General features: G+C 40.6%; 2 protein-coding genes across 3 annotated transcripts; both read left to right on the forward strand.

Annotated features, from left to right (window-relative positions):
- Positions 1–17,108: 17,108 nt before the first annotated feature.
- On the forward strand, positions 17,109–30,813 carry LOC120435500 (potassium voltage-gated channel subfamily G member 2-like). The gene is made up of 2 exons (XM_039605206.1): positions 17,109–17,469; positions 29,255–30,813. The coding sequence occupies exon 2, from the start codon at positions 29,367–29,369 to the stop codon at positions 30,171–30,173; it is 807 nt and encodes a 268-aa protein (XP_039461140.1). The 5' UTR covers positions 17,109–17,469; positions 29,255–29,366; the 3' UTR covers positions 30,174–30,813.
- Positions 30,814–49,946: 19,133 nt separating this feature from the next.
- Positions 49,947–60,732, forward strand: LOC116315970 (potassium voltage-gated channel subfamily G member 2-like). 2 transcript variants are annotated; one of them, XM_039605205.1, is made up of 2 exons: positions 49,947–50,165; positions 59,502–60,732. In XM_039605205.1, the coding sequence occupies exons 1-2, from the start codon at positions 50,118–50,120 to the stop codon at positions 60,327–60,329; spliced, it is 876 nt and encodes a 291-aa protein (XP_039461139.1). In that variant the 5' UTR covers positions 49,947–50,117; the 3' UTR covers positions 60,330–60,732. The 2 variants fall into 2 exon arrangements, 1 of the variants encoding a protein (XP_039461139.1); XR_005609775.1 differs by lacking the exon at positions 49,947–50,165 and adding an exon at positions 50,417–50,486 and having other exon boundaries at positions 59,502–59,637.
- The last annotated feature ends 216 nt before the right edge of the window (positions 60,733–60,948 follow it).

Consider the following 60,948-nt stretch of genomic DNA (forward strand, 5'->3'; position numbering starts at 1 on the left):
CAGCACCATCGCATATAGATCCACCATGTAATACCATCTGAAAAGCATCTGATTGACAACAACTTCATTGTTCAACATGACAATGATCCCAAACATACTGCCAGTGTAGTAAAAGCACACCTGGATAGAACACCACACAGTGGGACGCTGTCCGTCATCGATTGGCTTCCTCAGAGCCGGGACCTTAGCATTACTAAAGCAGCGTGGGATCATCTTGACAGACAATATAAAAAATGGCAGCAACATCCAAAGGAGAGCTTTGAATGTCCATCAAGAATCCTGGAAAACAATTCATGGAGACTAGTTAAAGAGCTTTCTTCAGAGAGTTCAGGCTATGTTGAAGAATAAAAGTTGATCATACCAAATATTATTTACGTGTTTTCCATTTTCTTAGCAAAATATAAAGAAATGAAGGGTGGCTCAAGATTTGTCAACAGTGCTATTTTTCAGCCTCACTGTTGGCCATCCCATGGAAAGAGGTGGATGTTAACCTAACCCCAATCCTAAAGAGATAATCTGGTGGATGTTAGGAGGTTTAACAGGTTTACTTTAACACTCACATAGTTTGTAAAACCTCACACTGTATCCTCTGTAGCTATGACTGTCCTTCAGTGTCACACTGTAACAATGAGCAGCAAAGCAGACAGTGTGGAGACGGATGGAGAGGGGAGGTAGGTGTAGGTGGTTTTCAGCATAGGCAAACCCAAATATTGCTGTTTGACAAGACGGACGTCCTCTGACACCCACAGCCCACTCCATTTATGAGATGTCTCCTGCTGCTGGTGACAGCGGTAACGAATGTGCCAGGCAGTGCCATCCCATGAATCCGCCCCACATGCCTCTCACCGGCTGGGTGCTGATTGTGAGCAGCAGCGCAGCCGTGGCTGTGATGAGAGGCATCAAAGAGAGGCGCTCTGACAGCCACGGAGCAGAAAAAACATGTGACTTTCAGATTTCCAGAACTTTGACTGGAAATCATTAAATCCATGCAAACTCTTGTAGAGTCTGATCCTCAATCTTTGAAATACTAAACACACTATATGCAGGGTGAATATACACAAGAACAAGCCTGATGCACCTGGTAGAGCATGTGTTTGTACATTCTGTTACTTTCTGTTAGATTTTCAGTTCATTCTACATGCTGTACTCACTGTTTACAAAGCGATGCATGAAGCCAAATGCTAATGTCAACATTCTTTGTCTTATTATAGTTGTCATAGTCATAGTTTTCTTATATCTAGCATCTGTTAGCATTGCTAACAGACACTAAACACTGAAGTCCATATAAGGGAGATTCAAATAGGCTAGCGTTGTCATGGATTTGCAGGAATTACAGTGCAACTGAAAATATTATGTAGCTTTGGTTAAAGTCTAATGTTACTGGCCAAAACATTACTTGTTTGTCTTTGTGGGCAGATGCAGGACCACCGCCGTGTGTCCTTTTCCAGAATTCTTCATTGAATTTCTTTTAGGCTTCCAGTGTAGCCAAACAATAACTGTGTCAGCTATTGTTAGCAAATCCAAACTTTAGAAAGCTAAATGAACACTAAATTGTCACCAGATGATATCACATAGTTTCAAGATTGAATTTAGGAACTAGTGCTGTGAGGTTGTCCAATGATTGCAGGGAACAGCTCCTTGTAGGAACTATAGACTGACAGAAGCAGTTTTCCACTTGTCTCATCACAGTAGATAAAAGCTACTTTCCTCATTATGGGCAGTAGGATTCAATGATGCACATTAGGGAGTGATGTAAGTGAGCACATGATTCGGTGGACAGCGGGACTGAACAAATGCACCTGATGGTTGAGTGAGTGGGTGAATGAGAGACTCAAATTAGAGGGATGAGACTGAATTAGACATCTGTACCTGAAACAAAGTATCTAATGTGAAGTACAGCCACTAAATATGGTGCTGTGCAAAAGCACTGAGCCACTTCTCCAGCCTTTGTGTGTTTTTCTTCCACCATTTTCAGAGCTAAGCTTTTTGGGTTCGGTAATCCACTTAACACTGACCGATCAATCCACTTAACACTGGGGTAGTTGTAGCTCAGGAGATAAAGCAGGCCATTCACCAACCAGATGGGTGGTCGTTTGATTCCTGGTTTCTCCAGTCGGCATGCCAAAATGTCCTTAGTCAAGACGCTGAACCCCTGCTCTATGTATGAATGTATGTGAATGTTAGATAGAAAGCACTTAGATAGAAAAAGGTGCTTGTATGACTGGATGAATGAGGCACGTTGTATGAAGAAAGGAAAGCACTATAGAAGAACCATCTCATTTACCATCTCATTAGGTGGCAGACTAGGTATGGTCAACATGCATTTTTCATGTAACCTATCAGAATTGAAATGACAAAGAGGCTACATGTACAATTCAATAATTCACTGAACATGGCTCAATACGTTTGGACAGGACTGTGAAAGCTGGTATTTGAATATATACGAAATATGTACTGAATATATTGGATCAAACAAAAGAAGCCTATCAGTAGAGAGAGGATTAGGTCCCATGTATAAACAGGTTTACATGACCATTCTGGTACAGTTCAGTCAGTGATGAAGTGCAAATGATGGTGGCTTGAAGGTAAAACCAATAAGTCGACAGAGATGTGTCAGGTGTTATGTGAATCTAAATAAATGGTCAGCTAGCTAGTACCTGGTACCAGGCAGCAGCTGCAGTATTAGCTGATGGTGAAACATGACTGAAGCAGCAGATACTAATTATTTTTGTTTTTCATTGCACTATCAATGAAATATCAGTGCCAGTCATTCAGCTGGAAAATGCTGGTTTTATCAAAGACCAGATAATCTGAAATCATTTCACCTGTTTTCCAAGAAAATGATTGTGTTTGAAGTCTGATTTTGCTGCTGCAGTGGCAGCAATCTTGATCATTTTATCTCAAGATGTTAGTGCTCATTCTTAGTGTTCTTTGAACAAGGAAAATCACGTTGGCAGTCCATGAAGTGTTTATGTCCCCTTTTTTTGGGGAATAATAGACGTAAAAGCTCAAGTTTTTACAGGTTTTTTTTTCCTGTGTCAACACTTTTTCCTGTCGGGGAAGTGGGCCAGCATGAGCGTAAAACAAAGGCAGCAGTCAAATGTTCATCCGGAGATCCAGCTGCTCCTGCTGCTGCTGAGGCTGCTCCCTGATGCTGGCAGGGCTCTTCTTTGCGTGTCCTGTTTCACACGGGATGTCAGTTTCTGCTCGCGCTTCCTTTTTCATCTCTGACTCGAGGTACTATTTTAAAGCGGGAGACTCGCTGGTACAGCATCTAATGTGAACTGAGCTTTTGTCTCCTGGTGGACTCTGACATTTTCCTCTGTCTGTTTTTCTCCAGATCAAATCAAATTCCTCTCATCGTCTCTGCAAATCACATCCCTTCGCGTGATGATCTAGAATATGTAGATCCATGTATATGCAGAAAGAAGTTCCACAGCTGGGATTCTGTTTGTGAGATTGTTTGCGTCTGTGACTTAAAGGAGATAAAAATCTCACAGTGTTATTGCATGCGGTTGGTCCTTCTGCTCCCCTCCATGTATTCAATGTTGCACAACAGCAGCAGAGCATTTGTCGACTCACCCAATAAAGAGAGAAAGACCTCTTCTCTGATGGGATGTGATACTGTGAAGAAAGCTCTCCAGGAGGTTGTACATTATTTACTGCCTCCAGCATCCTTATCTCAACTGCAGCTTCACATGAAAAGTAGTTCACTGAAGTTAGTGCAAACCGAACTAACTTCAGATCTTTTACAACAAATAATCAGAACATGAGTCGACATTTTTGTACACTTAAAGTCTCATTCTACAGTGTCTCAGATAATATTCTTTATTAGTTTCAAAATTGAAAAAAACAAAACAAAAAACAAAAGAAAAATGAATAAGCCCCAACACAATATGACAAGTATTTCTTTTAGCAAATAGTCCTAAAATTTAAGATTAGTCCCAGTCTGAATAAAAACAACAAAGAAAAAAATCCCTTTGCTCTGCAGCAGATAAAAGCTTCTCCTTCCCAAAAGGTTTTCATGGCATTACAACAAGATAAAGCTTTAATCTTTTTATTATTTCAAGGTGAGGGATTAAATGGGTGTTAATACCTGCTTTAGGCCACTTAGGGACAGTAAGCTCTTTAAAGCAACTGTGTTCATCTTATAAAGTTGGTAAGGCAAACTTTGTTTGGAAATATTTCTGGCTTCCAGATTATCATGGATCTAAGATAATTCCAGATAATCCGATTAAAAGTTCTCCAAAACGCACCCACAGCATAAACAGGAGAGAGAGCGGTCGAGTTCAGTGAGTACTATAAGCCGAGGTGAGGCCTAAGAGACAACACCAGTGAAAGTGACTGGCTCAGGGTTCTATGGGGCCTTCAGCAGAATATGATTCTGAGGGGCTCCACCCCACCCAGCTAAACACATCACCCACTGTCCACTTCAGCACCACAAGTATTAACTGTATATTATCCACGCCTGAGATTGAGATCCCGCTGCTTGTCTTTAACCGAGAGTGGAAAAAGGACTTAACATCCAGCCTTTTTATGGTTAAAGATTCAAGATTCAAGAGTCTTTATTTGTCAGATGCATAATTATATGAGTACAACACACACTGAAATGTGTCTTAACTAGCAGAACTACAGTACTGCTTATACAGGTTGTGAGATATAGGAAAGTACTCATTATACCAACAGCAGTGGAAACCAGGATGTGACTGATCTGCTCTTTTTTCCATGTTGGATCAAAGTCTCAAAGGAATTGAAATACTTTGTACTGAGTCGTTGCTTCAGCATTTGGACTTTGTTGGGCACAGGATGGAGAGAAGTGCACCGCTGGCCAGGATGTACTGCTTCTCCTTTCTCTCATTCATCTCAAGACCCATATCAGAAGTCAGTATTAAGATAGAGTAGATTGCATAAATTAGGATAAAGTTTACGTGAATTGATCAAGTGGTAATTCCTATTTGATTGATCTTTTGCTTTGGCCTTACTAAATTGTGTGCATTCCCTTTTTAACTCTTAGTAAAACATCAAGAGGCACAAAACTTGTGTATGAACATTTCATTGCTTACAAGGTTCTCATATGTTGCTCTTAACCTTAAATTTAACAGACCCATGGGGCCGGTTCTTTTGCTTTTTAAAAAGTGATCATAAAGGAGAGCTAACGGATGTGGCTGACAAATCGTGCTTGACTTGTAAGGCTATGCAGGAAAAGTATTTTGTCAGAGGAAGCAAGATAGACAACCACAGGTAGGTAGTTAGAGCCAGGCGAATCTCCTCGTCCCTGGCTCCATCAGGTTTCTGTGTTGTTTGTTGGGGGAACACCCATGGAATCAAAACCTGGACCCTTTGAACAAAGAGCCAGTTCAGACTTCCTGTACGGGAGTAACTGGCCAATCTACAGACTAAATACCAGTCAGCCACTTCCTGGCTGCCCCGAGTCACTACAGTACCTCCAGTCACTGCGGTAAAATGCATGTTCACCAACTGGTTGGCAAGTGGTCGTCAGGTGAAATCAGTTACAAAGAGGATTCTGCACCAAAAACCTCCTTGTGATTTTTTTGTTTGGGTGTCTTCCATGCAAACTACTGCCGTTCACTGCAACCTGCTAGCGACCCAAGCAATCGCAAGAAGGTTTTCTGTGCAGAACAGTATACCCCTCTGATCAACTGCCATCAACCTCCAGAAACCACTCACAACAGGTCACATAATACACTCTTTCCCCTTATGACTTATGACTTCACTGTAAATCAGAAAATGCACTTTAATTGCTTTCTAAACGTGCAACAGGGCACAGTACTCACAAAGAGTTTAAGACAGACCTAAATATTATTTTCATAAATAAAAATGTGAATGAAAATAATATAATAACATGACATATCATTTATTGTTCACTTATACTTCACTTTTTTCTTACTGTGTGGAATTGTCGACTTTTAAAACAATAATAAATTCAGTTTGGTTTTTTTTAATATTAAAAGCTAAATCTAATTTACTCTCAAACTGTGTACAGAGGTTTTTCTCAGTAAAAGACAATAAGTATGATCTGAGAGACTTTTGTTGTTTTACTGTAAAAAAAAAAAGCAAAGAAAGAGACTAAGCGAAGATGCTTTTCTGTTGTTGGGGTTAAATTGTGGAATAATGTTGATATAAACATAAAAATGTGAAATTCCTGTGTGGTCTTCAAAAGAATGTTCTACAAATATACTTTTGAGGGTTATATGTTTTTTGATGTTATTTCTTTTTCTACTTGGAATCTTTAATGATAAGAATATAGGCCAGGTGTAATTAGAAGCATTCGTTCAGCTGGAGCCTTTTCAGTCATTATTTGTAGGTATTGAGCTTATAGAAATTGTTTTTGCGTGTGTGTAATATGTTATGACTGAATGAATCAATAAATATCAGATTTATATATAAAAACTAAACTGTATTAAATCAATAGAAATGTAAATAGGAAAACCTAGTAAATAATTAAAATTACAAATATTGATCAGGAAAGCAGCTACTTAGCCTGCTTTATGTTGGCTCTGATCAACAATCCTGTAAAAGTGGCTACACCTCTAATTTGAAGGAAAAATTATATATCCTACTATAAATGTTGGTCAGCGGAATCTTGGTTAATATAATATGATATTATTTTAGGCCTCATCTGTAGAGTTAAATGACAAATGTGCTGCAAGGGAATTTCACATTTACACATAGAACATTGATCACTCATTTTAAGAAGCATTTCCGTCCATCTGATGTCTCTTTAGCCAAACATTCACTCTGATTTTAGCAGTTTTCACCTCTCGATAGAATTGGCATTTTAACTACTGAATGAATAATGCTAAGTCGACATCATTTGATCCATTGGTGAAATACAAATATTGATTGCTGTGGCTTTAAATAACAGCACGTCATACAAATTTGTGGCTACAGAGGAGAATATAACACTTCTCTCTGTGCCCACCTTTTACCCACAAGGTCTGGCCTTGATTGACATTTCCTGAATCCAACTACTGTACAGACTCAGAAAGAAAAAGTCTATAAAAGGTTGAAGTTGCTCCCCATGAAATGCATTTATGTAATTTGTTCAACTCCAAAGTGCCTTTTTCTGAAGTGATTTAGTCATTAGGGCTCATTATCTCACAATGATTACTGGATGTTGAGGAGCTAGACCTTTAAGCTTCTGCGGAGTGAGGAGTACATATTTCTGAAATGCAGTCTTAAAACTGCATTGAAAGTAGATTCCATTTAGAGTGACATTTAACTTTTTCCTCCACTCTGTATAAAGCATTTATTTTATATCTTTATTTCTGCTAAGATCTCCATTAGCTGTCTCCCCAGAGACTGCTTGTGTTGTAATGCTCTTAAAACAGAAACTGTAATGGAACCACACCATTCCATTATGTTTGACAAATTATTGGTGTTGAGATCTTTGTGTCTCTTGCTGTGCTGTATTGTACCATATAAATGAGTTCATTGTTGTGTTTCTGTTCTGGTAAGTACAATGAATTGGCTCCTTTTTCCATCCGTGCTGTACTCAAACCTGGAAATAAATTTTTAATGCCTAACTTGAACCAAACAGTGAATCAAAACAAAGGTGAAAGGGCAAAAAAAAGAAAAAAAGAGCTGTCTACTAGTTCTCCAAAAGTTGATTCTGTTCATCTGGACGCAGCATTTTCAGCCGGAGAAACGTTTCGTCACTCATTCAGGTGACTTCTTCAGTCTCAGCTGACTGCAGGTTTCCAATCTTATAAACCAGCGGTCTCCAACCCCCGGGCCTCGGACCGGTACCGGTCCGTGAGTCGTTTGGTACCGGGCCACGAGAGTTGAGGCTCAGGTGTGAAATGTGTGGTTTTCAGGGTTTTTATCGGTTTTCAGGGTTATTTTGTTATCGTTTTTATCGTTAACTTGGTTTTCCTGGGTCTTTTTACGTGTGTTATGAATAAATCTTCTTTTTTTCGGTACCGGCACTAGTTTTATTTTGTTGTATTTATCCGCGACACCTTATTGCCGGTCCGTGAAAATATTGTCGGACATAAACCGGTCCGTGGCGCAAAAAAGGTTGGGGACCGCTGTTATAAACGGTACATTTGCATAATGACTAAAACCAGCCCACTGAAGGAACAATGGGCTGGGAGGTCAGGTCCTTCATCATAATTATGCAAGTTCTCATGACCATTGATCAACAACCACTGATCAAGGACCTCCCTTGATCAGTGGTGATGGTGGAAATGCTCAACTTGAGGCTTCAGATTGGGACTTTGCAAAACAATGTGTAATACCATGGTAGCCATGTTCACCTTTCATAGTGCCTGTGCTCAGTGTACACGCAGTGCAAACACTGAAATGTGGTCAAGTCCAAGCTCTGTTTTGCAGAGGAATGATGCATAACAGCCTTTGAATAACACAGATGAAAATGACATGATTACATGATTGTTGCTAGTTCATTGCTGAGGGAAGAAGTACTGAAGCTGCCAAAGTCATTGTTTAAATAAAAACGTCTTGATGCATTCTCAATCATCCAGGAAAGTAAATCTCCAAAAGTTGAATCTGTTCATCTGGACGTAGCGTTTGGTGGGAGAAACGTTTCGTCACTCATCCAAGTGACTTCTTCAGTCTCAGCTGACTGCAGGTTTCCCCAAACCTTATAAACAGTACATTTGCATAATGACTGAAACCAGCCCACTGAAGGAACAATGGGCTGTGAGGTCAGTTCCTTAATCATAATTATGCAAATTCCCATGACCATTGATCAACAATCACTGACCAAAACCCACTGATCAAAGAACACTGATCAATGGCCATGAGTACCATTCACAGAGAGTTGGGGAATGGCTGCAATCATAGCATTGTAAGATGGTTCAAATATGTGGATGACACCTGGGTGAAAATCAAATCTCAGGACGTACTACATTTCACGGATCACATTAACTCGGTGGACCAACACATCAAATTCACCAGGGAGGATATGACAAGTGGCAGGTTAGCCTTCTTAGACTGTGAGATTTCCATCAGTAATGGGGGACATCTAAAAGCTGACGTGTACCGTAAACCTACACATACGGATCAGTATCTAAGGTTTGACTCTCATCATCCACTGGAGCACAAACTGGGTGTCATCAGGACGCTACAACACAGAGCGAACACCATCCCCACAGACACAGCGGCCAGGGAGGCAGAAGAACAGCACATCAAGAAGGCCCTGAGTAAATGTGGCTATCCCAGCTGGACTTTTGTCAAAGCTGGAAAGACACCCAAAGAAAGCTCCAGCCGATCCAGGAGAGAAGGACAACCGCTGCCCAGGCGAAAACCTGTAGTGATCCCATATGTGTCAGGAGTATCGGAGCAGTTGAGACGCATTTTTCTAAACACCGGGTCTCTGTGGCTTTTAAACCCCAAAACATGCTGCGCCAAAAACTGGTCCACCCAAGGATCGGGTCCCCGACACAAACAGAGTAACATAGTGTACGCTGTTAAGTGCCAGGAGGATTGCCAGGATTTATACATCGGGGAAACCAAACAACCTCTGGCGAAGCGGATGGCACAACACAGAAGAGCTACCTCGTCAGGCCAGGACTCTGCAGTCTATTTACACCTACAGGCCAGTGGACACTCTTTCAATGATGAGGATGTACACATCCTGGACAGGGAAGAACGCTGGTTTGAGCGCGGAGTCAAGGAGGCCATTTACGTGAAAAGGAAAGACCATCTCTAAATCGAGGAGGGGCCTAAGGGTACATCTTTCGCCATCTTACAATGCTGTGATTGCAGCCATTCCCCAACTCTCTGTGAATGGTACTCATGGCCATTGATCAGTGTTCTTTGATCAGTGGGTTTTGGTCAGTGGTTGTTGATCAATGGTCATGGGAATTTGCATAATTATGATTAAGGAACTGACCTCACAGCCCATTGTTCCTTCAGTGGGCTGGTTTCAGTTATTATGCAAATGTACTGTTTATAAGGTTTGGGGAAACCTGCAGTCAGCTGAGACTGAAGAAGTCACTTGGATGAGTGACGAAACGTTTCTCCCACAAAACGCTACGTCCAGATGAACAGATTCAACTTTTGGAGTGTTTAAATAAAAGTGAAAACATTTATACAAAAATATTGCAGGCTTTGGTGGAAAGTATATTGCCATTTGTCACGATCCTGGGTCTTATGACCCAGTGTTTTGAGTTTTAGTTCTTTTGATGTTTATAGTGTATGTTTAAGCTTATTAGGTTTCCTATGTTCATTTGTTATTAGATTCCCCTTGTGTCTTCCATCCCCTGTGAAGTCTCCCTTGCCCTTCATGTGTTTCATGCCTGTGAGTCTTATGTTGTCAAGTTCATGTTGTCAGGTCTCTGTCTCATGTTTCCTGTTTTATTTTGAAGAGATCTTGTGTCCATAGTGTTTAGTTTTACTCTTCCACTGAGGTCGTTATGTTCATGTGTGTCAGCTGTTTCTCCATGTGTTCCCACTTCCCTCATTATCCTCCTGTGTGTATTTAGTCCGTGTGCTTTCAGTCAGTCCTTGTCAGGTCGTCTGCTCATCCACATCTCAACTTCAGGTATCCATGTTCATGTTTAAGGTTTTTCATGTTTAGTTTTAGTTCACCCAGTTTAGGTTATTGTTTGTTTCACCAATGCTCTTTTGTTTGTACCTTTTTGCTAGCCACAATAAACGGCTTGTTTTTTGTTAAATCCACGTCACGTTCAGTTTTTGGTCTGCGTTTGAGTCCTCTTTTGCAACACATACGGTCTGCCCCAGCCAGACTGTGACACCATTGCTCATAGTAGGTATAAATGCTTAAACATAACACCCATCTTTTATATGAATTCTACAACAAGTGCTATTTTCTCAATCTATAATATCGGCAACTTTACTCACACCAGCCAAGGGCATTTTCTTTTTGATAATTTAAGCTCCTTTTTTTCCTACACCAGAAGGATTACCCCTCCTGATATCAACAAGCTGTCAGCTGAGCCCCAGTAGACTGATGGGAAGATACAGATCAACAGCTTGGTCATTAATATTGAAGCTGCTCACTTCAGATCATGACAAGATCTTACATAAGTTGAGCGTCTCTTTACGACAGCTGGTCATTATCATAAAGCCAAATCGAAGCAGGCTGCACATGTTCAATCAAGGCTGCTTGCTGTAGCCTTGAAAAATAACCTATTGAACAAATAAAATATTAATCTGAATCAATGAAAAAGCTTAAAATCAAAGATATACCACATTTAATCAATCCCATGTGGAAATCAATCCATCTATCCATCCATCTCCTAACCAATCCAGCTGGAGCAGGTCCCAGGGGAAAAGACAGGATACACCCTTGACAGATCATCAGTTGGTCACAGGGAAGTAAGCAAACACACACTCTCAGATCCATGCACTCAGCCAATTTATTTCTTTTTATTTACATTTATTTTATTTCTCTCTGATCATACTGAAACAAGCTGTACTTTCCAAAAACAAAAGAACGGAAAAAAAGAGAGAAAAAGAAACAAATAAAAAAGAACCCAACTATATTTGAGACAGAAATAGTGTAGCAACAGCTCATATGCACCTACCCCTCATACATAACGCAGAATTAAACTGGCCACGATGTGACAATGTAACAGGAAACAGTATTCTGTGATAACATTAATTTCCAAAATTAAAATGCAAAACACACACATATATACACACACAACTACATATTTGCTTGATTAGTACTGCTTCATTCAGGCCAGTGATTCTCAGTATAAGGTGTATATAGAGCAATTCATTGAGAGCTCAGGAGATATGCATGAATTGTATAGTATAGCTTAAAAAATTCTTTAAAAACATCTCCTGATACATTTACCTTTAGAATGAATTGAAACGGTACTAAGTGGTGATAAAGCTTAAATACAAGTAAAAGTAGCTAATTTACAATTAGCTCATCATATGTTTAAAAAAATGATTAGATTATTGTGTGAAATAACAAACAGTTAAAGTAGTTAGTTACCTTAAAATGGCAATAATTAGCCAAAAGGTATGATATAAACTGTTAGCTAAAAGTAACGGTGGAAATAGCTAAACATTCTTTTAGCTAACAATATCATTAATGGGTAAGTGGCTGCTACCTAAAGGAGCATTTCTATGGCTTGCACTGGTGGGTGAAGAACAAAGCAGGGAGGCAATCAGAATGTTTATAGCAGGAATAAATATGAATAAAATTGGTATAGGAAAAGAATGTGCAACTAGGGAGCCTTTGCCTTAATGAAAAGCTACTACATTAGACTATTATCCTCTGCAGGAGAGTTGTATAAAAGATTTAGCATCAAAGATTTAGCACTGAGTAAAAGTCATGCTTGTCCTTTCATCAATCAAATGTGCAACTCAGTCCAGTGACTGATGAGCTGAGCATTATTTTTACACTTCATCATTATAGTTGAGAACATCAAAGAAAAGACGATGTTGTGGCTGACACATTGCTTTTTGTTGGATTGAGCAGTGTTTATGCATCCCCATTATTCCACACTTAGGTGTTAGTGTTATGCACACCCCACTGTGCCAGCACATCTATCAATCTCTTGCTGTCTTTCTCTCATCCTTATTAACCTGCTTTCTCCTCTGATTTATTCCTATTGCTGACTGACTCACCTGCACTCATTTAAGCCATAGAAAGGTGGAGCGTGGAGGTTGGCGGGTGGTCTTCTTCCTCTTTTCTTTCCTTTTGTTGAGGTCTTCATCTTCTTTGTGTTTGATCATTGTAAACAACTATATTGTAACCCACTATTAAGAGTTTACTACAGCAGCAGGAGTGTTGTGGCATCTTATAAATGTTAATTGCCTTTGAGTGATGAATCTACGGGCTATAACAATGCTGAATGGACCTTTCAGAGTCACACCCCTAACCACCTAGCTTGTAGTATTATAATAATTTTGTAACAAAATCCACTGTAATGCAACTGGTATAAAAAGAATATTTGTAACTCAATCTTTCAATGGGAATATGTCCAAGATTTAAAGATTGGGAACCACAGACACACAGGCTTTCTACAGCCCAACTAATCCTTTGTGGCCTTGAAATAAAAACATGGCTAATGAGGCTTTACAACCAAAGACAGACTTTTTGCGCGCATTAGTTGGAACAAGCGTTATTAACCAACAGTAAACACTTCTTAGTCTCACTCTGGAGAAAACCAGGCCCTGTGCTCCCTTTCCTCCTTTCATGTTTTCCTCCTGTATCACTGGAGACCTGAGAGGACACGAGGCTGGAAGCATGTCGTGACCATAATCACAGGTTTAGCAGCTCGTTACTCATGGCCAAGCCCCTTCATCCTCCCGCGGAGGGAAGGACGAGGGAGGTAGGTGGGAGTCGAGATGATGAAGTCTAAGTTTATTATGTATCCACATGGCTGATGCAGCATATTTGGAGCATGATAATTCATCAATGTCAGATGCTTGTGGAGTGCAGCTAATAGCTGTATCAGTGTGGCTCATAGTTATCTCTCAGGGTCTAAACCCACTGCAATGGTTTTTTTTGTTCCTAGCTGTGTTTTGATTCTTTTAACCCTCCTTGAGTACATAATCTTTTCATGTAATGGATAAAAACCAAGAATAGCTGTCTGACCCAGAATGTTTAAATTAAATATGATTTTACACAACAACAACCAGAAACCTTCCATTTTCATCTCATCAAGTGATGTGAACTGAAGGCACCTTGAATAACAAGTTCATACACAGGAAAAGTTTGGAGTCAGGCTGCAGAGAGAGACAGATGCATGCAAGGGAATGGGAAGCAGATTAAAAATGTCTGTCACCAGACTAAAGGAGCCCAGGAGGATCTGATTCCTCTGTGTGGGTAGAGTTAGCTCATGAAACACAGACAGAAAAACACAGTCCTTGTTGGAGGCACAAGGAGGGGAAAGGGCTTGAAGAGTTCACATCCCGTGAAAAGCGGGCATAACACAACGTATTATAAAAAACCCCAATTAGATTTTCCCAAATTTAAAGGATCTCTTTAAATCAACTCTCTATGGTCTTTTCTCCCATCCCAACTCAAGGCGGAGGCAGAAGATACCACAATTTCAATATTTCTATTGTGCTGTTTACAAAGAGTTATGTGGATCTAACTGCTGACAAAGTACATAGTAAACTAAAATGATCACTGATGAAACTGTATAGTGAGCAAACAGAGATGAACAGTTATAGCAGAGGGAAAGAAATCCAATAAACCAAGTCAACCAACAAGAGAAGCACAGGAGGATGATGGAGGACATGAAGAAACATCAGACGACAGCTTGACAATGACTAATGGAGACAGTAGGTGACCTCATAGACACGAAGGAGAGGGATGATAAAGCAGAGGTGAATTCAATCTAGGAAATAATGAGAGAGGAAACAAAAATAAAGGGATGAAATAAAAACACTGAAAACTACAAAAGGAAACTGAAAGTAAACAGAAGAACAAAGACTAACACGACAAACAAGAACAATCACTCCAGGCAAGATGAAGACACTTGTGTATGCAAGCGCACGAGAAACACAAAAGAAGCACAACAGAGATCAAGGATTATTTACAAAGACCAGCACACTCTCTTTTCAGTGTGTTCATTAGTGATGCTAATTGAGTGGTGCTTCTTGACTATAATCTTTAAAGCAAGTCTCAGTCATTTTTAAAAGAATCCACTGGATGCTTTTGTCAAATAAAAGCAAAGTTAGCGGTAATGATGGGAATAATGAGTCTGTTGTCACCAACTTGTTCACCTCCTTTTTGCATAGAATCATGAATAAGTATGTGGTTTCTCAGATAATCTCTCAATCTGTCAGGACTGAGAAGGAACCAGTCTGTCCAGTTTAACTCACTGGCTTGCTCTCATCTGTTTGCTGCTGTAAACATTATTACGGTACAATTAGTCTGACTCAGTTTGGAGTCTTTTCCAGTTACCATTAGGTATCTCACTGGCTTGACTTTGCATAGTTAATGACACAAGAGGCATTCAGGTTTATTTAAAACAGAGGTGACAAACTCATTTTCTGATTAGTATGATCAGTCTGCTGTAATTACATGTGGATTGCAACAGACCACAGTAAGTCTGCAAAGTTGCAAAACTTTGTATGTAATAATAATAATGTTTTATCTTTTTTTTCTTTTTAAATAATTTAATCAGTTTGTTAGACTTTAGAAATAATTTTAAGTTTCCCTGCTGGCATCACCACAGCACAAATAACATTTTATATTTATATTATATCATTTATAATAATAAGAAGAAAAAACTATTTTATGAGTTGTTCTGAATTATGTTCAGTGGCTTTCGTAGGTTGCAAATCCCAAATAACAAAGTTAAATTTTAAACAGTTATTGTTTTATTTTTATGCATTATCATGTGATTCAGCACCACTGTAGTCAGAACAAGATTGTTATTGTCTTCTCCAATGATGGTTCAGGGACCTTCCTGAACAGCCACATGCATACATGGAAAGCCAGAGTCTGAGAGAGCAGCAAGATTCCAGCACGGGTGAAATAAATGTGGAAATCATCTAAACTGATATGACACAGCATGAAAGATGAAGCTGGGTGTGGGTGGGTGGGCTGCAAAGCAGCTTGCAGATGCACCGCAACTGTGGGAAACCTAAAGCAGCTGAAGTAGAAGGCACTACATATTGCCAAGTGGCTGTATAGAAAAATATCACCTGAGCCATCAATCTGAGCACAGACATCAGCTAATATTGATATAAATTTTGGATATTACACAGACTGTGTAAAACAATTCATAGAAATTCACTGCCTGTATAATAAATAGTTACTGAACAAGCTGATGCTGAAGCAGTACTCACATATACGCCTGCTCTATGTGCTTATCATTAACAACAACACATATCACATCACATATAACCCCTTGAAAGATTTGTAGACAAATATGTATCTCTTTAAAATAAAAACTCAGTTGCACATATATCAGGATCATTCCATGGTTTAACCCCAACAATAGAAATACGCCTTTGCTTTTTTTTTTTGTTAAAGAAGTTGAAAAAATGAAAAAAGAAAAACAACTTTGTGCACAGTTTTGGAGTAGCATACCCTCCGTTTAAAAAACTGTAGGCTGATCGACCTAAAAACAACAATAAATTCATTAGTTAGATTACAAAAAAGAGCAATACGGGTCATTAACAATGCAGGGAACTGTGATCACACAGTCTATAAGGTTCCACATTCTGACATTTTATGATCTAGTTGATCTTAAAATAGTTTTTAAAGCAAATTAAAAGAATAATTATATATTAACTTCATTATCACCGCCACGGAGCAGCCCTTCCATATGGGAGTCTGATTTAATGCCACCTGTTGAAGGGTAGTTTGTGCAGTCAGCATGCCACTGCTAAAAACAACTGCCTGCCCTTGATTACATTTTGAGTCGTGAAAATTGCTCCTATTTAAATCTCAGGCCTGTCATTTTTTTAAATGTCAGAGCAACAGCAGCTTTAACCCCGAGCTGTTAGCAGATATCCTGCAAATGGATTCTTCCGCCGCCATCACCATTGTTTGCTCAATCAGACTCCTGCAGTTACTGGCGGCTGTCTCTCATTTTCAGTGCACTCAACTGTTGACAGAACGGACCGGTGTAGTTAAAGGCCACACCCACTGAATCAGCTGGGTGTGTCTGCCTCTCGAAGGGCCACAGCGCAAAGATGTTGCACTTTATTCACTTTATTGGCTACTTCTTTCAGTTTTCCGCTGCATTGGGAAGCTTTTTAAATTCATATCAGACAACAAAGATGAGAATCAGAGCTCCTAAAATACATAAATAAATAAATACATTTTGATCAATACCTAAATGGTAAAGAAAAGATTCTAAATTAAGCCATTAGATGTGCTGGGATCCTAAAACAAACCAAAGAAAGTTGAATTCTTATTTCAAATGTAAACTAAAACATTTCCATGGAAAGAAAAGAAATGATTAGAGTTTAAGATTATCACAGTGAGAGTGGGAAGGGGAAAAGATACCAAACACTCCCCCTGACGCTGTGAGAAGCGGTCCTGCTCTCCCAGACGCGCAGTTAGTCAGAGCGCACCGCGGAGCGCGCAGATCCGGACGCACCTGAGCAGACGGAGCGCAGCGGCGTGACCGTCAGAGAGCTGCACACAGCTCCTCACCTGTTCTGAGCCGCACGCACACAAACACACACAAACACACACACACGTTTCTCCGCAACATCTGCCACGTCGCCTCTGATGATGAAGAGACGGGGACAGCCTGACGGAGTCTTCGCGGATGTGGAACATTTCTGCGTCCTCTGGCGTCTCCGCTGCACCACATGATTGAATTTTAACGCAGATCGTTTTCGATCGTTCAAACCGGTGACTTTGAGAAGCCTTGAAACTCCGGTGCGGGCTGTGTGTGAAGCTCGGTGCTTCGTTCTCACTACAATGTCCCAGACCATCTGCGTGGGAAACTTACAGGCATGCTGCACGCGGAGGGGCGAGTACGTGCGAGCGGGCTGAAACAGATGGACGCAAGCCCAGCGACACACCGGGTAAGTCTGACAACTGCAAAACATCACATTACAGGTTGTTTTTTTGTTTTTATTTGTTGCTTCGGTAGAGACAGAATAGTCAGTCTTAAACGTGCAAGCACTCAAATATTGACTGAAGAATAAGAGAAGCACTCCCGGTTTTTCCTCTTTTAAACTCACAAATATGACAAACTTCCTCCATTTCACTGGACTATCCCATTAATTCTTCTATAGGGAGCAGTAAAGTGGCTACAGAGGATACTAGGTCCAATGAATACATTCATAATATCCTCCAATATATTTCTCCATTAGATTATAATTTCTGTAATGTTCCCGAAGGGACTTCCAGAAGTGTCGTTAAGGTGCTTAGCTGCATCTCTTCCTGTTATGCTATTATTAGGTAATTCCTATAGGGAGCATGGGGAGTACTACGGCCTGCTTTCTTTAATTTAAATATGTTTTCATGCATATTAAATAGTCACCTTGCCTTTAAGGAGCCTCTTCCCAGCAGCCTTCTGCTTTAAATGTGCTCTAGAGCAGGGTTAACGAGCACCAAACCTTGACCTGTCATCTCAAGAGGAAGAGTATTTGATTTTTCGGTCAATATTTGAGCAGTGGAGTTGTAAAAAAGAAGCACCCCCATTCTTTTTTTCTTGTTTTTCCAGTATGGATTGCCTGTATAAACATGCCAGCGCTAGGGATGGGTATCGTTTAGGTTTTATCCGATACCGGTGCCAAACCGGTACTTTTGAAACGGTGCCGGTGCTTAAACGGTGCTCAAACCGGTGCTTAAAGAATGGAGAACACAAAATTGGTCCAAAAACCTCTCATGTTCAGCTTTTTTTTGTAAAAAGATAACAATGTTAGCCTTTTCTGCAGCTATAGGGCATATATGGTCTCACTCTTGGCTGGAAGCAGTGCTTAAACAATGGAAAAAACACAAACTTTGTCCAAAAACCTCTCATGTTTAACTGTTTTCCACTTTTTCTTTGGGCTACCTTTTTGGCCAGGGTGAAGGGAGTATCTGCCATCAAACAAGAAGACAGCTGCATGTAACTACGACGGTGTTTGCTAGTTCACCTTACATGCATTAATGTAATAATGTGGTTAGCCTACTCAACGTTAATTACACACGAACAACATGAAGCTACTCACGCAGAGGAGAACGGCTGCTGCTGCCATCATCATCCTCATCATTTCTGCTACGCTGACAGGGCTCGGGGCCAGGACTCTCTATTGGGGGGATGTTGCTAACTCCGGGTCCGATAACAGGCACCACACCCGCAGTAGATGTGCAGTGTGAGGTCTCGCAGCAAGCTATCAAACACGGCTTATTTCTCGGCTTAAAAAAAAAACGCTATGCGTCGCCAGGTGTTTCATCAGATTTGAGGTGTTACCTCCTTTGACAGTATCACAATATCAGCTTAAAGCACTTGTTGCAGGCTGCTGAGTTTGCATCTTTTGCTGTGAAGTACAGCCAGACTTTTGATCGCTTCGCCTTGGGCATTTTTAATCTGTAGCTCTGCTCTAAAAGAACGTACGTACCTGGCCCCGCCTACTATCCTCGGAAACGTAAAATGATTGGCTAGAATTGGCTCAGGGGGAAAAAAAGCACCGAAATAAAGCACCGAAATGTGCGCTGCTTTTCGGTCTGGTTACTACCGTTTATGTCAGCACCGGTGCACACCGGTACCCATCCCTAGCCAGCGCCTTCTCCTGCTGGGATCATTAACCTGCTGGTGTCCATAAAGGGATGCAAATGTTTCTTTCCCCTGAAATGTAAATCTGTGTTTTAAAGCACGCCCCACCCTTCCTGTGCGGTGGGGAGCATGGCTATTGTCTTGCCTATTAAAAACATGTTGGTTTATCAAGTTCGCCCTGAAAGCAAATAGTTCCACCAACTTATTTCCCTCATTAGTCTTCCTCCTCCTCCTCCTCTGTAGCTGAAGGTTGAGCTAACAGAAGGAGCAGAGAAGCCTGCAGATTCTTGGGACATGATAGATGGAAGGTAGAAAGCTGCTCCTCTGCTTCTGTTCTTTGTGAAGGAACATAATGGGAATATTCATTATGTGGAACTAGGCGGCTTCTTCTTTTTCCCCCCCCGATGTTTGTTCCCTAAACTCCATCTCCATCCTAACGGGCCCCACCATCAAATAGATACTTTCCATTGCAGCAATTATCTCCCCCTCCCTATCTCATGCTTCGAGAAATCCAGTCCTTTGAATCAGCTGATTGACACTGAGTGTCGGGCTCAAAGGGAAGGTTTCATTTTCAAATTGAAATGGTCACGTACTTATCAAACTTCTATAAAAGTAGTAATGAGCACTGAAAGAGGATTTGGACGGGCTTGTATGAAAGCAACTGGAGCAACTTTTTTTTAAAAGAGAAAAACAGGCCCATGAAAATTGATTCCATTATAAATAACGCATAAGTAAAAAGCACAGCGCAAAAGAATGCTGCTTAAAAAAGACACTTTTAAGTCTGCTGTGTTGCTATTAGATGCCTCCTGACAGAGAATACGCAGAATAAAGCTAAAAGTCAGATCCAAAACCACAGCACTGATCCAGTGTGGCTAACACTGTACAGATGCACAAAAGACAACTCAATCAAAATGTTGCATGAAAAGGAGAATTCACTGCGTCACAGTTTGTTTCAGCCGCTGGCCCTGCAGCCTGAAATCTTGGCCCACACTTGTTTGGTGTTCAGTTGCCCCTGTGTGTGAGCGTTTGTCATATTTTACATGAAAAAGATTAAAAAAATAAATAAAAGCGCTCCCTAAAATTTGGCTGTGCAGGTGGTTCATCAATTACCCATAATTTGAAGATTGGAAGAGCAAGCAGCTAGGGGGACCCCATTGTGTGCTTGTGAGTCAAAAGAATTGAGTGCAGTCAATGGACACAACTGTGTTTTTTTTTTCCCTCTTAAGCTGCTGAGGTGTAAGTGTCCCTATTTTAAAATCTGTGTCTGCTCATACGCAATTTCTTGCTTCTGAAAATTGTTTTTCCAAGTCTTGGCAATCAAAAGATCCAAAATAATTACGAGGTAATGATTTAATGTGCATGAAAGCATCTCTAAATGAAAGACAGCACCCTGTAGTACTGCCACTAAGCCCCTCAAGGACACTTTAAGAAGTCCCCTCAGGAACATCACAGGAATGATGATGCAATGAGCTGAAAAAATACTGGCGGCCAGAGATACCCCTCAGTCTCCCAGTCTCCACCTATAATATGAATTTCAAAATTTTCAAGTGATCACATTCACGAGATTTTCAGAAAACTTGACCTCTGACCCGAGGTCAAAGTTGACATGACATTTAAAATCTTTTTATGGTATTTACTGTGTGTTGACAATTTGCAGCACACTCGTAAGGCTAATAGTTTCTAAGTTATAAAGCTTTTTGTCAGTTTTCAACAAATAAATCATGAATCATGTTGACCTTGATGTAAGGCAACTTTTTATGGACTGCAAACATGACCCCACAAAGTTTTATTGGTGTACATTCAAAACCTTTTAACCTATCGTGTTTACAGGTAGAACAACAGGCACACAAACACTACCAAATAATAGATTAATTGTTGGAAGTTGGACAGCTCTGTACATTCATCTTTGAGCTCTAGTAGTAGAGCTCAAAGAGTAGCTTTGCACTATTCTCAGTTTAAATGTAACTCTTTATAAGCCATACTGGGCTTTGATGCTACCCTTTGGGTTCTTCCATTGCCAGAAACAAATCATTCCCTCTCAGTTTAAACCAGCTTTCTTCTGATTGGCTGCCTCTTGCAACAAAGAGTTCTACATAAATCCAAGAAACTGAAATGGAGCGTCTAGAATGGTCAGCAGCCTGAGCTTCTGGCTCACCGGGGTTTCTTTTGCATACATTTACCTCATTATTTCAAGCTTTGCCCATGTTTGATATGATCATGTGCCACTGTAACAGTATAAAGAAGAGTATTATAGATTCAGTTTAATCACAATAATCAGTCGCTGCAGTCTTGGTGTTTTTCTTTTAGCTACAAAATGTACTTTGATCAAACTTACAGTGAGTGCAGTGTAGGTGGGTCAGTGCTGCAAGGCTCGTTTCTGCCTTTGCATCTCTTTCTCGGTCTGAGCTGCGAAGCCGGATCTCCAAAATATTCCGGTTCAAAATGAACAGTCGTGCAAGTGCATTTTTTAAGCCTTCAAAGCAGTGTACATAAATAATAGGCTTTGGGTTACGGAAAGCCAACCCATTTAGCCCATTTATAATTCACGGTGTGGAAAGCGTCCCATACTGGTTTGCCAGTTTCAATTATGAACATTAGGTAATGAATCCATAACAAAGGATCTGTTAAGTGAGACAAAACCTGGCTGGACAAAACCATCAGCTTCCATGACTCATAATCTAATAGGTACTCTGTGCTTCTTCTCCTGAGTCGTACATATGTGATTATGCCGTGAGAAGCACTCTTTCCGTGATTATTGCAGTTTGCGTCATTCTAGATTATGAAATAATTTTCTCGGAGATGATTGCTGTGCCTTTACTGCTGGCAAGAAACTCAACGGTGCTCATAATTTCGAGCAGGGCTTTCAGCGGCTAAAAAGTCATCCAGAGGGTAACCATCAGTGACATTTAGCAGCCGGTCAGGTGAAGGTTCGGTGTCAGTCAAAACAGACGTCTGCTTCAGGCCTTTAACAAAGACGGAGGCTGAGTGGATGTGGGAAGGCAAATGCATCAGTGATGCGAGGATGGCATATTTATGCAAAGACTCATGTAAATTGTATTTTCATGAGCAGTTGGTGGTAAAAGAGCAATTCACATTTCCCAAGTACTCTGTCTTCTTCAGTTATTATTTCTGAAGAGGGACAGAGAGGAAGGTGACTCTTTTATTTTTGATTGCACAGATCCAATATTTGGGGTCGAAGGTCACCTGGTGCGACAAAAGCCTTCTTTATTAAAAATGAAAGGCCACCACTGTAACTTGAGCTGTGATACCTCAACCTATTGGGGATGTTGGATGTCCTGTTTTATTAAACTAGAAATGCTCTGGAACTACGAACTACTGGATCAATGTGCTAAAGCCAGAGTATTCTCATACCAACGCGTAACATACTGACGATTTATCACGTCCCGACGCGTCTCACAGTAACGCTCGCGGCGGTAACACATGCTTCAGCCATCTATTCCAGCCCTAACCCTAACCTTGACCCTATCAGATAGTGTTTTCCAAAGTGATTTATGATCAGCGTGTAAAACACATTAACATGTATAGATTCAGTCCAAATGGCTCTCATGCCTCTGAATGCGCAACATACAGACGATTCATCACATAGCGTCGGTATGTGACGACCTGGGATGAGAACGTGTTGGCTAAAGCCTAAAAACTAGACTAAGTGTCCAAAATCATTCATTTCACTACCTCCTGCCCCTATACATGTTTAGGGTGTTCTGTGTGGAGGATTATAGGGAGCACATCTGATAAATTAAAAAGCACTTAGATCCATAGACCATCTATAAAAGATAGCTATAGCGTCCAAGTTTGGAAAGTGAAGCCTATGTTTTCTCTAATGGTCAACAGGGGCCAGCTCCTCTGGATCCATAGAGAATAAAAGGCCCCTTGGCTTTCTTGAGCCATTCTCTAAATCAGCACTATCCTGATGAGTTTGCTGTCCTAAATCAATGGTTTCTAGTCTTACTGAATACAAAATTATATGCATTTTAGAAATGCTAGCCCTATTAGTGTTGAAAGGATGACTAAAAAAAAGGATTCACTTAAGGCTGGAGCAAACTTTTCCCCAGTGAACGAGTGAGTATGCAGCAGCCGAATGCTCCATTCAAAGTTTAACATCCATATTATGCTACATCCGTTTTAAATGGCCAAGTACGTAAATATCAACATGCAGTGAATATATGTTTACTGCATGGTTTGTTATGTCCATATGGGATATTTCTACGATGACGGTATATATCGATAATGCAGTGACCGTTATGTTTAGTGTGGTATTGTGAGCACGGCCATAAAAATGATGGTGCCAAAAAATAAGGTAAGGCTTATAATAAAAAAGCCCAAATTAAATAAAGAGTGTTATAAGGTCCTTCTGTGTAAAAGTAGGTCAGATATTTTGTCTTAGATATGAACCTCCTGCTGGTGTTTGGGGAAATACCAGGAGGGCCATAAGTGTCCACACATGAGTGTACAAACAAAAAGTCACAGCATACAAGGAAAATATATATATTTTATACAGGACTCATTACACTGGATACATTTTAATCGATATTAACGTTCTTTTTCCAGTAAAGGAATGAATAACTTCCTCATCTAGTTTTTTCTCAAACATCTAAAACTACAAGACTTTCAACAGATGTTTTGAGTTTTAAAGATCCTACACCTTAATCCACCCAAAGAAACAGGTTTTATTTGTGTCTTTTTGTGTCTAATTAGAATTGGGACTGAATTGACTCTGGTTGACTTACTGGAAGGACTAGTTACAGTTTTTCATTTTTTAAAGGGATAAAGAGACTGAAAAACTAAACTGTACAGGGTCGTTCTAAAAGAACAACTAACCTTAGCAGAGTACCCCGCAATGCTCGGCAAGCTTGCTTTTCTACATTCATAGCTGATCACAAGAACAACCCACACACTTTTCTCTACTATCAGCTGCCTTCTTACCCTAAAGCTAAACCTACTTAACCTCACTTCAAGATGTGAGGGTTCTGCAGTCTCTTTCAGAGTTATCATGAATAACATCAGACAGGATATTTGAACAAAAATGTATTTTGTGTACATGCTACGAGAAGACGCTCTGCCCTTCTTCTCAGCGATGAAATGTAATTTCAACTGTCAACAAAGCTCTGCTCGGAGATGTGGGCGGTGAGCGATCTTAAAACGTGTGATCTTGACCCCAAGTTTGTGGCTGTTGTCGCGAGTTCAAATATTGAGGGAGGGCACAAAACAACACTGGTCCAGAAGAATTAAGTCAAACAATGATTTATTGAGCACACACGTGGGAAGATGTATACTGCAGCACCAGCATCGATCTTCCCCGAACAGCTCAGTTCAGAATGGTGTCATTCATCAGGGTTACGCCCCCCTCATGGCGTGATTACAGATTAAAAATACATTGTTTACAGTCAATGGTACATCTTGTACATCTTTAATGGCTATAAACGGACATAGAACTTCTCCTTTTTATAACACCTTCCATGCAAAGTCATAATCTTAAGCCTTCAGGGTGTCTGAGGGCTGGTTATCACCTCCAGTCATCTGTTACCAAGTAGACCAAAGTGCAACAGGTTACAAAAAGAAGCAGAAGACATTTGGGCCTTCGCTCAGGCCTGTCACTAGATTTATGTGTACTGTAAGCATGCATGCAGTCAACCTTCTATGTTCACCAGTGAAGCCCAAGACCCTTTTGGATGGAACATCAACTCCAAATAAGCACAAATATGCAATGTGTATACAATGATCACAACTACACCTGTAAATAGAAAAGGTCAATGTGATGACAAACATCTTCAGTGCAATATGAACCCTGTAAGAAATATTACTAATAGAATAATGCTGTAAAACATGTTATTAGTGCAATTATAATAATGCAGGTTATATGGCAGCAATAAAATAATTTCTGAATCTCCACACTGTCTTGAGGATGTTGAGCTAAAAACTGAAAAATCAGTCTCCCAGGCAGCTGCTTTACCTGCAGCTCTTTAACCCTGCCGTCATTAAACGGCTGCAAAAGAAAACCGGTGTGACCTTTGACTTTTCTGTGGTCTATGAGACAGACTTTACATTACACGAATGTGAAGTGTTTCTTTGAGAAATTCGAGTCTGCTCTGATTGCAGTAAAACTAGAGCTTAATGGACAGAGGATTTTTAAGACTGTTACCATTACTGATATTTGGTGAAATTGGCCATTATTTTTTTCTCAGAAACACTAAATTTAAATATTTGTTATATTTAGATATTTCTGAGTCTTTACTAAGATAATATGTCACTACCATTTAAAAATATTAAGCCAACAACTAACCATGAGTGAAATTAAAGTTTTTGTGTTATGATTCCTATTCTCTGAAAAATGGTTAAGAAATCATGAATTCTGCGAGTGTATGTAAACTTATGAGCAAAATACCATATTTAGAATGTTTAGATAATGGGGGAGGGGCCTCATCAGATTCAGCAAAACATCAAAAAACATCGTTAATGAAGACTACACATCACCAAATGCAGTCTTGTGGCCAAACTCTTGCTGCGAATGCTTTAATGTTGCATTTACTTGGCTAGAAATGTAGGATTTCCACGACTAAATAAATCCTTATTTGACATGTTATTCCTTTGCGGTTTGCCATCTTCCTATATAACTTGAATTTATTCTCTCTGTGCTTTTTTAGCCACCCCAGGGTGCAGTGTCATGCTCAATAAACTGCTCCTGTCAGAACCACTTTTTTGAGTTGCTGTGAGGTGACGCTCTCTGAACCCCACCCCGGGAGAACGACCTGTTTCAGACTGATTGGCCCCACAAATAGAAGAGGAAACTGAGGATAGCTGGAGGGGTCCCACTCTTAATTTGTTGTGACGATATTCCGAGTCTCTCTACTTCAGCTCCACTGCCTCGGGTCCAGTCCAGTCATTCACAGGCATTTGCTATACATATCTGGTTTGTGTGTGCAAATACCCATGTTACATAAAGCAAAGGGTTATAAGCTAAACACAACAAATATGTAATTAGAGTCAAAGAGTTTCTGAAGATGAGAAAAGATGTGCAAACAAGCAACAAAGAAGCAACACGTTTCTCTGTGTGATCAGCGAGTGATGACACAAGTCTGATTCAGCAACAACAGCAGGCATTCAGGCATCACTCCAAAACTCAATCAGAAATGTGCAAAAGCAAGACTTCTTGCTTCAGCAGCACTGATTCGTAGGTAGATTGTTTTTAAAAACAAACAAACAGTTTTGCTGTAATTTTCAGAAGATGATCCTTGGACAGATACTGAACCCCAAGTAGTCCTATCAAGAATTCATCCCAGTGTGAATGTTACATAGAAAGCACTTAGGCATAGAAAAAAGTGCTTGTTTGAATAGGTCTGAATAGGTGAATGAGGCATGCTGTATAAAGTGCTTTGAGTGCTCCAGTAGCATAGAAAAGCACAGTTCATTTGTCATTTATAAGAAAAAGGGTAACGCTTCCTCATCAAATGTGCTTGTATCAGTAGAAAAACTAATTGTTATCAATGTGTGGTATTGCTGTTATGTTAAACACGGCTCTGGGTCTGCCATTAAATGTATCTGAAGGTAATCAGCTTAGCTCAGTGCCAACTCAGCTGATACCCTTCTGTACAATACTCGGGATATTGGGATTTACCAAGGATCTGCAATCCCCTTTGCTACCCACCTTCACCCCTGCTCATCCTTTGCTGTTTCTGGTGTCACTGATTTCTGTTCTGGGTCTTGATGACGCACCCCCCATGCTTGGCTCTCCATGAAAGGACACAGAACTGTTAGCGTGGAGCTTTGCCACCATATATGCCAATGGAAATGAGATATTTCTTTTGACTACAGCGGTCCTGACTGAAGTAACCATTCCTATATGACTTGTCTCTGGAACCTTTCTTAAGCTAATCTTTTAGGATAGTAGAAACCCTCGGCAAACATATCATACTTACAATGACTGTTTTCATCTTTAGAGCTTACAGTCAGAGGAAAAAAAATGGAGAGACAGAATATCAACCAAAAGTTCTGCATGTCCTTGAGTGAAATAAGCATTTGATGCCCTACATCCCAGCCTGAATTCTGGCTCACAAATATTGGCTATGTGGCCATGAGGCATGCAGATTACAAACAATCAATACATCATAATTACAGATATGCCTGATCTCATTTCATTATGTGGATAAATCACATGTGTCCACAGAATCAGTTCCTTCCATTCCAACCTCAGCACCATGGGCAAGAACAAAGAGCTGTCAAAGAAAGGATGTCAGGGACAAGACTGTAGAACTTCACACGGCTGTAATGGGCTACAAGAACATCACCAAGAGGCTTAGTGAGAAGGTTGGTGTGATTAATCTGAAACAGAAGAAATATAAAATGACCATCAATTGCCCTCAGTCTGGAACCATGCAATGTGGTCGAATGAAACCAAAATCAAGCAAATTGGCATCAATTTGACCTGCCATGTTTAGAGGAAGACAAATGCTAAGTGTGGGCTAAACAACACTATCCCCACAGTCAGCACGGCTTTGCAGCTGTTTATCTGCTGAGGCTACATGGTAACATTCATTCATTCATTGAGGTACCAATGGATGGAGCCATGCCCTGTAAAGTCTTGGAGGAGAACCTCCTTCCCTCAGCCAGAAGACTGAAGATGGGTCTTGCATGGGCCTTCTAGCGCGACAGTGACCCAAACATACCATCAAGCCAACAAAATGGCTAAAAAATAAGCACATTGAAGTCATGGAGCAAGTCTCTGGATCTCAGTCCTACAGGAAATCTGTGGAGGGAGCTGAAACTGACGTGTGCAAACCTGGCGATCAACTACGAGAAACACTGTGCTTCCATCGAGGGTTTCTCCAACAAATTCTAAGACATATTTTGCTTGAAGATCAAACACTTATTTCACTCACATGCAAATCATTTCATAAATCTGAGGTAAAACAGTAATAAACCACTTTGATGAAGATAAAACATTGAACAGTATTTTAATGTCACGTGTTGTAGGTAGATCCTCTCCTGTGCTTGTGTTCGTCTCAGTGTGCTGTGATTGGGCCCGTGTGATGTTCTACATTTCCTACAGGATAATAAAGAGAAGTTAGTTTCACAGCCTGCTGATGCAGTAAATAGAAAAACATTATTCATTTCTCTGCTTTGGTTTCAAACCTCAGCATGAACCCTAGCTCCTTTTCTCTGAGCTTACGCTGCTGTTTGACTCCACATCATTTTATACAGCTATCGAAAAAATCTGACTCTTGACTGAGGTGTTTTTTTTCTTAAAAACTTTTCATCTATGTGTTCCATCTTCAGGCCAGCCAGAAAAGGAGTTAAAAGCCATGATTGTAGCTATTACTTGGTTTACTCTTGCAGCTTGAAATATACTTGGCTAGGCTGATGATATAAGTGACAAGTACAGAGAGGTCAGCTTGAAAAAAGTGAGTTACCAGTTTCATAATGACAGGAAGTTTTCCAAAGACTGGGAACTTTCTGAAGCACTAATAGTTCCCTAGAAAATTTTTTTTCCACTACTGCTCAGTGGGTAGGTCTGGATCTCCTGTGTGGAGTTTGCATGTTTTATGACTGTTTCCTTTTGAAAAACATACTCAGTTCATGCCACTTCTCTAGGCCTCTCCCAGGATTTCATAAAAGGCCCTTAAATAGGTAAATTAGTTTGCTGATGCTTCTAAGTGGGTCGTCTTTTTTACGTAATTTTTGTGTAGGATAGTGGAAAACGGGTAAACAAGCGAGACATCGAAAAAGACACTTCCTGTACACACATGCATCTACCAGCATTTCTGTGCAATCAAATGCAATAAGTAATGTCAGTTACTTCTGTAATCCTTCCTCTTGTACATTATTCGAAGCACAGTACTCTCTGAGCACCTAGCTTCCTCCATCTTTAACTCTACAGCTTCTCATAGACCTTTGAGTAAATCTACTAATTGCTGCTGTTACATTCAAATGAACTGATACATTTTAGTGCTGTATGCAAATAAAAAGTGATGACGGTGTGAAGAATGAAATCAAAGTTGCTGTCTGACCTTCACAAACCTGTCTAACTGCTCTGCGTTGCCCACGAGCATGTACCTGATGTCACTTAGATATTTGTCTTTTCTGTCACACAGAGACGCGCTGTGCTGCTGAATGGGTGACGAGCTGCGACTCACGTCACCAGCCCTGTGAAACCACCTCCCATCGCATCGTGCGGGACAGGATCCCCCCAGCAGAGCTGCAGGGATGTACCAGGAGGTGGCCTTCCTGGCAGGGAGCACTGATCACCAGTTCACCACATTCCAGTTTAAACGCTTGGAGAACCCACAAGAGGTCACATCCAAGAAGGGTTTGTTCTATAAGCGCGCCCAGCTCCTGCTTCAGCCTCAGTCTCACCGAGAGGATGGAGGTGAGATTGACCTGGCTGATGGCGCAGCCATCATCAATGTGGGTGGCATTAAGTACCACATCCCCTGGTCCACGCTGGATGAGTTCCCTCTGACGCGACTGGGCAAGCTACGAGCTTGTAGCAACGAAGCAGAGATCATGGACGTGTGCGATGATTACGACGGCAGCTGCAACGAGTACTTTTTCGACCGAAACCCGTCAGCTTTCCGCATCATCGTGACTTTCCTGGCAGCTGGAAAACTGAGGCTCCTGAGGGAGATGTGCGCATTGTCCTTCCAGGAGGAGCTGCTGTACTGGGGGGTGGAGGAGAACAACCTGGACTGGTGCTGCCTCAGGAAGCTGCGATTAAGGCAGGAGGAGTACAAAGAGCAGCAGAGGCTGGAGGAGGAGGAGGGGGCCGAGCTCATCTCACCGCAGTCCTGCGACGAGAGCCAGCAGCCTCTGGAAGGACCAGAGGAGACCTTTTCAGGAGGCTGCATGCGGAGGCTGAGGGACATGGTGGAGAACCCCCACTCCGGCCTTCCGGGGAAGATCTTCGCCTGCCTCTCGGTCTTATTTGTAGCCATCACTGCTGTGACCCTGTGTGTCAGCACCATGCCTGACCTCAGAGAGGAGGAGGAGAGAGTGAGTTCTCTTCAGAAATAACTTTTTTTTTTAAAAATATATCTTTCCAGATCCACAGATTTTAATTGAAATTATTTAAAATTCCTAACTGGTTTCCAGAATGAAGCCTTTTTGAGTTATTGCTTTGCTTTTATTCAGTAAAAACTGCAGTGCGGGGCACCAGAATGATCTGTTATTAGAAATCATGACTCAATCCAAAGGTGGCAACTCTGAACTTTAGAAGATAAGACAGGATTTCCTCACTAAGTTTAGACAAACAGACAGCAGTCATGGATTCTGGCTCCCACTCAGGGCTGTTCCAGCATAGCAGCAGATTCTTTATGAGGAACACCACAGTTATGGCTTTACACACAAAACACAATCTTTAAGTCTGATGGGAAGGGAACCCTGTCTTAGGAATTCTCTTTGTTTCAGTACAGCCTCAGGCTGTATGTGCTGTACAGCTGCTACAGTAAAATTCAGATTATGTTGATGCAGCAGCCCACATACTGAGGCTTTTTGAGCTTTATTGTAAATCTTCGTGACACAGACAGAGGCGAAGGCTCAGGCACAACAGCTCAGGCTTTGTCTCCCCTCACTTGAAAACCAGATTATTGCGAGGCTCCCTTCACAGTCTCTGCATATGTTATTACACAGCAACACATGATATATGTTCTCTCCTGTATGGAATAAGTGACAGCAAGAGCCTCACAAGGACGATAACAAGGGTCTGTATTCATCTTTAAAAGAATAAATGGATTTTAATTTTGCATTAGCAGAATCCCACTGATTGTCTCTCCATGCGGTTGATTTTATTTGACCTGCTTCCAAAAATGAATATGAAGTAAGCTCATTATTGTTATATAACACCATGACATGCTAATCTGTACAGTTAGCAGCTGTATCCTTTAAACCATAACAAGACCAAGTGACCAGTAAACACAGTGTGAGCACTAACTGGAAATATACACATATATATTAATTAGTGCTGTCAGCGTTAATCTTGTTAAAATGACATTAACGCATAACTGCATTAACGCAGCGAGTTAACTCGGATCAGCCGGTGCGTTGCGGTAACGAGCTAACTGCGCTAACCGCGCTAACATGTTGACGCCATGCAGCCGCCATCTGCATTAACTCGCTAACGGAGATTTGCCGCGTTAATGCGTTAACATCATTTTAACGAGATTAACACTGACAGCACTAATATTAATATTATGAAACATTCTAATAAACTGCTCACTTCTAAGTAATTAACGATACTTTACATTGTAAGAAAAAGAAATGAGAAACATCTGGCAATTTCCCTTCTGCCAGCACTTCTCGACTGTCACAGTAACTCATTCTTCAGCATGTCTTTTATCCATCTTTGTAAAAAATCTAAAGACGCATGTGCAGTATTTTAGAACAGGATATCAAAATGTCTGCAATTTGAACAAATATTCACAACAGAAAGATGCTGAAGAAACTGCAGCAGCAGGGAAACTTACATCATCGTTCCACCTCAGTTTCACAGACATCCATAAATGTTGCCATAACTTAGCACTGACATGTGTGAGCTGCTGCAGCGCTTCGCTTAGTACTTTTAATAGCTGGTAAAAGTCCCATCAGTGAATATCCTTTAACGACTTTTAACTTTTTTATCTTTTTTTTTTTAAACTGATCTACATTCCAGCATTACTCTTGGAATTGCTGATCTTGATTTGGGCGGTTTGTGTTGCCAGCTGGCACTCAGGCCTCACTTCACTGTGTTGTATGTTCAGTCAACCGATCACTAAATATGCAGCGTTCCCTTGCAGTGAATCACAGCTACAGCAGCACTTCAGTCTGTACTTTCCTCCCGTATGGGCACGGCAAACATTTTAAGGATGTGTTTACATCTGTTAGCACGATGTTTGCGTAACCTGGAGTTTGTAGGCTACCATGTGAGGAATTAGGCCATTAATTATCTTGTGCTACATATAATTAGCGTGGAGAAAAGAATGGCCTCCAAATCTCCTTTGAAAGAATGGCAACTTTTGGCAACATTTGTGTATATATTTCACTAAAAAGGCTTCAGTACTAGTCAAAAAAAGAGTCCTGGAACTCTTTTGGGAAACTCTATTCTGCAATGTAGTCTTGGTTTTGTCAACATGGTGAACCTTGAACTTCAGTTTCTTTTCTTTTTGTATTTGGAGAAGAAGAAGCACCCTGGCTTTAAAACAGAATTGACCCTCGAATATGAATTCATAATTCACAACCTCATGAGCGTCAAAGAAAATGATGAGCTTGGTCTTGGTTTTGCTGCTGACCTTCTTCAGTCTTGCTAAAAAATTTGAGGAAACTGGACACATCTGATATAGCTTGTGCTTGCTGAAGCCCCATCAGAAATATTCTCAATGAATTGTGGTTTTTAAAAAGCCATTTGTAAAGAAGGGAAACAAAAAAACCCACCAAAGGCTGAGGTATGCCGAATTACACAAGAACTAGACTGAACATAAGCAGCAACCGGCCTTTTGGACAGATAAATGCAGACTTGAAATTTACTGTTAAGAACTTCATCAATGTATGAAGGAGGTCATGAGAGAGGTACAAGAGTGAGTGTCTGGTTTGGAGTTGCATTTTAGTCAGTGGTGTTGATAGAATTATAAACACAAAAAAGTTCAGATATGGAAAGCATCTGATAGGCAATACTTGTCAACATAACAATTATCCCAAACACACTACCAATGCAATGAAAGCATACCTGGATAGAAAAACACAAGAACATGCAACAGAACACTCATGCAGAGCCCGAACTTCAACGCTATAGGAGCAGTGTGGGATCCTCTTGACAGAGAACAGATCAAAAGGCAGCCGACATCCAAAGAAGAACTTTAAATGTCCTTCAGAAAGCCTGGAGAACTATTCCTGAAGACTGCTTAGCCTCCTAAGACCAAACTCTTTCATGGTGTGCATTTTTAGTTTCTCTTTGCTATCTGGGCTGATTGGGACCTGATGAATGTAAAAACAAAGAATTACCTGATTTTTTTTTTCTGACAAAAATGAGATCCACATATGAGGACATTCATTTTAAATTTTGATAGAACAGTGGCAGTATAATGTCCTCGTGAGGGGATATCAGGCCCTTGTGGAGCAAAATTTTATATTTTGGTCTAGACAACCCAAAATGTGATGTACACATATGTGGTCACCAGGTCCTAGGAGGTTAAACAAAACTAACAGAGTTCAGGCTGTGCTGAAAAAAAAGGTGGTCACACCAAATATTGTCTTGCAAGCTTGTTAGAATTGTGCAAACTCCATTTTTCGCTTATATACTCTATTTTCTTGCATGTTTGCACATTTCAATAAATTGCTGCACCTAGTTCCTGTTTTTCTAGCAAAATGTAAAGAAATGAGGATACTTTTTCACAGTACTCTACTTCTGTTGGTAAGCTTAGCTCCCAACTCCTACTCACAGCCGACTAATTGTGCTTATTCTTATTTTGTTCAATTATATTGGTGGTTGTTTATGCTAAATATGTCCACACTTCTGAATAAGAAGGTAAATGTATGTACAAAAAATCCTTGTGAGCAATAAAGCTCCGGCTTGCAGCACTAAATCTGCCATCTGAGATAGATTTTTCCACTCTTGGCTCGATATGTTATCAGTGTAGAGCTAATATTTCTAATGTGGTCATCTCAGGCGCACAACTGTGAGCATAGAGGTGAAAAGAAAACACCAGGATTCTCAAAAATACTTCAACAAGTATTTTTTTGGTATATACTTGTACAAGAATATAGTTTTCCAAAACAAAGTGTCAACACAGCATAAAATACACACAAAAATATAGATACAATATCTTTAGCAAAATAAATATTTCCACTAAAGTGATCACAGATTTAAAAAATGCAGAAACACTCCTTAACTGAGTGAAAAAAAACCCTCAAATGAATTATTCTAAGAATTTAAAATGATCCTGAAAACAATTTAAAAATAGTTTTTCATTCAAGACTTCAGGGCGTTAAGTGTGTAGTGCATGAATACGCTTCCCTTGTAGCAAAACTCTTTGTCAATCAGCACATCTTTTAGGAGGAGGCCTTGGAAATGAAAGAGCTGGTATGATGGCCACTGAGAACAAAGATAATATAATAAAGAATCCCAAAGATTCTGACGTTTAGTCTACTTTTAGTTTGACCTAAGTATGCCAGCCCACAGGGACATGTCAAAAAATTGACCCCAAATTTGGTTTTACAATAAATCTTGATTTTGTTTTAAACCTCCTGCCAGTGTGCTGGTGCAAAAAACAATACTCTTTGATCATAGTGCTACAATAAGCACAGTTTAGATGTGGGAAATGGCCACACAGTAAACAGGATATGGAAGATGAAGAAGGCTGAGGAGATTGACGCCAATCAGTCCTGACTAATGGGCACATTTGTTTGCAAAAAAGAGATATTCATACAGAAGTAACCTATGGAGGGGTCAAAAGATAAATGAAGCAGGGGTGATTTTGGTGTTTGGTTGTTTTTCAGGAGTTGGGCTTGGCCCCTTAAGTTCCAGTGAAAAGAAACTCTTAGTGCTTCAGAATACCAAGACATTTTGGAAATTTCATGCTCCCAATATTGTGGGAACATTTTGTGCACACCAGTGCACAAAGCAAGGTCCATAAAGACATGGATGAGCGAGTTTGTGCAGGCCAGTCAAGTTCCTCCACAGCAGAGTCCTGACCTCAGCCTGATAGAACATCTTTGGGGTGAATTAGAGCGAAGACTGCGAGCCAGATTTTATCATCCAACCTCAGTGTCCGACCTGACAAAAGTACTTCTCAAAGAATGGTCAGAAATTCCCATAAACACTCCTAAACCTTGTTTAAAGCCTTTCCAGAATGGTTGAAGGTGTTATAGCTGCAAAGGGTGAGCTGGGATTGTACTCAAGCCCATACGTGTGTGAGAAGGCAGACATGTAAATACATTTGGCAATATAATTTATCAATACTGCATTTTCTTTTCCCTCTTAATCCTTGATGGAAGACCCTTTATCAAACTCGGACGATAGTAACTGCTGTTGGTTTGTTCCAGTCTGTTTTCTATAAATGCATGCATCAAAGTTGGCCTAAGAGGAGATAATTCACAATAGCTGATTTGAGACCCGGTATCAGATAAGTGAGGATTATTTTAAACTATTGATTCTAACAGTCTAGTAGAGTTCAAGAATAAAAAATATAAAGTTGTTTGGTTGAAACCTTGCGATCATATGTGTATCCCAAATCATAGACGTAGCCCTTTAATGGCAGTATACCCCAGAGAAGATGTATGATTATTACAAATTGCTGTATGTTCAAAACAATACAAAGCTTGAACCTGCGAGGTTGAAATTGTGAAATAATGCAATGATGCTCATAACTTGCAGTCTCTGGGCTCTAATTAGGTCTAAAAGTGCAGGAGATCGGATTCACTTGTTGCTGCATTTAGCTTTCATCTTGCAGGAAGAAAAGCACTGCCACCCCAGGCCTTTCCCCCCCCCCAGCTAACTAGACATGTTGTCACAGTCTATGACAAGTGGAGCAAAAAAGCATATTAAAGCTGCCGATGTCTCCCTCTGGTTCCTTTTCATGTTCGCCTTTGCGTGAGAGACTTTGAGATCAGGCTGAGGAGAGTCTTTGTGTCACACTAATTCACCTCTTGAATGATGTCAAAAGACCTCAGTGTGATTATAAAGGAGCCACATGGCAGTTTTCCTTTTCTTAAAAGATAAATCTTCATCTCCACAGCCGGGTGTGTTTGCATGTACGTAAGCTTGAACGGGAAAATCAACCAGGAACAGAAAACAAGGTGAACGCTGACTGAAGACTGTGTCATCTGTCATTCTAAATTGAATTATTTTATTATCCAAGTCAGAAGAGGACCTATCAAGAAAACAGTATGTCATTGGACAGCTGAAAATTGTGTCATTGTGGCACTAATTAAACAACCGGGGCTTCCCTGGAATGTCTTGCTGATAGTGGTTCATTAGCACCGGGAAGCTGATTTGAAGCAGCTATAGGAGGCAACCCCCAAACCCAGAATTTTACGGTATAATGAGACAGCTGTGTCATTCTTGACAAACCTACCATGTTAAAATGAGACAAACCACAGTGTGCCACTCCCCCGAACGCATTTTTAAGTATCAGAAGTTAGAGACATTAAAATGTGGATTAAAATGTGCCTAAGAGTCACTTTTGTTTACAGCTTCTGGTAAAAAATGTTAATTGGGCAATGTGCACATGCTCATAAATGAAAAATGAGATGAAGAAAAGTTTCTCTCTCAGTGGTGCATAAAAAAAATATAGGTGTGATCGAGCTGTTATGTTCCCAACAGTCGTGGTGTACACCATGCTGTCGGATGTAATTGGCAGAAGAGAGCCTCCTTTCCTCCGTCAGTGTTTGTAGAAGAGTTTGGTCTGGAGAACTGATCAGCCACAACATTACAACTGCTGACAGGTGAAACGATTAATGCTGATCATGCATCATTAAATGCACTGCACTGCTGAGGTGCTGGCTTTCGTGCGGGTAGTATTAGAACATGGGATGTGGTGACACCAAACCATCTTAATGAGCAGCTGAGCTGTTTAATGCTTCACTGGAACAAATGGACCAAAGTAAAACAGCATTTCAGGACTTTGTGTTGCTTTTCTCTGCTGACACTCTCCAGCATCCTGTCTGCCCGGACACTGTCGTGGACACTTCGTACCTTGCTGTCTGAGGAAGTGTTTCTTCTTCCTCTTTTTATTATTACTATTAATAATGGAAACTGGCACTAAGTGTTTAAAATGTGCATTATAGATGAAGAATAGCCATCCATGTTCTTCTAATTCTTCTAATTGGGCAGTGAAATCTAATGCAGATACAATGAAATGGGAAGCAGGTTACACCCTGGACAGGTTGCAGGACTAATACATAAAGACAGACGACCATTCACACTCAGGCTAATTTAGAATCACCAGTTAACCTAACCCTCTGCGTGTCCTTGGAGTGTAGGAGGAAGCCAGTATATCCGGAGAGAAGATGATAACTCCACACTGAAAGGTCCCAGGCTGGATTCAAACCCTGAACCTTCTCGCTGTGAGGCAACAGTGCCAACCACCTCTCTAAAACTTTGGCTTTTTATGAGCTTACATAAACAAACCTACATCATGGTTAATAAAAAGTGGATGAAAAAATTCCTGATTTCCAAATCTGATCAGTCCTCAGGGTGGGGAACTCCACGCTTCACAGGTCCTGCAGGATTTAGATCTCACCCTGGGTCAACACACCTGAATCAAATGACTAGTTCGTTACCAGGCCTCTGGAGAACTTCATGATATGTTGAGGAGGTTATTTAGCCATTTCAATCAGCTGTGTTGGATCAAGGACGCATCTAAAACCTGCAGGACACCGGTCCTCGAGGCCCCTGTGCTAGAGCAACCTCAGTCCACAGAGGAATATCCCAACGTATCTGCTCTTGGCATTTTCAGCAGCACACCTTCTTATGTACAGGTCAGAGTTTCTGGTGACATGAGAAGAATCCACTCAGTGCTAGGCTGTTGGGTTTAATGTTTTGGCTCAGAAGTGAATCAGTTCTATGTGTAGGCCCCTTCATAGCCCTAATGTCAGCATTTACCCAGCTAAACACTTTTCTTAGAATCTTCCAGTTGAATCCGCCCACTAACCCTCCTTCTCTATTATACTGCATCCTAATGGCTTTAATAGCCTGCCATTTAGATCTCAACAAATGTTCTGTACAAATTACACTAATGAAATGGCTTCCTTAAATAGACAGGCTACCCAATTCAAGATTGTAATAATATATTGCAAAATTGTTAGATAGCATGTTTATGACACTTATGATGTGGCCCCAGTGCAATATAATTGATACTCTGCTTTATAAAGCTAAACCTGGAATAACTTGTTGGCTGGTATATGATACCATAATGTATCATTTGATCAGCGCTGCTCCTTGAATAGAATTTTACTGATGTAAATGAAATGTACACTTTTCATTTAAAATTGCAATAAGTGACTTTATGGCCACATGGGTCAAAGGTATGCTCTAAACACAACACGGACAAATTGATTTTGATTCAGCAAGGTTGTAATGATGTGTTGGTAAACAGTTACACTGAGTAGACAGAGTTATTATAGGATTGGAGTTAAAGGTTAACAAACTGACTAACAAACTGTTAGTCAGCCATTATGCTTTTACGTGCTCCACTCTGTCACAAGAACTTGCTAACTTGGACATAAAGTGGGCTTTAAAAGGTTTGCACTAGGGTTTGACAACACAGTAAGAGTGGAAGAAGTGTCAGGAAACAATTACATGAATCAACATTTATTTGATCCATTTATTTGATTTAAGTTACTTTAACCTTCCCACAGTTGCTGCACTTCTTCATGTTGCTTTCCATCACACTGACACCTCACTCTTCCTTTAATGTTGTATCTGACTTGATTAGTTTCACATCTGTAGACACTGATGAAGCTCTGTTCTGTGTTGGATCTTCCTGCCACTCTCTCTGCTTCTGACGTGTGTGGGCCGGTCCCCGAACAAAGCCGAATCACCGAATTTAAATTACTGATGAAACATCAGATTTCTATGGCTTTAGTGATCCTCGCTGAAATACTGTATTTACTGTACTTAAACTACTGTACTATTCAAGTCTCATACCACCCCTCATTTCTTTATAGTTCCAATAAGTCAGACCTGTAATTCTTTTAAGTGGTCTTAAGCAGTAATGTTGTATCTACATGTAGAAGTCAAATGAGCAAAGAACCAATTTAAAACTGTATCTTTAGGCACTTTGTTACTAGCAGCCTGACACCGAAACATCATTTGTTTTCATTTCTTTAGATGAATCTTAGAAAAATCCCAAAGATGACACAGTGTGACACACAAAGAATAGCAAGGTATTCCCAAAAAGCGTGCTTTGCAGTGTTTCCTTAAAATATCTGAGGAAACTGGACAAGTGGAAAAACCTAAAAAAGGTGTCGCGTCAGACAAACAAACAAAAAACCAAACAAACAAAACAAACAAAACAAACAAACAAACAAACAAACAAACAAACACAGGACCTGAGAGAGGAAAAACCTGCTCATACCAAGTACTTGTTAGATGGACAGAGAGGAGCAGTAGCTGGCACACATATTCAAATGCAGTTCTAGTTTGCCAGTAAATTAAATGACATTTCACTGTTAACCAAGGGAGCATTGGAACCTAAGCCCAGGAAGCCACAATGCACTCAATCTCTTTAGCCGGAGGAAACAGTTTGGCGGAAACCAGAAGTTTTTAAGGCGTCGTCTTAGATGGAAAGCACTTAGCCTGTCTGTCTAATCTAATGCGGCTCTTAGAAAAGCATTCAGTGGCTCTCGCTTTTTTTCTCTCTCACATAAGCAGAAAGAAAAAAAAGAAGCTATATTGCATTTTACATTTACTGCCTCTCATCCGCACTCGCTGCATGACTAGGGGATTAAACATCTCAAGTGTTTTGTCGATTTCTTCCCTCAGAATCGCTTACTCTGTTCACATAAGCATCTTTGAAAACTGTCCTCTTGTCCCATTCATCACTACAGAGAGCCCCGGGTGTTGGTCTAACCTTTCAGTGACTCTGCCCAATGCCTCACTGGCCCATACACTCCACTGTGATGTAAATGCCAGCCACTTTAAAGTATAGCCCTACCACAGTCATATATCCTCACAGGGGAACAGGGGAGCAAGAGCTCAGAATGTGATCGCAAGGAAGAAAGATGTGCACAAAAGCTTTAGAAAAGCCAGTAATTTTGTCTTAGTGTGTGCTGATGATTGGTGGTGATGATCCACTGGGGATGATTTGCTGCTCACTCTAAGTTTTGGTGAATAATTCTAGATGAATTGTGATTCTCTTTGACTTTACAACAGTGGGAATGTTTTTTGCAAGAACTTTAGCAGACCTTCTCTACAGTCAGTTTCCAAGTGTAACGTTCAGAGACATGATGAGCACTATTGTGTTTATATTGAAATATATACACCAATACAGCGTCTGCATCACCGCAGCTGCAGCGTCAATCCGTCTGTTGATCTTCCGCTGCCCTCACTCAAGAAAAAGACCCTGAGATACTTCACTTGGGGCAGTAACTCGTGCCACTGACCCCTACGCCACCTGCTGCAGGTGGTGGGCCTATAGGAGGGTAGACCCAGGTCCCCTCTTCAGCTGTGCCCATCCGGGCCCCATGGACTGGGGCATGGTCTATTGAGCCGTGCCCTAGTCCAATACTTAGATTTACTCAGGAATTCTTACTTATGATTAGTTCTCCGAGTTGTGCTTCTGAGTTTATTCTTGGCTTTATGTATCAGGAAATAAATAGAAATAATCTGGTCCTTTGCAGGTTTTAAAATTAGGAAAGTACACCTTCAGATAAACTACAAAACATGACCTTTTACACTGTGCCGTTATTTATTTAACAACAATTAAACCAAGATTCAGAAACAGTGTGTGAAAATACAAGTACACCCTTATTCTACCATACGAATTAAGAGGGAAAGGTGCTGCTGATCAGATGAACTTGATTAACTGATCGTCAGTGAGCGTGAGCACCTCTGTAAAAGCAGAGGTTTTGGCAGTTTGCTGGTTTGGAGCATTTAGTTTTGCCAATGAGGAACGATAACAGCATTGGTTCTAATATCTTGGAACGATTATAAAGCTGTTTCCAAACAATTTGAAGTCCATCATTCTGCAGTAAGAAGGGTTACTCATGAGTAGATCACATCATATAAGCTCAACACATCATATAAGCTGTCAAGCATGGTGGTGGATGGGTGATTGGGCATGTTTTTGCAGCCACAGGACATGGGCACCTTGCAGTCATTGACTGGACCAATGACTGAACTCCTCTGTATACATAAAGTTTCTAGAGCCAAATGTGAGGCCACGTGTCCAACAGTCAAAGCTTTGCTGAAACTGGGTCATGCAACTGAATGGTAATCTTAAACACACCAGCAAACACACCACAACAGAATGGTAAGAAAAGAAAAGAATGAAGGTATTGCAATGGCCAGTCAAACTCCAAATGACTGATTACTGTGGTTGGAGAGCGTCCATAAACAAGTGCCTGAAAGCCTCAATGAACTGAAGAAATGTTGTAGAGTGGGCCAAAATTCTTCCACAATGACATGAGAGGCTGAACGAGTCATACAGAAAGCTGTTACTTTAAGTTATTGCTTCTGAATCTGGTTCTACAAGCTGGTGAATGATGGGCTGTACTGAGTTTTTCATATACTGCTTCTGCATTTAGGCTCAAGTTTTGTTAATGTGCTATGTTGCTCTTAATCTGAGGTTGTATTTACCTTGTTTTAATATATGATAAATATTACTTTTTATTGCCTTCATATATAAAAGCTTAGAATTAATTTTTATTTGTTTATTTATTTTTACCATGACTGATTTCAGTGCCAATTGTTTCTCTTTCAGAAAGATTCATTTACAAATCAGGACACTTCTAAGTTCCAAACATCAAAATAACAGCTATGGAAATTAAAGCCATTATTTCCACAGGTAGCTACCTGCCCTATATAGTTACCCAGCTGGAATACAGTCATTTGGATTCAGAATTAATTGAGAACAAACAAAAACTGAAAGGAAATGAGGATAAGCAATGCACTTGTTTTACCTTTTGGTTGCTAAATGTAACAGAAAAGCTCCAGCTGTGCTGGCTGTAATTTCTTCTCCCCGTGGAGCTGCAAGCACACCCAGCTGAACAGCTCCTCAGCACATGAAGAAGGAACATCACTGGCTTTAGCAAGAGGCATTTGCATTAGCAAACATTTCCAGCCAGAGGAGTCTTACCTGCCAGCAACATAAATGGTCACCAGTGAATCCAAGTATTTTGAAAATATATTTTCCCAGTGTGACCACAAAAGAAAAACTCTACTGTGTGGAAAAGATGAGGAATATTGACTTATTCAGTGATAACTCTCAGGGGATATGAGGGTACAATTGTTCCAAAACCTAAAGAATAATTCTAATACAACATGGAAAGGACTTTCAGTGCCAGACGACTAAGCTTTCAACTCGTCTAAATATGCTGCTGAATGCAATGTCAGTCAGACAGAAATGCTTTTTTAAGGCAATCATTTTCAGCCCAATTGAAGTGCATTAGCCCTGCTCATAAATGTTAATGCAAATGAACCAGATCTGTGATGGGCTGAAAAAGTGGTGTTAGCTAAAAGGGAAAAACCTCCGTACCTGCTTCTAGATATAAAGAAACCCAACCAGGGATTAAACTCCAGTCATGTTTACTTATTTCACTGAGCTATCTTTGCTTTCACGATATCCTGTTCATCAGTCATAGAGGTACGTTTGACCATAGAAGGGAGATAGAGTGAGGGCATACACTTGTTAGGCAACAGCCATCAATATCGCTGCTACTTGAGGTAAGATTAGAGCAGATGAAACCATAATGGCCCCCATGGGGAATATGGCTTGTCACAGCAGCAGAGAACAGGATATAAATAACGGTGTAAAGACACAGCCTTCTTACTGTTACAAGTTGAAGTGGAAAAATACATTCATGTGTTATAAAGAGCAAACACACACTATGAGCAGTGCAGCTGTTGGTAACACTAGTGCGTAAATATTTATTAATGGCTTTTTCGAAGAGAAAAAGTACGTACGAGTAAATTTATGTGGCTCTCAGACCGCACAAGCCACAAATCAACATGATTAAAATACTTCTGCGCAGCAAACACAAAACTTTTCTCCTTCCCTCCCCAAACAGCCGAGTGTAATAAATGTGAACCGACGAGGTACAAAACTGCTTGGGTCAGTGTGGCGTGCATGAGTTACTGCAGTGTTTTCGCATTATTGAAAAAGAAATATATTTCAGATGATTCAATAAACTTGATCAAGCTCAGCAGCGATGGTGGGTTAGAGATTTTCTCCCAGGCAGAGTCAGTGAATATGATCATTATTGTTATTTAAGTTCCAGGCAAAGTCATCATGATTATACCATTACTGAATCTTGGTTTGAGCTGAATAATTTGCCTCCTAATTAAGATTCAACTCAGTAATTATACACAAACACAGAAGAAGCAGGGAAATTAGCTAAACCATAAGCAATAACTGCCTGTTTTATAAGGAGAAGGCATGTGATTGATAAGGTATTAGTGTTTGGTTATTATGATAAATTATGACACACGCAGAAGGTCACCAAGCTATTAGCCCATTGGAATATTGGTCTATTTGTAACCATTTGTATAAAATACTTCTCTCTGCTCTGCCTGGTTTCTTTGTATCAGTGAGCACTTTCTGTATCCACTTTCTCAAGCATCCTGGTTACTTACAGTAATCTCCAAACCAGCTTTCAGTGTCACAGATTGTTGTTTGAAGCTTTCAGGAGACAAATCCAGATGAGTATTAAAAAAACAAAACAAAACAAAAAAAACAACTTGAGTGACAGTGTTTCGTATTAAAGGTGACAACCATGAAGCCCGGAGTTACTGGTGAAATGAAACAGGTTAAATCAGCACCAATGGTTCTAATGGTTATTAAATACTTCATTAAGTGAGGGCGGGTGGGGGCAGGTTGTTATTTTTCCAGAGTTAAAAATAGTCGTATGAATGCATTCACTCCCGTGGGCGGTTTAGTTTCCAGTTCACCTAATCTGTACCCAGCTCATAAACTTTTTTACATTTAGTTTTAGTCGTAGTCTTCTGACTAAAACATCATTTAGTTTTAGTCAGAAGTCAGCTAAAGATCAGAAGATTATAGCAGACTGAACCTAAAGTTGACTAAGTTAACTAAAATATAAGGTGGAAAAATGTGTTGTGATTTTACTCGTGAGAGTTGCTCCACACGTTTTACAAAGCATCTTATTTTTATTGACATCAAATGCTAAATGTGTCCGTATGTCACAGGCACAAAGGAGATTACTTCTGACTGGATCACTCCCAAACTCGTCCCAACTCCGTTCTGATTGAATCAGGTCTCTCCAGAATATTTTTGTTTGTTGACAAAAGTCTCAGTCAGTGTCACTGTTTATCATAGTTTTTGACCTTATGGATTAGTTTTTATTTAGTTATCGTCTTTGTTATTGCCAGACAACAAAAAGCTGGTTGATGAAAACTGACAATAATGATTAATACTTACACGGAAACTCCAAAAAGGAGACCACTGTTAAACTTCCATCAGTGAATGTAAATGCTGGTTTTTTAGCTAAACTAAAAAGTATTCAAAGTATTCAATTCAATTCAATTTTATTTATACAGCGCCAAATCACAACAACAGTCGCCTCAAGGCGCTTTATATTGTAAGGTAGACCCTACAATAATACATACAGAGAAAAACCCAACAATCATATGACCCCCTATGAGCGACAGTGGGAAGGAAAAACTCCCTTTTAACAGGAAGAAACCTCCAGCAGAACCAGGCTCAGGGAGGGGCGGGGCCATCTGCAGCGACTGGTTGGGGTGAGAGAAGGAAGACATGACAAAAGACATGCTGTGGAAGAGAGACAGAGATTAATAACAAGTGTGATTCAATGCAGAGAGGTCAATTAACTATTGGGTATTACATTCTCCACCAGTTCTTAAATGAAGTTTCAGCATTTGGCTTAGCAAATGGTTCAGTAGTTTTTGTGTTACTGACATGATCACATGCCTCAGCTTTACCTTGATGGAGGCATAACCTAAAAACTTTAAATGAAAATGAATTATATTATTCTTGGACCTCGAGGATCACCTCATTCTCCTCAGTTCCAGCGGTTCTTTGAGTCTGGGGCAAATGTGTCACTCTAAATTCAAAACATATAGTAAAAGACTAACAGCCGTGTGGTCGGCAGAGGCCGTGGTTTGTGAATGAAATTAAGTAGTTTGAAGACAAGAGAGGCGCTAACTGTTTTAAGTTACCTCAGCAAAATCAAGCAATGGCAGCAACTACCAGTGGGAATCAAATATACCACTGAGGTGCACTGAAGCAGTGGCACCAAGCACCACCAGACTGTGATGTGTAACTTGTAGAAGTAGACAGAGTAGTAAAACTGGGGCATATTGTTTTGAAATTGCAGGTTTTCTTTAAATGACTCTGGTGGTTGATTGTCTCTTTGCAAATCATCACTCATTAAATTAGAAAAATAATAATCAAGAAATCATAGCTTCTGTGGTGTCAGATTTGTAAGGGAGTAGGGTTAATTGAGCATTTCACTTGGACTTTTATTTGCAGCTTTTTTGCATTTTCTTGAACCTAAACAAAGGAAACCTTTTGGAGGCATGTTGTTTTACGCAGTGGTTTTACATAATCTGGCCCAGTTAAGCTCCAGTTGAGTCTGACACCCTTACACTAGAGGGCAACCGACACACAAGTCCATTATAGCAATCAACCATCGGCTACAAAGGGATATCTCCAAAAGTTGAATCTGTTCATCTGGACGTAGCGTTAAAAGGGATAACTTTTTAGCCGATGGAGTATAAATAGGACGGCAACCTCCTTGCAACTAAAAAAACAACAACTGGTGATTTCCTTTTAATTTTTTCACAGATTGCAAACAGCTGTGGTGACCAACCGGTCCCCCTGACACTGAGCATTCAAGACCATTAACCTCTGGGTGACCACTTTCAACTGTGATTACACAGGTTGTCTGGTGGTAGACAGCCCGACAGTTTACTCGCTCTCTGACTGACTGGATCACTCACAGGCAGACTGATGAAGGTTTACAACTGATTTCAGTCTAATTTATAAGCATAGGCAAAGAGTTGCAATCAGTCTGAACAAGTCTGTGAAGAGGAGCACAGTGTTTTTGCAATAGGGAACTCGAATCAACTGGTTGGCAACTGGTTGTATTCTGGTTTTATTCCTGTATAAAAGCAAGGCTCTGAATGTAAGTAGTCAACGTGAACTTCTTTATCAGACAGAAACAGATTTGTGATTTTCATTGATTTATGACATCATTTTATCATCATCTTGATACACCAAAGTCTCTCTGAACATGGTAACTGACATTGCCACTCACTGCAGCCTTGTCCCTGTCTATTAAACACTTTATTCATTTTTTCACATGGTTGCAATAACTTTGGCACCACAGTCTCCAATCATTGTTTTTCCTAGTGCAACTGTAGTATTAAACATATCTAACCTTAAAACCACTAAACAGCTCTGTGGAGCTCAATCAATGCAATGAATTTTCATAAATTTACTGTTTCATTTATTTTTTGTCAGCCCAAGTCAGACCCTGTGATGGGATAGACTTTACAAGAATAAAATAAGCTCTGACTTCCTTGAATTTCCACTCCCTGTTTCGTATCTACAGTGTGTGAGACAGCCCCAGACTCTTTCCACTAATATTTGCAGGGAAACAGCTGTGGACTATTTCCAGACCAAACTGTTTGTTCTCATCCTTGAAGCTCTTCTTTTTCAATAGAACCAAACCTTGCAGTTCAAAGACACTTCTGACAGAGCACAGCCATACAAGAGAGATAAATCTCTCTTGTATGGCTGTGTGAGATGGTCTTATTGCTGCTCCTTGTCGATGATGGGGTGGGTGATGGGGGGACACCCACACAGTAGAGCACTTCTGAACAATTCAATCCACTCACTGGCCACAGAGTGCAGCAAAAGACCAACAAGAATGAGGCAAAGACGATGCAGCACAAGGCAACTGTCAGCATGCTCTGTGCTCAGTGTTTTCCACACGACAGCTCCTCTGTGTTGGTGTGTGTGATTTGTGTAACAGTTATTGTGTACATCTCTGTGAGAGTTGCCATTGCTTTCAGACGCCATAGTGGACACTTTGCACCAACAGTGGGCACATAACAGAAGAAGAAAGGAGAAAAATAAAGCTGCATGTCAAACATTTCATAGTGGCTGAATGTTGGATTTTCACTCCTTATTCCTTTTTGGCCATTCATTAAGATGTGGTTGCAGAACATTTCACTAAATCTAGACTGAGTTAAGAGTTTTTGTGCAAAGAGGAAACAGAAATAATATAAGGCAGATGTAGCTTAATTTGCTTTTACAGGTATGTCATTGGAATTGTTGGTGACAGTCTCTTTCCTCTTGTATCTTAGCTTGTTTCTGAGTTTTCCAGGAGAGCACCGTCACTGCAACCATGGTAGCAGGAAGCATGGAAGTGCATTTACACCACGGGACTGATAATGTTTTCACATATTTACAGGGCATATTTAATATTTGGCCCTGTGATCAGGTGCTTCAATAAGATATAATGAGTTTAATTCAGCTGGTGATCAACAACACAGATCTGCAAGCCAGAACCACTGGCTGGTAATAAAGCCATAACCATCTTACCAGGCAAATAATTATCAACCCTGTTTTCCAGTCATGCTGGCATTTCGTAATGTAAAAACTGCTCCTTGAAAAAGCTCACCTAATCTTAAATGTTGAGTGTTGAGGTGGAACTTGCTGTCTTGCAGACAAACTTGAGAAACTACAGGAAGACGTTGGAATCTGCCAACAACCAAAGCATCAATGCAAGGTTTTTGGTGTAGCACATTCTTTGCAAATGGTCTAAGGAGCTTAGAAAGAAAAGTTGCTTGAAGACGTTTCACTTCTCGTCCGAGACGTTTCTTCAGTTCTAAGGTCAAATGGTGGAGATTCCCAGATTTAAGCCCTATCGGAGTGTCCCACAAGAGGGACACGGACCACCTATTGATCTTCTACCTAATCACACAAGCCAAGGTGTGAAAACGAGTGTAGGTCACAATCAGCCAAGGTTTTGGTGGTGAACCCACCATTCTTTGCAAATGATTTTCACCAAGTGAAAGGGCATCGACCTTCTGCAACCACTGGCACCAGGTGGTTGTATCATGTCCAATATGGCCAACAGATCTCAAGTAGTGTGTGCAAGATGTGGCCTGAGGAACCTCAATAGCTGCTGCTCCTTCATGTTGGAAGGAGCTGATTGAGGTTGCTCAGGCATCAGATCCCCACGGCTCTTGAAATCTTCCAAGCGGTGAGAGATTTTTCAATTAAGGCCTAAACATGCTGGAGAAATGATCATACCTGGCCAGGTAGTGCCAGGTGTTAGTGAGACGATGCCACAACCTGACTCCAGGTGTTGGACCGATTTGTTGTGATTTGTTGATTTGACATGAAGACGATTTAAAAAGACAGAATTCATCTATGAAAAGCCTTCTCTTAAATTCCCCAACTTGCCTGAAATTACTTTGTGAACAGGTAAATTGCTGTGTGGAAGAAAAGACCTGAGTTTATCTGGGTGGCAATTACACACACAGACACTCGCTGCACATGGTAAAGCGCAGTGAAGTGAACAAATGAGAATTGTAAATAGATCCATTAAAATCTTGGGCGTGCCAAAGACAGGAGCAGCTCAGTACTTGAAGTGTGCCTGTTTGTTATACGGAGCCCGCTCCAACTTACTGTGCAGATCGAAGGTTAGCCGTCGCTTCCTGCATTGTTTGGTTTCACATGCTTGTCTTCAGCTGTGCCGGGGTCAGAGTCCCCTGACTGCTGAGATGAATAATTGCATGCTTTTAATTTGATCCTCAGCGGTACATCTGCGTACATCAGAGGCTTTTCAGAGTGGAGAAGGAGCAGAAGGGAGTGGAAAATGCACTCAGCCAGAAAGCCTCTGACAGAGAACAATACATATACACTGGTCAGATTCAAATGAAGGTTGGCATCATCGATTGCAAATGTGTCACAAACAGACAGATTCCCCCGTGGACACGGAAGAGCAGAAAAACAAAGGAAGTGTGAAGCATGCTGGTTGCCATGTGAAAATGAGCGTGTTCCTTAAGGATTTGGATAGTAGCACACTTATTTGTTTTGGCTTCAGACTCATTACTTTGGATGTGAAATGACAGCATGTGGTTAGAGGGTGGATTTTAGCTCAAATCTGAATGGCCGTGCTGCAATAACACATGAAGCTTCAAAATTGCCATGTGATGGTTTGCCACGGGAGCATGAGGACTAAAAGATGGATTCACGACAGAGGGAGAGTTTTAGGCACACACACTTACAAACTTCTATTTTTATTTAATATTGAAAAAGCTAACTTTGGGCTTCCGGTGACGCCATGATCTAGTCAGGCAGCATAGGGAACGAGCTCCGTCCAGATTAATACATTACTCCTAACTACAGTTTGTAAAACTCGGCAATTTCCATTCCTACCAGCATGGCATCGTCCCTGAGAGGCAAGGGATCCAGCAAACAGGATCAAAACAAAGATAAAGGCGAGCATTTGAAGCAACTAACTCTGTCCTCGAATGCAGATGCTAATGCTACTGCTAACACTCGTGATGCAGATACGAGGATATTAGCGGAACTGGAGAAGATAAGAAAAGATAACAAAGACGGGCATATGGAAACACAGCAAGCTCTGACGAGATTGGAGGCGTCTTTCAAGAATCTGAGAGAAGATATGACAAAGCTGGAAAACAGAACGACTGAGATGGAGGAGCGGATTGGCGACAACGAAGATTCCACCAGGCGTCATGAACGAGCTCTCCGGTACTTGTTGCATAGAGAAATGGATCTCACTGCACGATGCGAGGACATGCAAAATAGACTAAGGCGAAACAACTTGAGGATCTATCGTGTACCAGAAGGGAGTGAGGGGAGAGATGTTAAGCTGTTTGTGCTAGAGCTGTGTAAATCAACTCTTCAACTTCCCGCTGATCTTAACATTGGAATAGAGCGAGCACACAGAGCCCTCGCTGCTAAACCCAAGAACCCCGACGCTGCACCACGCTCACTAGTGGTCAGATTTTGGGATTTCTCTGTGAAAGAGACCATCCTACGACAAGCCTGGGATCAGAAGCGAGTCTTATATAAGGGCACGCAGATATTTTTTGACCATGATTTTCCCGAACTGCAAAAGAGGAGGGCACTAGTACGAGACACGGTAAAGCAATTAAAGCTGAAAAACATCAGAGCCAAATGTGTGTTTCCAGCAAAACTGAGACTGTTCCAGGATGGTGGTGAGAAGACGTTCTCAAGTTTGACGGAAGCCCTGCCGACGCTTCAAGAGCTGGGGATACAAGTGCGAGTCGACCAGAGGGAGCGCATGGAAACGGAGCTAGCCCGGTCCCGATGGTCCGCTGAGGGAACTAGGGTAGGTGTGACCCCGCCCTTGCTGAAATGAAAACTTTCTTTGTGGAGGACTGAGATGTTACTCCCGCCGAGTAATTTTAGTTTTTCATGGACATACATGTTAGGAAAAGATTACGAAAATTTGTTTGTACAATGGATGGAAAGTGCGCACACAAGTGGACACCAACTTCTCCACTTATATAGCGCAATGAGCGCGCTCTGCGAGCGGGCAACAGCGACAGTAAGTAACACATTGTGTTTTCCCCCCACGGAGGACTCGTCACCACCCTCCGCCCAGGATCCATCGGGACTGGATTACTCAGATTGTTATTAATCCAGTCGGGTATGTGGAAGCTATTGTTCTTAATGTTCTTTGTTTGTTTAATTAGTGTGAATGCTTGTAAAAGCATTCACAGTATTGTTCTTCTAATCTTTATTATTCTATTTTATTATTATCTATTCCGCACGTTTTTGTACTCCTACTCCTTCAAAACCGTTCAACTTAGAAAAACCATTCAAACACCGTTAGATTCCTCTTCTTTTGGACATGACTGCTTCTATTTTTCTCATTTATAACATTTATATTTTTAAAATTATTCAACTTTTTTCAACAAAAATTTCCCATGTATTTCAATGGGGAGACCCTTCAAATCCTCATTCAACTTACTCATTTTTAAACTCCTACTACGTCCACATACGTTGACATAGAGCCACCATTCAAACTTTAAAACGAAGACAAGACATTCAACTACTCAACTTGTATTTATCTTTTCAATATCTGCTATACTTTTCTTCAGTTCCAGTTTAAGTTTCATGATGTTTTTTCAGCCGTTTCAGAGTTTATAATGGGTGTGTATGGGACGGAATGTTGGGGCTAGAGTGAGACAGCTGAACTGCTAGAGTGAGAGGAGCGAAAAAATTAATCTTAAAATCTTTTTAAAACTGCTGCTGTGTCCGCAGCGTTTGCTCTACAAGTATGATTTTACCCTCAAAACGTAGCCATCGCTGTCCTCTTTCATCCAATGTGTTTACTATTGTACTAGGTGTTATGGTTCTTTCATAAATGTCACCAAAGCACAGCCTCCTCCTCCAACTCCTCCATAGACTCTAATGTTAAAATGGCTCAGAAGGTTCGTTTGAAAATCAGAAGAGCAGGCTGTCTTTACACTGTCACCACGTCCATATAATAAACTCCACAAGCATGAAAACTGAGAATTAGGTAGACTGGACATTGCTGTCGCTCACGGTGAAAGAATTTTCTCAATAGGACCTGTACTTTTCATTTGGGAGCGATTTGTTTCGACCTGACTTTTCTGTTCATTTTAAGCAGCAAAAGTGAGGTGCATGTCTGTGCAGCGTGTGTATGGAGCCAGTGGGTGCAGTCACTATAGCAACCAGGCTCACACCTGCCTGCCTAATGAGCTCTGTCTCTCACTCTGCCAATATTCATCTTAAACACTTCTCTTTCAACTGCTGCTGTGTCCACAGTGTTTGCTCTACAGCCATCATTTTACCCTCAAACGAAGCCATCGTTGTTCTCTTTACAACACAGTGTCTTTCAAAGCTCAGAGATGTAAACCTTTAAAAGTGTGTGGATCCAAGTGGAGGGATTACACTTTAGTCATTCAGTGATTCAAAGAATATGAACTTTTAATATTCATTCAGATGTTTTCTGACTCTAAATTTTCTGTTCTCATTTCTTAGGTTTTCCAAATTTTAATTTAAAAACTTTTCAGCTATTTTTCAACTTCTTCTGTGTGAACATCAGCTTTCAAAAGTTCTGCACTTTTGTTTTCAGGTTACAAACTCTGTATTTTCAGGCTCATTCAACATTTTTATTTTTAACTTAAAATTCAGCAATTAATTCATTTCAGTGCATACATTCAGATTCAAGCATTCACACTGCAGTTTCTTCAGAAAATGCACTTTCTAGTTCTAAATGTTTTTGTTCATCTTGGCCTGAGACCAATTGTGGACCACTATTTCATTGAGTATAATAATTTAGTTTTGTCTGTACAGGATCTGAGTCTAAGATATGAAAGATCTAATTTGTGTCTCGTATAATGTAAAGGGTTTGAATAGTCCAATTAAAAGGAAAAAGGTACTGAACCAACTGAAAAACTTTAAGTGCTCCATAGCAATGCTCCAGGAGACTCACCTCTCTGAAAAGGAACATGGGAAGTTGAGGAGGGAGTGGGTTGAACAACAATATAGCTCTACTTATCAGGATGGGAGAAAAAGAGGAGTTGTAATTCTTGTTAGCCGGTCGACATATTTCCACCATGAAAAAACATTTGCGGATAGGGAGGGGCGCTATGTAATGGTGATTGGCTCTGTAGGGGGGTCTAAAATTACTTTACTAAACTTATATGCACCAAACGAGGACTGTCCACAATTCTTCAAGAATATTGCATCATTGATAGCAGAACAATCTGAAGGAATGATCTTGGTGGGAGGTGATTTCAACTGTACTTTAAAAGCAGCTGTCGACAGACTCCCGGCACGCAATGGCCCCAAATCCAAAAAATCTTGTAGTTTAAATACAATGATTAAGGAACTGGGCCTAGTGGATGTGTGGCGCCAGTTGCACCCCCGAGAAAAAGATTTTACTTTTTATTCACATGTACATCGTAGCCATTCAAGGTTAGACATGTTTTTAATGCCCAGGACGGACCTTTATAGGGCTAGACAGTGTAGCATAGAAGCAATCACTATCTCTGATCACGCCCCGGTTTGTCTGAATTTAAGAATGAATCCAAACAATCACTTTAAATATTGGAGAGCTAATGTATCTATCTTGAATAATGAAACAATTCGACAGGAACTTCAGAAGAGTCTGACTGAATATATTCAATTCAATGATAATAATGAGGTGTCCCCTTCAATCATGTGGGAGAGTGCCAAAAGTTATTTGAGAGGTAATATTATAGCAATTTCATCAAGACTGAAAAAAGAGAGACTAGCAGAACAAATAGAACTAGAAAACAAAATTAAGAAATTAGAAAAAGTTTATCAGGTAACTAAGGATACTGGGACTTTAAACTCATTGAAAGAGCAGAGGCAAAAGTTGGATGATTTACTAACGTATAAGGCGGAGGGACAACTACGCTTTGCTAATCAAAAGTACTACCAGTACGGCAATCGGGCAAGCCGACTGCTGGCATTCCAGCTACGTAAAGAGCAATCAAGTAGGGTTGTTCATAAAATTAAATGTCCAAACTCCGGAAAAATTGTGTGCCAACCTAAGGAAGTTGCAAAAGCATTTTCTCTGTATTATCAGGAACTATATAAAGAAGAAAAAGTCCCAAATAAAATTGAAAAGATTGAACAATTTCTTAACCTGATCAATCTTAGTGAACTGTCTCAGGAAGAAGCTGAATTAATAACAAATCCAATCACCAGTGAAGAAATAAAAAATAGTATTGGAAAACTGAAAAACAACAAGTCTCCCGGAGTGGATGGACTGCCAGGGGAGTATTACAAATTTTTTGAAAAAGAGCTGACACCAGTGCTATGCAAAGTTTATAATTATGCATTATTTAAAGGTGATCCCCCCCAGTCATGGTCTGAAGCTATTATTAGTGTCATCCACAAAGAAAGCAAGGACCCGACTTTATGCATGTCTTATCGCCCTATCAGCCTGCTCTGTGTTGATTTAAAAATTCTTACAGCCATTATTGCGAATAGAATCCAAAAACATATAAAAAAACTAGTGAAACCGGACCAAACAGGTTTTATTTCCCGTAGGCAAGGTTCAGATAATGTTAGAAGGGCCCTCAATCTTCAGATTATGGCACAGGAAAGGGACACCTCATCAATGTTCTTGAGCCTGGATGCGGAAAAGGCCTTTGACCGGGTAGATTGGGACTTTCTGCAACAGACTCTTAGGCATATGGGCTTCAATGAGACTTTTATCTTATGGGTCCAAACACTATATAAAAATCCCAGGTCTCGGGTAAGGGTTAATGGGCACTGTTCTGACTTTTTCTCTCTAGGCCGTGGCACTAGACAGGGTGAAGTGCTATCGCCGTCCTTATTTGCTCTTAGTATTGAACCGCTAGCTGAATTGATCAGATCTAACCCTCTCATACAAGGAATTAGAGATGAAACCAATACACAACATAAGCTGTCACTTTTCGCAGATGATATTCTGCTATTTTTAGAGAATCCGGTCACCTCTGTCCCGGCCCTTCTGAGCAACCTTGAGGATTATGGTACAGTGTCAGGTTATAAAATAAATACAAATAAATCTGAGGCATTAATGATTGTTGGCAGCTGGCCCACACAGCTGGATCATCTTGTATCTTTTAGACACTCCAAACAGGGCTTCAGATACTTGGGGTAATTATTACTCCCAAAACCAATCAGTTACTTGCACTCAATTATGATCGGTTGTTCGGGAAGATTAGGGGGACTTGGACAGATGGAACCTACTCCCACTCACTTTTATGGGGAGGATTGAATGTATAAGGATGAATATTCTTCCACGTCTATTATTCCTGTTTCAGAACCTACCCATTTTGATCCCACAGTCTACATTCAAATTATTAGAAAGCATTACCTCTAAATTTATCTGGCAGAATAAGCGACCAAGGGTCAGACTCAAAATATTAATGTCTGGAAAAGAAAAAGGGGGCCTCAAGTTGCCTAACTTCAGAATGTACTATTGGGCAGCTCAATTAAAATCAATGGCAGCCTGGATAATTCGTGATCCAGAAATGCAGTGGGTAGCTATGGAAGAGTATTCATTACCAGGTATCTCCCTTCGGAGTCTCCCATTTCTCAACCCACAATCATGGAAAAGAATTAAACTAACTAACCCATGGGTCAAGCACACTGTAAAGATTTGGAACCAAGTGTTAAAAATATTAAAAGGGAATGTGACCATGTCTCGAGCGATTCCCATAAGTGGAAATATTGAGTTCCTTCCATCATTGTCAGATCGGAGTTTTGAGAGGTGGGCAGAGAAAGGATTGATTACAGTCAATCAGCTGTTTGAAAAGAATACTTTTAAAAGTTTTGCCCAGTTAAGGGCTAAATATGCTTTACCCCCAGGGGACCATTATAGATACTTACAGCTAAGGGACTACATTACAAAGCACAAAGATTGGGACAAGGTTAGAAGAGAACCACTCGGGTTGGAAAACCATTTTATAAAACTGCTTGAAAAGTCGGGTACATTGAAAAACCAAGTGTCTTTAATTTACCAGAAACTGCTGATTGACATGTCTGATAATACCTATCATATAAAACAACAATGGGAAATGGAACTCAATATAACTTTGGATGATGTCACATGGGAGAGTGTCTGCTGTAGCTGCCACAGAGGGGTGGGTAGTCAAATGTGGAAGGAATTTGATTGGAAGGTTAAATTAAGATTTTTTAGAACTCCACTGAAAACCTTTCTATCCAAAAGTAGTGTCTGTGATAAATGTTGGAGAGGGTGTGGGTTTGTGGGGACCAGACACATATTTTTGGGACTGTGTTTACATACAACAGTACTGGATGGATGTTAAGAACGTTATACAAAACATATTGTCAGTCAACCTCCCAATGGATCCTCTGATCTTCTTGTTGGATATCTTTCCTGATGGTTTCTCCTATGAGCAGCACTTTCTCCTACATCTCCTCCTCATGACTGCAAGAAAACTGATAACAATCCACTGGCTCAAACCAGAAACACCCACAGTTGCCCAGTGGCTTCTGAAAACTAGACATGTCTATACGATGGAACGGATAACAGCTCAACTACAACTGAAAGTGCCAACCTTTGAGAAAAAATGGAGACTAATTATAAAATATCTTGAAAGGACACTCAAGCCTTAACCTTGTTACATCTGTGCTTAGGTATGTCGGTATTGATATGTATGTATGTATGTGTATATATGTGTGTATATATGTTTTCCTTTTAAATTAAGTTTTTGAATTACCCTCACCATTATATACTGCAGATTTGGTCTCAGGTCATGTTGTTGATGTGAATTGCCTTGTTGTTTTTGGCAATAAAAGTTCAAAAAAAAAAAAAAGAAAAAGCTAACTTTACTAACATGACTCACATAGCTGTAGGTAGTACACCAAAGGGGATCAAATGATTGCTTTTTCCAAATATGTAGCACAAAAACTGTAAATGGGTATGTACTTATTTTTTCAGAGAATACAGTTATATTTAGTACAGTACTGTAGTTTCTGCAAGCTGTCCAAATCTTCATGAAAAGAGAGAACAAAGAGGTCCAAATTGGCTGATAATTCTCCCAAAAATGAATATGATGGTATTCTTTTAATCTAATAGTTATTGTGTTATTTCATATTTCTCAATTAGAGTGTGAAGCTCAACCTTTCTATCTACTGTCAACTGTTTTTTGGCGATCATGGTGTGATGGGACTCATATCCACTTTTGAAATGTATGGGATGCTGTCTCTGACTTCTTATGAGTTTGTAACCAGACCAAAAAGTCACATGGCACAATTTTGTAGTTTTCCTAATACCACCTTGGGCACCCAAAGCATATGTTAGTCTCTACACTACATTCCACCCAAGAGGTAACTACACGAAGTGGGAATCTTGGCCTGTCAGTCCAACATTGGAAAGAGTGATAGAGCTCAATAAGGCTTAGTTAGTGATAATCGCAGGGCTTATGGTTCAGTTCTGAGCTCCACCTGTCCACATGCTTCTATGTCTTTGGGCAAGACAATGAACTTTAGCCTGCTATTGATGGTATTTTTGCTTTTGTGTGGCCTGGAAATTTATATTTTTGCTTTGAGGATAAACAGCTCTTGATTGAATTGTCATGAGCTTTGATGAAAGAGGATAGACTGTACTGATTAGTGACCTCCTGACATCAAGAGGTTTAAAGTTTCAATCAAGATTCACATTTGTGGTGTTAAGAAAAATATTACAAATTGTAAAATTGTTATCCTAAGCACTAATTTAAAAAAAATTATGATTTCAGTATCACAGAAAAGTTAAATAAAAAGCGATTATCTGAGCCAGAGAGAAAGTCTGCGTGATGTTTGTGCCTCATATTTGTATTATGACAAACTTACAATTGTGACACTAAAAAGTGCCACACACAATGCTGATGAATAGTTCATTCATTTTGTTCACCGCTTTCATTTGCACTTAGCTATCACTGCACTGCAGTCACTGGATTAACTGAATCATTGAAAATCATGAAAACAATCCGGAGCAGTGTTGTCAGTGTCATTCTCCAGTATAAAAGCAGGATACCACTTCAGCATTTATGTCCAACACGAGGACAGAAATCTGCATTAGGAGACAGTATAATAACACGAAAACTAGCCATAAGGTGGCACTTCTATCTAGGACAATTTTTATCTTACACTTTTATTTTCAACATTTTTTGCCTTTACCCTCACTGGTTGGTTAGCTTTAAGACAGTGACTGGGTTTTTGCAGTAAATATGCACATATCCTGCACATTGAAAAACAACAATAAAGATGTACTGTATGTATTACAGTGTAGTTCCTGCATATGAAACACGCTGTCATCACATCAGTACATGACAACTAGGAAATAAGAACAGATTGTTGTATCAGAAACCCACTGCCTGAGACATGACTAGCAAACATGGCTATATACTAAAAATGTTTCAAGGATTAGTCAGTTTCAAGCATCCCATCATTTCATCACCTCGACCTGTCGTGGCAGATGGCCCCGCCCCTCCCTGAACCTGGTTCTGTTTGAGGTTTCTTCCCGTTAAAAGGGAGTTTTTCCTTCCCACTCTCGCCAAAGTGCTTGCTCATCGGGGGGTCACATGATTGTTGGGTTTTTCTCTGATGTATTATTGTAGGGTCTACCTTACAATATAAAGCGCCTTAAGGTGACTGTTGTTGTGATTTGGCGCTATATAAATAAAATTGAGTTGAATTGATTGTTAGTTTTAAGATTCAGTTAAACTGATGACAAATGGACTGGTTCTTATTTAGCACTTTTCTACTCTTCCTGAGCACTCAGCACCTCCCAACTCCATTCCTTGTAACTGTACTTCGTGCCTAAAGAGGAAGGTGATTGTTAGCTGTAAAGCCACTTAAGTTCCTGCTGCCTGCAGTGTGGAGTTCTGGCTGTTAGCCTGCAGATTTCTTGCTAGCTGAGTGATAGACAGTAAAGACTCCATGTCTGTGAAATATGTATGTGGGTAAGATAGGTTGAAAGTTTGATGATAAGCTACAATACATGCCAGTTGCACTGAGACTGGACTCTTCCATGACATTAACGTTCCCTGTTCAGCAAGACTGAATAAACCACTTAGTTATCATGTTACATTCTTTTAGAAATCCTAATATTCAGCATGATTACTGTTTACTCTCATTTAATATGTGACCTCACTTTTACTTTAGTGGGTTATTGCTTCTGCTGCTGTTGTTACTGGGTGAAAAATTGCAACTCCAGCTTTGCCTATCAGTCATTTACATGGTCCTTAATGGGCTTAGCGAGGTTGATGTCTCAAGGGCAAAAAACTCTGCTATTTGCAAAGCAGAGTTTATACTCTTAAAAATGCATGAGGCTGACTGAGCAAATGCTAAGGCAAATGCAAAGGCTTACATATTCACCCTTGTGCACATTCCGACACGAAGTCAACACCTCAGTGCTTGTAGATGGTGGCTTTAATGGGCTGCTGAAGTTGCCATATGTTTGCTGTATTTTGTCTCTGTTTGGTATCTCCTCATATTCGAATGAAAAACCACAGAAATGGCAAAGCAAAGAATATTTCTTGGCCATTAATCACACTGAGTCGTGTCAGAAAAATGAAAAGTATACTCACACACTTCATGTTTTCAGTTTGCTCCAGGGGTAACTTTGACTTAATCAAATAAAGTCGTCTCTTATAATTATATTTTTAAATATTCATGAACTCTATTTCATCAGGCTTGGAAAAATAGATGATTATGGAGTAGATTATTATGAAAAGAGATGTTTCATCTTAAAAATCCAGCATAGCCTCATTTGTCGGGGACTCTTCACGTTGACATTATCTTCACATTGTACACCTCTTAAAGCCTTTTGTTTAGCGCGGCTTGACGCGTGACTCAGTGAGGATGGCTAAATCAGATAATCAAAGCGTGTGCTTATAAGCTTCACGAATCTTTCAGCACCTTCTCTGCTGTGTTTTGTTCTGTGAGAGAACAGACACATTTTTGTTTTCAGAGCTAAAGTGGCAACCTCGTCTGTCAATAACAAACCCTGCAGATGAAATAACAAGCCTTAAAATACCTTCTTAATGACTGGCTCCATGCTGTGTCCTAACCTCACCTTCATCTAAAACACTTTTGGATTTGTTTCTCTCGCTGAAGGTTGTAACACTTGTCTTTGTGTTGGGTTTTTTCCCCTCCTCTGCAGGGTGAGTGCTCCCAGAGATGCTACAACATCTTTGTTCTGGAGACAGTGTGCGTCGCCTGGTTCTCCCTGGAGTTCCTGCTGCGCTTCATTCAGACTCAGAGCAAGTGTATGTTCCTGCGTACGCCTCTAAACGTCATTGATGTGGTAGCCATTCTTCCCTACTACATCACCCTCATCGTGGACTCTCTGTCGGTGGGTGGGAAACCTGCAGGCTCAGGGAACAACTACCTGGAGAAGGTGGGGTTAGTTCTCCGAGTTCTCCGCGCACTACGGATCTTTTACGTCATGAGGTTGGCCCGGCACTCCTTAGGCTTGCAGACCCTTGGCCTAACAGTGAGGAGGTGCACGCGTGAGTTTGGCCTGTTGCTGTTGTTCCTGTGCGTGGCCATGGCTCTTTTCTCACCACTCGTTTTCCTAGCTGAAAGCGAAATGGGCGCAAAGCAGGAATTCACCAGCATCCCTGGTAGCTACTGGTGGGCGGTCATCTCCATGACTACGGTTGGTTACGGGGACATGGTGCCCAGAAGCATCCCTGGTCAGGTGGTGGCGCTTAGCAGCATCCTGAGCGGCATCCTCCTCATGGCCTTCCCTGTCACATCCATCTTTCACACCTTCTCCCGCTCCTATGTTGAGCTGAAGGAGGAGCAGAGCCGGGCGCTCAGGCAGAAGCCAGACTCGCAGGACAGCACCAAGTCGCAGAACAGCGAGGACTCCCAGGAGACGGACAGCTACCATGGCATTACAGAGGCCACGGCTTCAGCCATACAGCGGAGAAAGTCCATGGCTGCTCAGAGAGCGGCTGAGATCAGAGCGTCCATGAAGACTTAGCCTCTCTGTCAGCCTGTCTTTTTTCAAGCGGGAGCCACGGAGGCTGTGATACCCAGCACTGGGACTTCAAAAATGACAAGCTGCGGGACTGTGAACAGGGATGAGGTTTTCTCTGTTGAGCTCGGGGTTTCCGCTTTGAACGTGTGAAGCGCTTGTGCACTAGAGTGTGTCTGAATTTCACAAGTTTTACAGGAGAGCCACAGATGAGGTCTTTTTCGTTTTTTACAAATCTGATTTTAAAATATAGGAAACGACACAATATTCACACTTAAGTATCTAAAAAAAACAACCCTAACGGACAGTACTCTCACTGACTGTGACTCAGATTACTCTCTGAAAATCTGCTACTAAAACACACGTGTTCTTGTTTAGACCTCGGAATAATAGTTTATGTTCCTCATGTAGCTGCATTGAGTGGATTGTGTGAAATAAAGCTGTTTGCTGAGATTTTAAACATGCAGTTTATTATTATGATCTCAATTCAGTATTCAATTATGCATTCATCAAACCCAATAAATCACTTGTAGGTGGGGTCCTGTTATACTGGTGTCTCATTGGTATGCACTGTGTACACTTGTATGATCTCAGTGCATTCATTTCCAGTGGAACACAGCTATTT

Source organism: Oreochromis aureus, linkage group 22, assembly GCF_013358895.1.
Source record: "Oreochromis aureus strain Israel breed Guangdong linkage group 22, ZZ_aureus, whole genome shotgun sequence".
NCBI lineage: Eukaryota > Metazoa > Chordata > Actinopteri > Cichliformes > Cichlidae > Oreochromis > Oreochromis aureus.

Coding starts and splice junctions, on each gene's coding strand:
- LOC120435500 (XM_039605206.1), top strand. CDS start 29,367: ATGTACCAGGAGGTGGCCTTCCTGGCAGGGAGCACTGATCACCAGTTC.
- LOC116315970 (XM_039605205.1), top strand. CDS start 50,118: ATGGAAACGGAGCTAGCCCGGTCCCGATGGTCCGCTGAGGGAACTAGG. Junction 50,166..59,501: donor GGTCCGCTGAGGGAACTAGG/GTAGGTGTGACC, acceptor CCTCCTCTGCAG/GGTGAGTGCTCCCAGAGATG.